Source organism: Andrographis paniculata, unplaced genomic scaffold (genome assembly GCF_009805555.1).
Source record: "Andrographis paniculata isolate CXL003 unplaced genomic scaffold, ASM980555v1 Contig52END, whole genome shotgun sequence".
In the NCBI taxonomy this organism is placed as follows: Eukaryota; Viridiplantae; Streptophyta; class Magnoliopsida; order Lamiales; family Acanthaceae; genus Andrographis; species Andrographis paniculata.
Window position 1 is genome coordinate 2,061,649 of NW_026137587.1, and position 72,089 is coordinate 2,133,737.

Consider the following 72,089-nt stretch of genomic DNA (forward strand, 5'->3'; position numbering starts at 1 on the left):
AATCCACATAAATTGTGGCATAAACTCTTCCAGGAATTATCATGAAAGTGTTTCCATTTTCTACTGGTCATCATTCTGGTATATTAGCGCTCAATCGCTATTTGAACATAAAACTCATCTAATCTTATATATATGTACATATATAAAACTAATCTAATCTTCTATGTAATAATCCTAAAGGGCAATTATGCTTAAAGCAACTATGAGCACAACCTTAGACTTATTTTTCTTGACCTACAACATTTCTTGTCATCAATTAATTAGTTTCGATGAATTTTGAATTTAAATTCTTATGAATAAATTCTTTCAATTAATTTAACGGGTTAATCGACAATAAATCCTACTCAAAACCACATCCAACAAAACTCATAAATGTATTACCCAGTTTCACTTTGAATGGTCGTGCACAAGGACTTGGCTCTATAATTAAGTCAGAAAAGCTTTAACTTCATCCTTCATGTGTCAACATGCCTCACTGGATCCATCACCACGACGTATTTCAATGGAGTATAATTTGCTTAGTAAGGATTATTCAATAAGAAATTAGAGCATGTCTTTGTGTTGTACAAATATTATAGAGACATTGTTATCTCTTTACTTGAAACTCTAAAAATAGTTTCCTTTTACAGTTGATGATAACATCTATTTCAATGATTTAAATTATTAGAAATATCATTCTTCGAACCCTACCTAACAAAATTTGTATTATCTCCAAAATCGCAAGAGCATTTAATCATTTTGTAATGCGTGGGGAACTAGTGGCGGAACCAAAACTCGAATAGAGGGGGGGCTCATTTTTTTTTTCAAAAATTCGATATACCAAAAAATCGGTATGTTATATGTATAGATTGAAACCATACACAAATTTTGATACAATATCGATATATATCATTGCATAACCAAATAATTTAAAATAATAATTCTGATATCAATATATTGAATTATTTGTATATACCGATATACCAAATACTAAAATACCGTTGTTACCGTACTAAAAAAAATCAATCTAATATTAGATTCTACCGAAATTTTTAATATACTAAAACTTTGATATTTTTATAATAAAAAAATAAATCAAAAAACTTTTAATACAAAAAAAAATTATATACAATAAAATCAAATAATATTTATATATAAATATTGTATATATAACATAAATATATAATGAGCCTCAATTTAAATTAGGCCCTGGGTGAGCGCCCCTCTCGCCCGGGCCCAGGGCCGGCACTGGTTGGAGCCCCTCTTTGTCCCAATATAGTTACACGCCTGTGGGGAACATAATGGGAATGGGAGTGAGGATATGATTAGCGAAGCATGTGCAAGTAGAAATGTTATTTCAATGCGTTGGGAAATGAGCGGGAATGTTATTTCAATGTGAACATAAATAACACATATGAGAGCACATTTGCATGCACACTAGAACAAAGAACTTCAGTTCCATTTTGGCCATAGAGACTTCCTCCATTGTTGCACTTTATTGTCACAAAATTATGTGATGCCTTTGAAAGGAGTAGAGATATGCCTATGCGTTATGATCTCATTCATGTCATTCTGCAGCTTCTAACTGCAGGTTCACATTCTAGCTCTGGTTTGTACAATTTTCAAGTCATGGATTCGGCTCAAGGACTGCTACTAATTTTCTAAAAGATATAAAGTAAACAAATCAGATATGGAATAATTAATGACAGCTAATATAAAAAATATATAAGGGGATAGTAGGAAGGTTCATTTAAGCGTTCAATATAGAGTTAATTAACGTATTGGGAGACGTTTATGTGTTTCGAAATGTAATTAAATTTTCTTCTATTTGTGGGATCCTATAAGGTAATGCAAAAATTCAGTAGAGTTAATATCAAGACTGCAATTATATCTGAAACTATTTGAAGTGACTGAAAATTAGATTTAGTCATTTGATCAAAGATACCGGGCACAAATAATGGTTATAATATGAGAGAATACATTAAATAATAGATGTTGATATCATGAGATTATAGAATTGTTGAAAACATGTGATTTCAGGATATATATATATATTTATATATATTATGTATAATTATGCTCATATACGAAGATTCGTAGCAATTTGACTTTTCCTTATATTTGAGAATGTCATCAAATGTTGTACATGAAGTCGTACTCAGAAGAAAATAAATAGTAACTAGTTGAGCAAGCTAGATCATATTACATCCCCGACATTTTTTATAACCCGTACTGAATGCAGATTTTCCTCAATGATTATATGATTATACAGAAGATTCTTAATGAGTCACATCGTTTCTCAAGAACATCTCAAATGTCATACATCAAATATGCATTGTGCTCTTATTAACTATATGTGCAGCATTTGAGGTAAAAAAAAAAAACAAAAAAAGGTCAAAAAATGGAATGATTTAGATTGAAGCCATAAGAGCGAAAGATATGGCTGAATTGAAATTGTTAGAAATAGACTTTGAGGGGGCCAATATCCTGGCTTTGAAGGCTCAAATTCTCTTTCAGGGCAGGATGGATTGTCTTAGTTCATTGATATCATCAATATACACTTTGCCAGCAGAAAAAATATAAATGAGGCTTCTGAGTGCTACATCATACGGTGGGTCCATCCATTGGCTGATATGATACAATAAAGAGACAGTACCAAAGAACGGCCCTCTCTTTGCATCCAGATAAGATAGAGGCAAATGGTGCATTTCAGACATTGTCCGAGGCATGCAGTTTACTCTCGGAAAAGAATAGCCGAAATGGATATGAATTTAGGATCAACGTACAACAGAAAAATGCACATTACACCATAGAATAAAATGGTTGAATTCAGCGCCGCCTCCATCACATGATTCACATCCACATATGAAAGGTTCGACCTGCCAAGACACAGCAACGAAAGCCATGGAGCATCACCCCTGCCATGGATGAGTTGTTTAGGTTTTTATACACAAACTTTTTTCATGTCATGATAACGAAGGTTATATATTGGTGGTGAACTTTGTATGATCTTTATTGTCAACACAAGTCTTCCAAACGTACTTTGTTCTTTGGCCCAGACCGTTTTAATCAATTTAAACTCTATTTAATCAATCGGATAGCCTACACCAGATTATCCGTACACAAGAATTTGTCTAGTATCGGTTCAACTCATTCATCTATTCAACTCCGGAGGTATTACACCCAAAATCTTTGATCTTGCCATTCTGAAAACATAATCCATTTCAATTATTGCATGTCAAATGACAACAAATAAAAATTGGATGGTAAAAACCATGGCTTGCACATAAGTGCTAAACAATCTATAGGCAACATTTAGGTCTTTTGACAAATATTTCACGTAAAAAGACAACAATTTCATACCAAAAAATGGTAAATCTGTCACAGGTGCATACATAGCACTTGCAATCAACCAATATTCGTAACATTTTTGCTTGGCTGAAAATAACAACATAGCAATTTGTTTTAAACTCTTCTCATGAAAAAAAAATACTAATAATAATTATAAACTCTGTCATCAAGGTCCCAAGAACTGTCCATGCCATTTACCAAGAACCCACAACTCCACACTTAACCTTCTCTAACTTTGCCGCTAGAGGCCAGTTATTAGTCTACTGCCAATATAATATGTACGCATCATTAATATTTGAAAACTTTGAAATCATGCCATCATGATAAACTATACAATTTAGACGATATCATATTGATATCATATAATGTTTCCAACATTCTAATATGCTATTTAATGTGTATTAAAATTTTGTCATTCACAAAACATACAAGATAACCATTTGTTAAGCCTCTCCATTCACATCCTAAAGGTTAGGATCCAATCCCCATTGGACACAATAGTGTTGAAATTTTTTTGGCTTAGATTAGATTTATTATTTTCAGAAAAAATACAAAACTTTGACTTAATTTCTGCACCTAATTTACCCTTCTTGATTTATGTACGTACAATTGACTAAATTACTATTATTACTAACTATGAGCGAGAGCTTATGCAATTATAATATACTAAATTACAATTTTCTAGATTATGAACACCAATTCATGATGCTAATTACATTTGAATAAATTATAATTCTCAGAAAATATGAAATATAATTCAAAGATTTGTGTTGAAACGTGACTTGGATTTAGCGGTCTACCCGACCCGAAACCAAAGCGAAAGGGCTGTTACAATTGGCAGGGTTCCTTTTGGGTTTATCCTAATTAATAACAAATAGGCTTAGGGTTTAGGGTGTTTTGGGGTGCTTATAAATAGACAGTTATGGTTCTTAGTCAGATGACATAATTGTAAATCTCTGAATCAGTATAATAAAATCTATCTTATTCTTGCCTGTAGACGTAGGTTGACACCGTCACCGAACCACGTAAAACCTCTGTGTTCTTTATTTGCTTTCGTTCTCGTTTTCTCATAACAAGTGGTATCAGAGCTATATCTCATTGATTGAAGATATCCTCGTATAAGTTTGATCTGGAGAAGTTTAATGGGTCGAATGACTTCACGCTTTGGAAGGTCAAGATGAGGTCACCTATGGTTCAACAAGGATGTGCGGCTGCGTTGGAGGGAGAAGACAAGTTTCCTAAAGACACGAAGGAGGAGGTAAATAAGGAGAATTTGGCAAGGGCTCATTCTGCGATTTTGCTGTCAGTTACTGATGAGGTGTTACGGGAGGTTGTAGATCAAACAACGGCTTTTGGGTTATGGAATAAACTGTATGAGAAGTACCAAAGCAACTCTCTCACAAACAGACTATATCAGAAGCAACGTCTTTACACCCTCTGGATGTCCGAAAGTACTCAGGTAAAGGATCATCTTGATACCTTTAACCGTATCATTCTTGATCTTCAAGGGGTTGAGGTTAAAGTAGATGATGAAGATCAAGCCCTAATTTTACTGTGTTCACTACCTGATTCATATGAGAATTTTGTAGATACTATGCTATATGGTATAACTACATTTTATGTTAATGACGTGAAAGATGCCTTTATGTCCAAAGAGATGAAAAGAAAGATTTCTCTGGAAGAGGGTTCTGGTTCAGGTCTGTTTGCAGGTAGGGGAAGACCACATGAGAGGGCGAACGGGAATGGGAGGTCGCGTTCAAGATCAAAATCCTCTAGTAAAGTTAAGTGTTATCTTTGCAAGGAGAAGGGGCACGTTAAAAGGGATTGTCCACAGAATAAGGGAAATACAAAGGTTGATTCTAGTAACAGTGGCAACAGTGCTGCTGTGGTACAAGACAGTTCTGATGATGGGGACTTTGGTGAAGTTCTGACAGCGTGTAGTGCTAGTACTGCTAATTCCTGGATTATGGATACTGGTGCTTCTCACCATATGACGTTCTCTCGTGATCTACTCACTTCTTTTAAGGAGTGGAATGGAACGGTGAAGTTAGGTGATGATGGGGCTCTAGCCATAAATGGGAGCGGGATAGTGCAGATAAAATTGCATGACGGTACTGTCAAGAAATTTGACTGTTGGTATGTTCCTGAACTCAGAAAGAATTTGATTTCTCTTAGAACCTTAGCCAATAATGGTTTAAAATATCATAGTGAAGATGAGTGGGTGAAAGTCCTGAAAGGTGCTCTGGTAATGATGAAGGGAAAACTGCAGCATGGAATTTATTTTCTACATGACAGTTCAGTGATGGGAACGGCGGCGGTATCCCAATCATTGGATGAACATGATGAGAGGACAAATTTGTGGCACCGTTGATTAGGTCACATGAGTGAGCTAGGGTTGTTTGTGTTGAGCAAACAGGATTTATTTGGTGGGGATGTGATAGGTAAAATTCAATTATGTGAGGCTTGTGTAAAAGGGAAGCAACGCAGGGTGAGGTTTAGTACCGGTCATCACACCTCGAAAGAAATTCTAGAGTATGTTCATTCAGATCTATGGGGTCCTTCTCCGGAGAAATTGCAAGGCGGGTGTTCTTACTTTGTCACTTTCATAGATGATTATTCGAGAAAAGTCTGGTTGTACTTTCTGAAGACATGATTATTCGAGAAAAGTCTGGTTGTACTTTCTGAAGACTAAAGATGAGGTGTTTGGGAAGTTCAGAGAGTGGAAGACCATGGTTGAAAAATGGACGGGTAAACAAGTCAAGACTCTAAAAACTGATAATGGGTTGGAGTTCTACAACGCTCCATTTGATGATTTCTGCAAGAAAGAAGGTATAGTGAGGTACTGCACTGTACGACTCACACCACAACAGAATGGAGTTGCAGAGCGAATGAACCAAACCCTTATGGAGCATGCTAGGTGTATGTGCATATTTGCTGGCTTATCTAAGCAATTCTGGGCTGAAGCACTAAACACTGCTAGCTATCTGGTTAATAGATCTTCATCAACTGCAATTGACTTAAAGACTCCTCAAGAGGTATGGTCCTGTAAACCCTCTAATTACTGTAATCTAAGAATATTTTGATGTCCTGCATACGCTCGTGTGAATGATGGTAAGTTGGAGCCGAGGGCGGTAAAATGCATATTTCTAGGGTATGCAACAACAGTAAAAGGCTATCGACTATGGTGTACATAAGGTAACAATCCTAGTAAATTTATTATTAGCAGAGATGTAACATTTGATGAATCTGCTATGCTTGATCAGAGTAGAGGTTGTGAAAGTATTGCAGGTACAAAAGATTGTGGTGCTAACCAGAGGGTGGAGTTTGAGACTCCTGACAGAGTTGTGTTAGAGGAAGAGCAGCAGGATAATACTATTGATCAATCCGATCAACCAGATCAGTCAAAACCTCAAGGGAAACCAGTTGAGGGGGAAGCTGATGACGCTGGTACTAGGGTTGAAGATTCCATAGCAACAAAAAAGGGAAAAAGAAATATTAAGAAACCAGCTAGGTTTGCAGGATGTGTCAATACATGTGACATGAATTCTGTGGCTTATGCACTAGCGGTTGGTGATGATCTTGGCTCTGATGAGCCAAAGACATATAAAGAAGTTGTGGCGAGTAAAGATGCAGAAACCTGGAGTATGGCAATGAATGAAGAGATGCAGTCTCTTGAAAACAACAAGACTTGGGATCTTGTTACACTACGAAAAGGGGTGAAGCCAGTGGGATACAAGTGGGTCTTTAAAAAAAAGGAGGGAATTCCCAGTGTTGAACCTGCTAGGTTCAAGGCGAGACTGGTGGCAAAAAGGTTTTCACAGAAGGAAGAAATCGACTGCCATGAAGTCTTTTCTCCTATGGTGAAACACAAAACTATTTGGGTTATTATGGCAATGGTGGGTGCTTTTGATCTGGAGCTTGAGCAGCTTGATGTAAAAATAGCATTCCTTCATGGTAATCTAGAAGAACAGATTTAAATGTCTCAACCGGAGGGGTTCTACAGTTCTAAATGAGACCAGGTATGCTTGTTAAAGAAATCTCTGTATGGCTTGAAGCAGTCTCCGAGGCAATAGTACAAGAGATTTGACTCATTATGGTGTCTAATGGTTATACTCGTAATCAGTTTGATAACAGTGTTTACTCGAAGAAAGCTTCTATTGATTCCTTTGTGTATCTGTTGTTGTATGTGGATGATATGTTAATTGCAGCTAAAAACATGGATGTAATTAATGACTTGAAGGCTCTACTAGAGGGTGAATTTGAGATGAAGGATTTGGGTGCGGCAAATAAAATACTTGGTATGGAGATCTGGCGTGATAGAGAAGCAAGATGGGTATGAGTTTCTCAAGAAAAGTATATTGAGAAAGTTTTGCAGGCATTCTCTGTTGATCAGTCAAAACCGGTAAGTACCCCTTTGGCGGCACACTTTAAAATTGATCGAAGCACTATACCGGCTACAGATGAAGAGATTAGTTACATTAAGACGGTTCCATATTCAAGTACAGTTGGAAGTCTTATGTATGTGATGGTATGTACGAGACCGGATCTCGCTTATGCGGTTAGTGTGGTGAGCAGGTTTATGGCTAATCCGGGTAAAGCTCACTGGGGAGCTGTAAAGTGAATCTTGCGATATTTGAAAGGAGCGTCTGATATTTATCTGGTATATGATGATAAAGGCCATGGTGATGGTCTTGTTGGCTATGCAGAGTCTGATTATGGGGGTGACTTGGTGAAACGAAGATCACTGACTTGTTTTATCTTCACTCTGTTTGATATGCAGTCAGTTGGAAGTTTACTTTACAACCTACGGTTGCACTGTCGACGACTGAGGCGGAATACATGTCAATGACTGAAGGTATTAAGAAGGGTATCTGGTTACATGGTCTGGTGCAGAGTTTGGGTCTGAAGGTGCAGAAACCGGTGTTATTCTGTGATAGTCAAAGTGCTTTGAGTTTGGCTAAAAATTCAATGTATCATGAGAGAACCAAACATATTGATGTAAGGTTGAATTTTATCCGTGATGTTCTGGAGGAAGATAAGTTTTCTATTCAGAAAATAGCTACAGAACACAATCCAGCTGATATGTTGACAAAGGCGCTACCGACGGAGAAGTTTGAGCACTGCTTGAACTTGGTGAATATTCGCAGGAGGTAAAGCCCTCTCGGGGCATCTGGCAGGAAGGAGACGACTGAGAGATACTGACGAACCTTTTGGCGGTTGGAGAAACTCCAAGTCAAAGTGGAGATTGTTGAAACGTGACTTAGATTTAACGGTCTACACGACCCGAAACCAAAGCGAAAGGGTTGTTGCAATTGGCAGGGTTCCTTTTGGTCTTATCCTAATTAATAACATATAGGCTTAGGGTTTAGGGTGTTTTAGGGTGCTTATAAATAGACAACTATGATTCTTAGTCGGATGACGTAATTGTAAATCTCTAAATCAGTATAATAAAATTTCTCTGATTCCTGCCCGTGGACGTAGGTTGACACACCGTCACCGAACCACGTAAAACCTCCTCGTTTTCTAATAACAATTTGTGTAATTATATTTGACTAAATCAGTTATGTCTGAAATTTCAAAATAACTATACGAAAAAAGAAACAAAAACTGTTAACTAATTACCAAATCATCCTTTTTTTTTTTTCTTTTTTTTTTAATGTAGATTGGGTTAATTTTACAATTTTTCAACAAACAAAACAAAAAGGAGCTCATCTTACATTATAAGTTATTTAATACGCAATTTGAAAATTATTTTTCAATCTTCTATAAAGAAGAATTATAGTATGCTGAGTGAGGAATAGTCGAATTTGAAATCGACATAATTAGCTTCTTAAATTGCTAAATAAAAAATCTAATTTACTTTCCAAATAAAAAATATACACTTAACGGGGTTCGAAGTAACCATAATGTATTCTTCAATCCCAGGGGTTTGAACTTCAGAGATAGTTCTCCAGTATGATTTGTAGCGTTGAAGATTTTACTTTGAAAGATTTATATTTTTTTTAGTTTGAGTGATTTCGTAAGAAAAAAGAATGACCTTTCAAAATAATTATTTTCTGAAAGAATTATTTGATTTGTATGTTTAGATACACTTCCTTGACAAAATTAAACTCATTACAAGTTGATGTTTTTACCAATAATCAAATTAATTGGATCAAATTCATAATTTTATTTGGCATATTGTTAGAGATAAAATCTTGATTATGGTTTAAGTAGTACCATTTATGGGAGATACAAAAGCACTGACAATTGAAATTAGTCAAAGAAATACAAGCAAATAATTAAATTATTTCATTCTAATTTAGGAGGTTGTGTAATCTTTGATTTTATAGATTTATTTACTTATATTTAATTTTATTTAATTTAGGACTTATAGTTGTCAATTCGATATTTTTCCATCTTACAACATTGATTTAATCTATAATTAATTGACATAAAGTTTCTACTATGTGAATGAATACATTTTAATTCCCAGTAGATTCAACTTGCAATGTGTACACTTGCAATAAATTATAATAAAAATATAAATATCAAGTTTTTGGCATTGTTATTTAGGTTCACTCGAGGAAATAAATCCATATTGAAGTCTGTTGCCTTCATGTTTGGTCACGTCTCACTCCAAATTTTCAATAATATTAAATAAATAAATCTTGTAAAGAAAAAAGATAAATTAATATATATATATATAAAACTAGTTGGTCCGGAACTTGAAAATTAGTGAATTTCATTTGGACTTGGTTGAGGTCCCAACTAAAAAGAAAAGTTAAGATTAGAACAAAAAGTGGGACAAAATTATTGGTGAAAACTGAAAACGCACAGATACGAAGAATAAAATTATCAGGCCAACTCTATCGGTGAGTTTAACTCACTTTAATCCATTTTACAGTTTTCCAATAAGAAAAAAGAAGGAAATTCGGATAAAAAAAATTATAAAAAAAGTAATTATAAAATTTATCAAAGAAACTCCTATATTTAATATATTATATATTTATACAATATGTCATCATCTCTTCAACAACTTTCAATTAAATACCTCAAAAATTTCACGAAATCCAACAAGAGAATAAATGAGATTAAAATTAACTATGAAATCACAGATAAATAAAGTATTGTACTTCCCAAACATGTATTGATTGAAAGTTTAAAATATTAGACCAATATCTTCATTGCACAACTACCACCAACTCCAACTCCTACAAATCTCGAAAATAATAATAATAATAATAATAATAATAATAATAATAATATATAAAAGAGAATTAAATCATTTAATTATATATATATTTCTAAAATAATAGTTAGAGTTAAACTCAAAACAACAAATAGGTGGAAGAGATTGATGGTCCAAGAACAAACTTTCTTTAAAAGTGTCCCGTCAAGAGTTCCGAAAACTTCAGAGACATTCCTTGAAGAATACTTGAACCAATTAGTGTGCTCAATGATTATATAATTATATAGTAGATTCTTAATTAGTGTCAAGAACATCTAAAATGTCATACATCAAATATGCAGTGATTATACACTTTAATTTATCAAGTCATTTCTTTTTTCTCAGATGTGTTCTTGTTAACTATGTGTGCAGTGTTTGAGGTGAAAAAACAAAAAGGTAAAAAATGAATGAAACAAGATTGAAGCCATAAGAGCGAAAGTGCTAAACAATCATTAGGCAACATTTAGGTCAAATGACAACAAATAAAACTAATTGGGTGGTAAAAACCATGGTTGGCACATCCGTGCTAAGCAACATTTAGGTCTTTCGACAAATACTTCACGAAAAAAGGCTGCAATTTCATACCAGAAAATGGTAAATCTGTCACAGGTGCATACATAGCACTCGCAACCAACCAATATTCATAACATTTTTGCTTAGTTAAAAATAACAACTCAGCTATTTGTTTTTAACTCTTTTCCTAAAAAAAAAAAATACTAATAATAACTATAAAACTCTGTCGTCAAGGTCCGAAGAGTTGTCCATGCCAATTGCGAAGAACCCACCACACTTAACCTTCTCCGACATTGCTGCTAGAGGCCAGTTGGAACTTTAATTAAGCTAATATTCCCATTCCCCAAAGTTTTGTATCCTTTTACTTATTCATTTCATGTCCTTACATAAATTCTAAATAGCTAGTTACAATGATTATTTATCGTGCAATATATATATATATATATATATGGCTTTGTAAATTTTGATGTGTCAACAATTATTTTTGCTAGGGAACCAAACTATGTCTATGCGAGGCACTTACATTCTACTGCGACGACTTATGAGATTCAGGACGAGTTCAACAAGTTTGATACAATCCAGTATGATGGGGTGTTCTTGCGTAATAAAAAATATTGAAGCTTAAAGTCACATTTACATTCCAATAAAAATTAATAATACTGCCTCGACGCTTCAGGTCACCTGTCACACATGGTTCGTCTAATGTTACTTTTCCGTCAGGCCTGGTTTGCAAAGTATTAGGTTCGGCTGGGGGTTTACCTAGTGCGCACTCTCGGGTAACAACTGCGGGTTCCCACGTCATCCAAAAAAAAATAATAATAAAACTGCAAGTTGGGGATCAATTTCTACCTTTACATATGGAAATTACTCAATTATTAGTGTGCTGCAAGTATGATATGTAGGCATCATTAATATTTGAGAACTTTGAAATCATGCAATCATGATAACCTATACAATTTAGAAAATATCATATTGTATATTATATGGTCTTTCCAACATTCTAATATGATATTCAATGTATATTAAAATTTTGTCATTCACACACCATACAAGTTAACCATTCGGCTGAGCCTCTTTATTCACATCCTAAAGGGTTTGGGTCCAATCCCCATTGAACACAATATAGTGAGGAAAATTTTTTTGGGTTAGATTAGATTTATTATTTTGAGAAAAAAAAATGAAACTTTGACTTGATTATTACACCTAATTTATCCTTCTTGATTTATGTAAGTACAACTGACTATATTACTATTATTACTAATTATGAGTCGAGAGCTTATGCAGTTATAATTTACTAAATTACATTCTAAATTATGAGCACCAATTCATGACTCTAATTACAATTGACTAAATTATAATTTTCAGAAAGTATGAAATTCACTTCAAAGATTTGTGCAATTATACTTGACAAAATCAACTATGTCTCAAATTTAAAAATAATTATGAAAAAAAACAAAAAAATTAATTAAATTACCAAATCATTTTTTTTTTTTTCTGTGTGTGTAGATTGGGTTAATTTAGCAGTTTTTTAGCAGAAAAGGGGCTCCTCTTATGTTATAAGTTTCGTTACTACAACAATTTCAAAAATATTTTTCAATCTTCTATAAAAGAAAGAATTATAGTATGCTGAAAGAGGAATAGACAAATTTGAAAAATGATGTAATTAGATTTTTAAATTGCTAAATAAAAAAAAAAAACACATTTACTTTCAAATTAGATTTTTATTTTTATTTTTCGTTTGTGTGATTTCTCAAGGGAAAAGAATGACCTTATAAAATAATTATTTTGTGAAAGAAATATTTGGTTTGTATGTATAGATACACTTCCTTAATACTCTTCCTTGACTAAATTAAACTTATTACAAGTTGATGTTTTTACCCATTTCTTAAATCTGATTAGTTCATCTATATTTCTATCTAATAGTCATGATAAAATTATGGTGTAGCTGAATTCAGCACCATACCATGATTGTAATGTAAATGATAAACATCATATGCATGACTACAACAAAATTAGATATTAATTTGTTCCTCGAACATACCTTAATTAAGTGCTACTGCCATCGTCTTTGAGGGGTAGTGCCATGAATTCATAGATTGAGTAATCTACTACACCCTCCTGAACCAGAACCTTTAAGCTATCATTTCCCAAGCTTTCTTGTTCCTCCCATAGTTTGTATGCCGAATCCATAACAGACTTGCAACACTCTTTCAGATGAATTGTATGCAACGTTGGTATATCTCCAATATTACAAGGAATTTCCTCCAATGAACTTAAGTTCTTAAGTTCAAGATACTCGAGTTTAGGGTAGTGGCTTTGATCAGCTCTCCATTGCACTAGATCACAATCCACTATGATCAATACTTTTAATCGAAGAAACTCCCCTTCCGTGGGATCCCATTCGGGCCCTTCTGTAGTATCCCACAACATAAGATTTTCAAGATTGGGTAATGATCCAATAGTAGACAGAGATTTCCATTGAAATCTACTGCACCTCCTCAGAATCAGCATTTTTAGTGAATTTGGAAATGCAATGTTTTGCAATTGCACAGCACCTTTGACATATAGTGATTCGAGTTTCTGCAATCCGACAAGATTACCAAGACAAGCATTCGACCCTTTCATAACCTCATTATACCTTATTCCTAATTCCCTCATGTTAGGGATACCACCAAGAATTGCATCTGTAAGCTCAAAATTCAAAACAGTAGTAAGGGTATGCAGGCTTTTCAGGACAAAGATATCCTTCTCTTCAACATGAGAAGTTGGAGGATTAGGAAACACCACACGTTTGGCTTCAATAACTCTAAGTTGCGGCATATCCCAGATTTCAGATGGTAAATATACGACACTTGAATCACTTAAGTGCCAAAATGACAACGTTTGAAGGTTCCATAGCCAATGTACATTTGGAGGAGACACAAATTTCGGAAGCCTATACACTTCAACATTCACACTGCGTAATTTAGTGTGTTGCAGAAATGAATACAGGACCATGACCATTCTTAGTCCCTTAATATGCGAATAAATCACAGCACAGACACCACAAAAAAGAAGATTCCCTTGAGAACCTGGAGGAAAAAGTGATGCAGGTATCGGAATATTTATGGTTTCTTTGCCTTTGACACAACTTCCACATAGAAAACACACACTTCCCCCCTTCACTACTACTTGTACTCTTGGAGAGCACATAAAATGCTCTTTGTAAGATTCTGTCAAGCATAGGTCTCGCAAAAGGTCGTGGATGCCACAACTTAGTATTCTCTCCCTCAAAAAATCCTTTTCACGAGCAATGATTAGATTTCTATCAACAAGATCTTCCAAGTACCCTTTGGCAACCTCTTCCAAGCTTTCTGTTTCTCTTGCTTTAATGAAACCTTCGTCAACCCACAATCTCACTAACTTGTAGACATTAATTTCAGCATCTTCACGGAAAACTCTCATATAGAGGAAGCATGGCTTAAGATACAAAGGCAAATTATTATAGCTCAAAAGTAATATCTTTGAACAATGCTCGCTCTCACTTGCATTACCAAATGAACTCACATTTGCCGCAATAGGCTCCCAAGACTCTTTCCTCATGTCGGAATTTGCAAGTAGTCCTCCAATAACAGTAATCTCCAAAGGAAGTCCTTTGCAACTTCTCACAATCTTCCTTCCAACTTGCTCCAATTCCGGAAATGGACAATCATCTTCTTGAAAAACGGTTTGACAAAATAAATTCCAACTACTATTATCGTCTAGAAATGTCATCACATAAGGTTCACGAGAGCACAAACAAGTAGCCACATTTGATAACCTCGTGGTCATCAAGATCCGACTTTTATTCCCATTATTTGGAAAAAACCTCCTTAAATCATCCCAAGCTCCTGTAGTCCACATGTCATCCATTACAATCAAATATCTTCTCCCAAATAACTTTTTATGTAATGCTTCTCCAGGCCCATCTAATTGTGCATTACTTTTTTCAACTTTGCCTTCATTGATAAGGCCATGAAGGATGTCGTCAACGCAATAGTCCTGAGATATTGAAAGCCAAAGGCGAACATCGAAGTGTTCAACCATACATTTATCATCAAACACTTTTTTAGCTAGAGTAGTCTTACCAATACCACCCATCCCCACAATAGGTAGTATTTTGAGATTGGCTTCATCTTTAGTCAGTGCATTCATTATCCTACCGACATGTTCATCTAATCCAACTAATTTATTCTTGACACGTGAAGAAGCTGGAGTTGAAGATACACCATCAACAACAGAAGATCTGGTTTGTTTACCGAGTTGGGCGTCCTCTACTACCTTTTCAACAATTGATAGTTCTCTCTCGATGTCTTTAATCTTCTGAGCCAACCTCTCTAGATCGTCGTGGAAAGCTTTGCTTCCCATGTCACTACTTTCTTCAGAAAATGGCACCTGAAGTTGACCTGTGACATATAAGTCGAAAACTTCTTCCAACTCAAAACCAGTTTCAGCTATTTGCCTCCACAAAACTTCTATCTTCTGGTCTTTTCTTCCATAGTGAACTTCAAGGAAATCCAACAAGAAGTTGACACCTTTCTGGATGGATTTAATCTGTTTTAGATCCACATGAAGGCGACTATGATTTGCACGGTAATGAACATTATCAAGTACATGAGTAAGAGAAACCAATGATGCATAAGCAGCAACAGCCATCTCTCAAATGGTCCGAAATATTCAGCTTTCAGGCAGCTGAAAACAATGAAATTCTAAGCTACTGCAGAAAGATTTTGGCAAAAACATTGAAGAAACAGTCGCTGGTTCACTTGCAATATGAAGAAATAAGAACAATATTCTTTTTTTTAATTCTATAAGCTTTGAGCTTAATATGTCCAAGGAATCTTTATTTACAAATAACAAAATGTTTGATTTGTTAGGTATAGTGTGAAAAGAAAGAAAGGCCAAATTCCAACCTGAATAATTTATTTTATTGTGTTATCATGCTGAGTCATTATTGTACCTTTAATTCTAACACTTTGATTGAATGCAAATAAAAAATTTCCTTCAATAACAAACACGAGTATAGAAAATTGCAAGTGGTTAGGTAGAGAACATTAAAGATTAATTCCACCAACTTTATGGCATTATTTTTATGGGATTAAGTAAGTGTTCATGTCATTTTAGATCAATTTGAAGTGTTTGTTTATACACCCTTCATCCGCCAATTTTATATTTTATACCCATTTCATTTGTACGTCAGACAATTTCATGTGCACTTTGTAATTTACATATGAAATGGATATAAAATTGGCAGATGATGAGAGTATAATATTTTGAACATATATAATGTGAGATGAATATATATATATATATTATTGTAAATTGTAGTTAAATTCTAAAACAACTAAAAGAATGACTAAACAAAGTGCCTAACAATTAATCTTAAATTTCAATATGTTAGAAGAAAATCTATAGGTTAGATATTTAAATATTGAAAAACATGCATATTTTTACTTTTTTATGAATCTTAATCACTATAGAAAAGAAAAATACAAAATTGTGTGGGATAATTCCCTTGCAAATAAGTCATTTGTGAGGGAATTTGTGACCGGTTTTGTATCCCTAGCAAGCGGTCACAAATATTTTTGTGAGAGAACTTGAACAATTCAGTTTTTACTAGAGAAATTAAGAAAAGAAAAAAATCCCTTGCAAAATTCATACTTTTTCTACTATTATTTCTCTCACGAAGAACTAGATAGGCCGGAGTGAATAGCCCAAACTCGGCCAAGAATGTCCACGAGATGAAGAACACTTTAATTTGGATAAGGCAATGATAACTAAAAATGTGCGTGTGTGTGTTTACACAAGTCACAGGGATATATTCGAAAATCAGCGAGTGGAAATTTATATAAAAGTGATCGGATATAGAAATTTTGTGGTCGTAGACCCTGAGTAGTTATCATAATTCCCTAGCACAAAATCCATTCCCAATTTTCAAATTTTTTTTCCCCCCAAATCCTAATTCAATTAATACCAAATTTTAAATTCCTAATTTAGTTTATACTAATGAAATTTCATTCTTCTTCGCCTTGATAGTCTGATAGAGGCCGCTGGGAGGATGTCTCTGCCTTCCTATCAAGTAGACAGGTTGAACTGGATCCGGAATATGTAAGTGAGCTACAAAATTTACGGATCCTCTGCCTTCCTAATCATCATTTATCGTGTGAACAAATGAGCAATCAGGCCATTGATCAACTTCCATAAGAATTTCAAAGCCTTTTATTGTGTTCTTGCACTCGTTTCACACATCTATGTCGAGTAGCATCATGGACATAGGATAAACATTGAGCAAATATAATAAACTGCTCCGGCTGCGTGCATTTCCATCACCGGATCAACCGCAGCTTCCCAAAGTCATGACTTGGGAAGTACCTAGCTATGATGCTTCCCAAAGTCATGGTTAAAAATAAATATTTTTATTAAAAAGCTAATTCATAGTATTTTTGAAAATTTAGTTATAAATTAAAAAATAAAAAATTAAATATAAAAAGAAAATGTAATAAATATAATGATATTAGTTAAAAATAATTGTTGAACATAGAGTAATAATTAAAAGTAGAGTTTGTCAAAAATTACTAAAGCAGTCAAAATGAGTTGAGTGTCTCAGGCTTGTCCCACCTCACTTTTAATCCCGTTAAAATATAAACCTAAACGAGTCAACCCACGACAGGTCATAGGTTGAGAATGGATTAGCCTGTGGGCCAAATAAATGTAATAATTAATATTATCCGTCTTAACTAATATATATTTACAATTTATGTCAGTTACATTCAAAGATATCTTATTTTTTATTATAATAAAAGTAATCACATATTAATACAAAAATATATTTTATTTTTACATAAATTATAAATATACAATTATGTATACAATTAAAATTTGTAAGTGAAGTAAAGGAGAAAGTATTTACACATGCTGACACTTAGCAACATGTATTAGGCCTACCCGATCTCTAAAATATGATTTCAGCACATGATGCAAACCCAACCAAATATTTATGAGATTAGTGAAGGTATATTCTAACATGCTAGTTATCATCGTAGATATATATATATATATATATATATAACAAAAAAATAAAAAAAACTCGAAAACAAACTTCATGCTAATTTTTCATTTCGAGTTCGAGTCGATAAGATTTCATAAAAAGCATGCTTCAACTTTTAAAATTCTCAGCTCAACGGGTTCGTATTTTTTTAGGCTCGCGGCTTCAATTTGATTTTGACAATCAGCCCATACAATATTTAGTGATAAAAAATTTGTAATACAATACAACAAAACACAATGATAATTTTTCCTATGACCATTAATGACGAAATTAGGACTGATTGCAATAATCAATCAGGATAATATGTTTGTTACGTGTGAATATTCAACCACTTGATATTTTAAATACATATACACACATATATAAAATTGTTGGATTGAAATTGTGTACCTAGCTAGATTTCTTTTCGCAATTACCTAATCAATAAATTATTTCAGTATTTTGTTGACACATTAAGCCAAAAGGTTGTTGTATTCAAACATGCTTTTCATATTTTTTTCTATCTAAAATTTCCAAAAGCAGCAATTGATCGACTTCTAATTCAGTTTGGGTGCTAATACTTTTCAAGGGTAGCTGCAAATCTTATTCTCTTCAGCAAAAGCAGAATATCTTTTTCCTCTTCTTTTTCATCTTCTCCTCCAAGTGACAATATATATATTATTTCTTCAGTTTGCCATATTGTTTGTCTTGCTCGATCTATAGTGAAGTTGTAGAGCATCAACACAGACAACAATTATAAGTTAATTGAACACTTCTCAAACAACAAACTCGACTGGTTTCAACTTCTCCAAGTGAGTTCTTTTGCTCTCTCTCTCTCTGTGTGCCGGAGTCCTCCTTCGTAGCAGTCTGTGCTCCCAACTCTCTCGATTATTGAGGTATTGCTATTTATTATTTCAAAAACAAATATTACTCACATTTTCTATTATTGATGGTTTTGATTTCTGTCCTCCACAAGTGAATGAGAACTGTTTTTCCGACCTTTCTTTTGGAAAAAAAAAAAAAAAAAAATACTACCTTCATCGGTCTCGAATGGTCTGTTCGGTTTGAGGAATTTGGAGGGGAAGGGAGGCGAGGGAATAAGAAAAATTACAATTACCTTTGGTTCAATTCTTTTTAAAGAGGAGGGGAAGGTAAGGGAAGGGAACGAATATAAAATGAAGTTACCTTTGTTTCCTTCAAAGTCGGAGGAATTTGGAGAAAAGGGAAAGATGTTCATGTTTTTATTTTATAAAATTACTATTATATCCTTAAAATTACATATTATTTTATTTGTATCTAATTGTACATAAATTATATTATACAGTATATTATAACTAATAGTTAGTTATAATATTTTTAAATTTTATAATATAATTAAATTATAAAACAAAATTTTATATAAATTAAATTAAATTAAATTAATTTTATATTTAATTAAACCCTTAAAAGTTAGGTTTTAATTAATAAAATAAATTCATATCTATTATATTTATTTAACATTATAAACGATATTTATCTTTGTAATTTATTCTAGATAAATAAAAATTTTATATTAGAATGATTATTTTAGTATTAAATGATTCAATTTTTTTATATATAATTTTATTTTTATTTATATTTTATTTAAATGATATAAGTATATATATATTTATTTTGAAAAAAAGCTACTTTAATTTTTTTTATCAAAATTGATATTTTATTAATAAATTAATAAAATTTTATTAAATACTTTTCTTTTTCTTTTTTATTCTTTCTTTCTTTTTTTTTTTTAATACAATACATGATAAAAAAGTGAAATTATTATATTTTCCCTACCCTCTCTTATTTAACCAAACACAAAAATATTATTTACCCTTACCTCCCTCTCTTCCTTTCCATATGAACCAAAAACACTATTACAATTTTAATATTTTCTCCACTCCCCTCTCTTCAAATAAAATATCTCCCCTCCCCTACCTTTATTTGAATCAAACAGAGTGTCAAGAGTCTCGTTTAAGGGAAAATGATACAAATTCTTCTATTACTGTTTTTATAATACTATTATAATGATATTTGTATAAAAAAATTATACAAATATAAAGATATTTTTAGTGTTAAATACAAAGTAAATGGGACCCTTAAAGTAAGATGGAGGGAGTATATAATAATAAAACATGTAAATTATGCAGGCTGTTTTTCAACATGCTGAAAAATAGCTTCACTCATGTCTATCGCGGAATGTGCGACGAAAGCTGGATTAAAAACACGATGCATGATAACGCATAATATGAGGTGTCAAAGATATAATTTTTTTTCACCAAAATCAATAACGGAACTATGAGAATTAATTTGTCCCACACATTTCCATAGTTTGTATGATGACTAACAGCTACTGAATAAAACTTCAAAATTAGTGAAATGCTTCGACTGGAGGTTTACCAGAGCGCACTCGAAGAATAGTGTCTGCAGGTTCCATGTCATAAAAAAAATAGTGAAATGTGAACACAAACAATTTGTTTACGGTGTTTTGTTTAAATGTGACCAAATCTAAGAGTCCCAATCCGTGCTAAAAATCGACTATCTCACACAAAGGTATATGTCTTTTTTTCTACTCATAACAATTAAGGTGGACACCTCATAGACAATTTGAACTGATACAAATACCCAATCCATGCTAGGTAGGCCATTATGATGTGAAATTAACATTTAATCCCCAAAATAAATGCACAATACATGGCCGAACTAGGGTATCCTGATCCATTCGACTTCTATGCTCAAGCCAAAGATTTTTCAAAATCTTAAACAGCTTGACTTGCTTGATTCATGCATTTAAATTATTCATTACACAATAGGAATATGAGCTTCGAAATTACAAAATTTCCCAAGAACAACGGTAGAGTCATGTTGGAAAATCAGTTAATTACTTGATCGTTGAAATTTACCGATTAATTAGTGGTTGAAAATGCAATAAGCTGATAGACCAAAGTAAATAGGATAAAAAAATATGCTCTTTGGACTTGGGGTTAGGTATAGTCATTGGACTATACGAGTGTTTAGGGGACAATAAATTAATTAGTTATTTATCTCACACTAAAAGTTGCAACACAAATAAGTTGTGTTTAAATAGAACTTTATAAGTAGGGCATAAAGTGTGACTAAGGCATGGCAAGCCAGTGAGTCACACGTGCATGTGCTGCCCGTCTGGACTGGACAAAAAAATCATGAAATGAACTTGAGTCAAATATTATTTTGTCAAGTAAAAAACGATAAATAATTTTAGCCCAAAAATATATGTGCATGCATACATTATGATTTGAAATTTAGAATTTGAATATTATATATATGACCGTAAGTAAATTCGGTATTTATGGCCAGACATTACTGATATTTATTTTTCGTCGGTTACCGGCTGTTTCGGCTCGGGCATTTATTGTCCCACATGGTGGAAGTGCCTATAAAAGGCTTTCACAATTCCATTCTTCAAACATACCAAAACACTAATCTCCCTCTCTTCTTTCCGGCGAGATTTCTGGAAAGTTTCCGGTAACTCTCTTTTGTATTCATGTCTCCCGACACAATTCTCTTTCCCTCATTTTAGTTCGTCGGAGCTCTGAAATATTAGAGTGCCACCTAATCTGAAAATGATGTGTCATTTTATCTTTGAAAATTTTAAGTCACGAACTGGAGGCACTGTCAGGGCGTATTTATTTTGCGAAAAGAAGTTTTTACCTCGACTCGAAATAATTATCGAATTTATTTTGATAAATTATTATAATTATCAAATTTTATTTTGTCAATAATTGCTTGATATACTCGCTATATAATAATTTTGTAACAATCGCATAACAAATATTTTGATATATTGTAAGAATATCTTCGCTAAATCAAGTTGCCAACATCATGGATGTTGCAGGCAATTCGAATGTAAGCTCGGCCGGCGTCGACCTTCCTGTTGTATCGACATATTCCGGTCAGACTAAACAAAGTATGATTTCGAGTATTCCGATTTATGGCATTATAATTTATGACATATTAATTTAAATGCTGTAAAAAGATTAATATATCTCATTTTACTAAATATTAAACAAGTAAACACTAAAATCAAATTAGAAGTTTGTGTGGAGGCAAAAATAGCTAAATTAGTGTTTCCTTCGGTCGAAAGAAACACGAAACCAATGGAATTAATATCTTACAATATTTTCTTTGGGAAATTGTCTCAAACATCCTTTTGGAAATTGCCATAGACTCCATATTTTATTCTTGTGAAGGCTCACGATTTCTTTATCCAAGTTCTTTATTACATTCCAAGGAATTTGGGGAAAAAAAAATTGTATTGTATTTTGTTAGTGATTTTAGTGTAACTGGATTTATTCGAGACCAATGGCTACTGGGATTACGTGAAATTTAGGATGGGACGCATGGAGTGGGCGCTCGGAGAACCAAATTTTTTTGACATAATTTTGACTAGTGATGTATATCTAATTCCGGGAATGATATATGCAACTTTAGTCATGGGCATGAATAACTCTGTCATGCACCAATCTCGAATGTTAGTAATTAAGTTCAATGGAAAAAATATAATAGTTAATTTAGTCATGGTCTTGACTAAGTGGTATGTGCTATTATGAAAAATTTCTAGAATTTTAAATTCGAAATTATGTTTAGTTATGTTTAGTAATTTAGTCATGTGTCTAATAATATTTAAGATTATGAATTCAAACATATGTTTGAATTGAATCAACATATTAGTTCATTTTGAATTCAATCCCTTCATTTTGCAATTGAAAATTTAAATTGTTATATGTTTAATTTAAATAAAAATTTACTTGTGGTCTATAAATAGATATTGTTGGTCTCATTTTCGGAATGAGAAAAACATACAAATATTTTTATCCCTGCATAAATTATTGCCTCCATACACATCTATTACGAATGTTTATGTTATCACAATATTTTCTATCAAAATTCAAGATTGGACTTTGTATTATTCCAATATGTATTTTGTGTAACCCTTGGTAGGAATTGAGTCAAAATATCATATTAAAAAAGTTACCTTATCACGATAGAAAATTATATCCAGTCATTTTATTTCTAACACCAATTCCATCCCCAACAATTGAATATGATATTTTCAAGATGAACATGCCGTGAAACTCTCAATGACATAACGACCAAGTTTACCAAGCTTACAAAGTTCGATGTCATGGATTATTGTCGTTGGAAGAAGAAGATGTAGTTCTTTCTCACCACTTTCAAGGTCATTTTTGTCGTGCACACTCCATGCCCGATGAAACATAAGATGAAACATTGAAGAAAGCCCGTCACATGAGTAAATGTAATAATTATAACTAACTTTGTTATGATTACATTTTTAATGAAGTGTCAGATCAACATTTTGACACTTATAGCAACATGGATTCAACCAAAAAGCTTTGGGAAGAACTCAAATATAAATACATGGTTGAAGACGCATCGAAGAAGAAAATTTTGGTCAAAAACTTTAACAACTACAAAATGGTAGATTTGAGGCCTGTAATGGAACAATACAATGAGCTCTATCATATCTTTGGTCAGTTCATGTAGCACAACTTGAAAATGAATGAATCCATGGATATTTCATATATCATCAACAAGTTTCTGCGTGCATGGAAAGAATTTAAGCAAACACTTAAACACAATAAGAAGGAGTTGACACTTGTACAACTTTTTAGGCATCTATGCATAGAAGAATCTCTAAGAGCGCAGGAAAATAGTAAAGGCAATTATATTGCCGGAACTTCAAACATGGTTGAGAATTGAAAGAAGGACAAATCCTCAAAAGAAAGCAGTGGTCAGAAACACAAATTCAATTATTCTAACAAATGCTTTAATAAGAAAGCCAAAAATGGCTTGTTAGATTTGTGGTAAATTTAGGCACCTTAAATGCAATTTTCGTGTTAGAAAAGGAAGTTGTTATGCTAGCCTTAGCAAAGGAGAAAAAGAATCAAATGATCCTTCCCAAAACCAAGGGTTGGATTTAGTGAATGTTTGCAACAATTCGGGTAAGCATGTTGTATCACTTATTTCTAAAGCATTTTATATGAAAGATGATGTGTTTGCTTGGTGGATATAATCCGGCGCCACATCACATGTATGTAAAAATCATTTTTGGTTCAAAGATTATCATCACATGAACAATAGCTCGGTGTTGTACATGGGGGACAATCACGATGCTTCAATTCTTCGACATGAGAAATTGACATTGGAATTTAGTTCTAGGAAATATATTAGTTTGTGTAAAGCTTTCTATGTACCTAAATTACGTAAAATTTAGTGACGGGTCCTATATTAAATAAGTCTGCTAATAAACAAGTATTTGAGTCAGACAAGTACGTGTTGTCAAAACACAGTGTGTTCGTAGGATTTGGTTGTTGCAACCATGGAATGTTTATGTTGAATTTGTTTCTAATATTTCTTGCATAGTTTCCAAATCAAAGGGCAATTCATTCTTGTGGCATGCTAGACACATGAAAAATACTAGATATGTCTAAGGTGGATTTAATTTCTGAGATTGATGTTACAAAAAACAAGTGTTAAATTGTGCGTTAACAAAATCACAAAGAAACAACTTAAAGAGATCACTCGAGAATCTAAAATTCTTGAATTGATCCATAGTGATCTCTATAATTTTCTTTCAACACTGTCATTGGGAAATAAAAATTATGTTATGACCTACACAAATGATGCAACAAGGTATTTCTACGTGTATTTTTTCCATGCAAAGCATGAAGCTTTGGAAAAATTCAAGGTTTGTAAAACTGAAGTTGAACTAAAACTTGGTGCATCAATTAACACGTTGTTTACGGATTGAGGAAGGGATTATTTTGATTCCCTAATTTTCCAAACTGTTGGGATAATATGTGAAACTGCAGCTCCTTATACACCACAACAAAAGGTGTAGCCAAAAGGGAAAATACGGCGTTGAAAATGAAGGTAAATTCTATTATGTTATTTTCCGGTTTGAGTGAAGGATTTTGGGAAAAACTATGCTAACGGTTTGCTTTATATTAAATAGTGACCAAAAAAATGTAACAAAGTTACTCCCTATGAGCTTTGGTACAAGAAGCGGCCCAACTTAACAAATGAATCACACTATGCGATCTTCGATGAAGAACGTTTCACATTGTTGCCCAAACCTTTGTCTAGTGTCAAACCCACCAGGTATGATGACCACGAGAATGATAAGCATTTATCTTTGGATGTGACCGTATATGAAAATGGGGATGAAAATCAGTATGTTTATGAAATTAATCAGCGGGTTGAACTTCGAAAAAGTAAAAGGGCTAGAAAACCAAAGTCCTTAGGTCCCGACTTCCATCTTTATTTATTTTTAGGATCGGGAGATAAGATTGGATCTCCATATTAATATTGTTATATTTTAGGGGATAATCCAAGAACGTATAAAAAGGCCATGAGATCTCGGGATGCTTTCTTTCGGAAGGAAGCTATTAATGACGAGATTAACTCTATTTTAGAAAACAACACTTAGGTGTTGTCTGATATACCGCTAGGATGTAAGCCTTTGGGTTGCAAATGGAGTTTGAAAAGGAAAATAAAATATTATAGGAACATTGATAAATTTAAGGTTTGATTGGTCAACCAAAGGTTTAGACAAAAAGAAGGTATTCATGACTGCGGTATGTATACACCGGTTGTACGTATCACTACTATAAGATTGTTGGTTGGTTTGGCTGTAATTTACAATGTTTTTATCCATCAAATGAATGTTGATATAGTTTTCCTAAATGACTATTTTGGGGAGGAAGTGTACATGAAGCAACTAGAAGGTTTTATTGGATCAGGAAACAAACACAAGGCGTGTAAGCCTATTAAGACATTACATGTCTTGAAACAAGCTCCCAAACAATGGCATCAAATGTTTGATCAAGTTGTATTATCAAATAGTTTTGTTTTAAACCAATCGAACAAGTGTGTATATATAATAGGCTTGACAATAGTGGAAAAAGAGTTATCATTTGCTCATATGTTGATGGCACGTTGATCTTCGGGACAGATCAAAGAAAAGTAGATGAAACAAAAAGATTTCTCATATCTAAGTTCTCTACGTAGGACTTAGGAGTTGCCGACATGATTCTTGAAATTAAGTTTATTCAAGAACACAATGGAATTACAATTACACAATCGCATTACATTGAGAGCATTCTAAAAAAATTCAATTGTGAAATTTTACTCCAGTTGGCACACTTTGGGATCCTAGTGTGAAGTTTAATCCTATCACCGGGAAATCCGTCTCCCAACTTGAATATTGGAGGTCCATAGGTAGCTTCATGTATGCTATGACAAGTATAAAGATGGATATTGCAAATGTCGTGGGGAGATAAAGGCGATTTACTAGGTATCCAAGTATACATTAGTGGAAAACACTTAAAATAGTATTCACGAGCTTGAAGTTGACTATAAATTATGGCTTATCGTATATTGTTTTTTAAGGCAAATAATATAAAATAAAAAGAGAATAATAAAATATATGGGGATAATCAAAAAATATTCACTCAAAAAATATATATATATGTCAATTTACTTGCACATCATATATATATATAAACAATTCAAACTACTACCATAAATATATTAATTACCCTCATTAACTTCTAATTCAAATAATTCACAAATGACAATTAACTCACAAATTCAAATTCAAATTATTCATTAATAATATTTAATTAACCAATTCAATTATCATTTAATTAAAATTCAATTTAATTTTCCATCAAATGCCTCCCGTAAATTGAATTTGCTCTTAACTCCCAAAGCAGCAACATTTCTTAAGAAAGTGGGTCCACCAAGCGGTTTTGTGAAGATATCAGCCAACTGCTTTTCACTTGGGCAATATGTAATGTCAATGTCACCTTCATTAACAAGATCCCTTAAGAAGTGAAAGCGAAGACGGAGATGTGTTGATCTTCCATGAAAGACCGGATCTTTGGAAACAGAGATAGTCGATTTATTGTCACAGAACAATGTCGTAAGAGCATGCTCCTTGAAGCTCAAACTCTCAAGGATTCCTCTAAGCCACACAATTTGACTCCCAGCCAAAGATGCCGCTATGTACTCTGATTCGGTGGTGGAAAGTACCACAATTGGTTGTTTTTTCGAACTCCATGAAACAACTCCACCTCCAAGATTAAACACATAGCCAGATGTACTTCGAGAATCATCACAGCTTCCTTCCAAGTCACTATCCGTATAGCCAACAAGTTTGATGGGAACGTTAGCTTCATAATATATGCCATAATCCAATGTCCCTTTCACGTACCTTAAAATTCTTTTGGCAGCCTCCCAAGGATTCGAGAATGGCTTCTCCATGAATCTGCTAACCAAGCTCACAGCGAACATGATGTCAGGCTGAGTGGCTGTAAGGTACATCAAGTTTCCGATTAGGCTGCGAAACATTGTTGTGTCAACCATCTTTTCTTCTCCATTTTTGCTCAACTTCAAACCTGTTACGCAAGGGGTTGTTACTGGATTGGCATGTTCCATATTGAATTTTCTTAGAACCTCAACTGCATATTTTTCTTGAGAAATGAAAATTCCAGATTTTGATTGTTCAACCTTGATCCCAAGAAAATGATGCAATTCTCCCAAATGACTCATCTCAAATTCCTTCATTATAGCCGCTTTAAAATTCTCAAGCGTCTTCAAATCATTTCCAGTGAAGATAAGATCGTCAACATAAAGGCTCACAATCATAACACCGCCATTGTAATATTTTTGACATAGACAGTATGCTCGAGTGGGCATCTCTCAAAGCCAAACTTCAAGAAAAATTCATTAATGCTTCTGTACCATGCTCGAGGCGACTGCTTCAACCCATAAAGAGTTTTTATGAGTTTATAAACTTTGTGTTCCTCGCCTTTTCAAACAAATCCAGAAGGTTGCTCCAAGTAAATTTCTTCTTGAATAAATCCATTCAAGAATGCGGATTTCACATCCATTTGGAATAATTTCCAACCATTTTGAGCTGCAAGTGAAAGAATCAATCGAATCGTATCAAGCCTAGAAATGGGAGCAAATACCTCATTAAAGTCTTCTCCTTCTTTTTGCTTGTAGCCCTTCGCAACCAATCTTGCTTTATATTTGTTGACTGATCCATCAAGATTTGTTTTTGTCTTGAACACCCATTTTACACCAATTGGAGATTTATGTGGAGGCAAATTTGTAAGCTCCCAAGTGTCATTCTTCTCGATGGAATTAATCTCCTCTTTCATGGCTTGCACCCATTTCTTCTCCTTGGCTGCTTCTTCATACGAGATTGGATCTACCCCTGCAAAGAAAGTAAAGTACACTTGGTTTGGCCCATCAATCGCTTCAGTTTCATCGTAAAGTTCTCACATTGGCAGGTTCTTAATTTTGAAGATGTTGATACTCTGCAGCAAAACATTGGTGAAGAAGAACCCGCTGAAAATTCTGCAGCTCCAACGGCGAGAAGGACAAGGTTTGAAGGCAAATAATATAAAATAAAAGGAGAATAATAAAATATATGGGGATAATCAAGAAATATTCACTCAAAAAAATATATATATCAATTTACTTACACATCATATATATATATATAAACAATTCAAACTACTACCATAAATATATTAATTACCCTCATAACTTCTAATTCAAATAATTCACAAATGACAATTAATTCACAAATTCAAAATTCAAAATTCAAATTCAAATTATTCATTAATAATATTTAATTAACCAATTCAATTATCATTTAATTAAAATTTAATTTAATTTTCCATCAGTTTTCCCTTTAGTTTTGGAAGGGTACTCGAACACAAGTTGGATAAGTCATGTAGAAGATCATTCTTTCACCACTAGATGGACATTTTTGCTTGGGGCTGCCATTTGTTGGGCTTTCAAGAAGCAGAAGTGCATCACAAGTTTGATGATTGAATCTGAATTTGTAGCTTCATAACTTGATATATGAGATTCTATTATAGCCAAAACCGGTACCATCCATTTCTATTTGTTGTGATAGTGCTTCAACGATGTCTAAAGCTTATAGTGAAGTCTTAATGAGAAGTGTCGACACATAGGTATAAGACATAACTTGATTCGTGAGCTAATCATAAATGGGGTGATATCGGTTGAGTTTATTCGGTCGTAACATAATTTAGCAGATTGTTTGATGAAAGGGTTGACAAGAGACTTCGTGCACAAGTCGTCGATTGGTATGGGATTAAAGTTCATCTAAATTTTGCTAGTGTGAGACACCTAATTCTCTTCTAGCACAATGTTAGAAGCTAAATTAAATATGGAATGCTCATACCAGGGAGACTGGAATGCAATTTATTCAAACATCATGGGTATGCTTTCAAACCTGCTAGAACCGAAGGTTGAGATCATATCTCATAATAACCCCTTTCACTACAAGAAAAAATCATTTTTGTAACAGAACTTTTTTGTCTCTAAATCTACTTTTTCCGTTACTAATGACATTAGAGACGGAATTAGGAACGGAATTACGTTAGCTACGTGAACTTTAGGGACGGAATTCCGTTACAAATATATTATTTTTTTGTAGTGTTTGAAAAATTACTTATATAGGAGCAAGACTAAAGGAACTATTTCTACAAGCAGGAAGTTTTGCCACTTCAAGAAACTTAGGACTTGCTTTTGATGTGCTCGTGAATGGATATAGACACATGGCTTGTAAAGTGTCAAGTTAGAACCAAGAGAATTGTATGTTCATGTGTACACGACCTACATATATTCAAATGAGTTGAAAGGTTCAATCTTAAGGACACCTTGATTCTCGAATATTTGTAAAGTGTAACATACTAATGCGAAAATTGAATCTTGAAGATATTTTTCGTTTATTCATGGATTTATTGTCTATGGTTGAGATTTCTTTTATAAATAAATTGGAGATTATACTAAAGTCTAGGATGTTTCCATAGATAGTACAAGAAAAATAAGCAAAGTAATAATCATAAGGAAGATTTCATGGATTTGGAGGATCGTGAACAAAATATCCATGTGGGATTGAGGTTTTTGATAAGTAGAAGCCTGCATAGCAAGCTATTTGGGTTCCCAGGGATAGATTGGTATCGAGAATACGTATTACCAAAAATAAAAGAATATTAAAACAAAAACAACAGAAATTATTATTATTATTATTATTATTATTATTATTATTATTATTATTGTAAAATTATTCTATTTGAAATTTGAAAACATTATCCTTTATGATAAACTACAAACATTGAATGAGATTCTCCACTTTTACTTAAGTTTTTAGTGTTGACAGATTTTATGGAGTCTAAAACTGACTTGAAACTAATAATTGAAATGAGCCATAAATCTATATGGAACTAATCGTTCACAACTAAGATTTTTAAGCCACTTGAATTTGTTTGTATGATTTGTATCTTAATATTACTGATCTATAGAGTATTCAACATTACGTTGAAATTTGCATAGTAACTGCATATTTTTTGTCTTCGTATTTCAGATTTTAGAGCATTTGAGAGATGGCTGTAGCTGCCTATGCATCCTTGGTTTCTCTTACTCATGTCCTTGACAATGTTCATTACCGTGCTCAATGTCGTCGCCTTCATGTGGACATAAAACAGATTGAATCTCTTCTAGAAGATGTCAGTTTATTGTTGGAATTCATTGAAGTTCACTCTGAAAGAAGAGTCCCGAAGATAGAAGATCTGTGGAAACAAATATCCAATGCTTGTTATAAAGCAGAAATATTTTTTGATTTACATGTAGTGAATCAATTTCTTGTAGGATCTGAAGGACAAGATAATGATATGGGCTTCATAGCTTTCCAAAAAGATTTAGACAAAATGATCCAAAAGATTAGCTACATCAAGAGAGAGTTTTCAACGGTAGAAAATGCAGTGGAGGAGGTCAATGTGATAAGAAGGAAAACAACGATAAGTTCAATGTTCCAAGAACGAAAACAATCTAGAGCATTAGTTCCTACAAGAGGTTCTTCAGCCGCTAGTTCTTTCAGTGTCAAGAATATCATTGTGGGACTTGATGAAGATGTTCTGAAGATTAAGGGCGAGCTAGCTAGAGATGCGGCCAATCTCCAAATCATCCCCATCGTTGGAATGGGGGGTATTGGCAAGACTACTCTAGCTAAAAAAGTTTTTGAGGATAAATATACTGCTGAAACATTTGATGTGCGCATTTGGATTACAATATCTCAGGACTATAGCATTGGTGATATCCTTCAAGGTCTTATAAATGATGGGAAAGTTGAAAGAAGTGGTGGAAAATTAGATGGACCTGGCGAAGCATTGTACAAAATGTTATTTGCTAGAAGATACTTGATTGTAATGGATGATGTGTGGACTCAGAAAGCTTGGAATGATTTGAACAAATTCTTCCCAGATAATGGAAATGGAAGTCGGATTATAATTACCACTCGACTGAAACAAGTAGCTGGTTCTTTAGCCTCTCACGACCCTTATGTGATGACATTTTTAGATGAGAAGTCAAGTTGGAAAATATTTTGTCAAATTGCATTTGGAGAAGAAGACTGTCCGTATCGGAAATTGGAGCAATTTGGAAGAGAGATCGTAAAAAGTTGTAGAGGACTTCCTTTGGCAATTACTGTTCTAGCGGGGCTGCTTGCAAATTCTGGGATGAAGAAAGAAAATTGGAAACTAGTTGCTAAAAATGTAACTTCTTTTGGAAATTCAGGATATGATGAACATTGCTTGAAGGTACTGTCTTTAAGTTATACAAATTTGCCGATGCACCTTAAGCCATGTTTCCTCTTTTTGGGGTCTTATCCTGAAGATAGTATGATTGAGGTCAGTGTACTAATGCAAAAATGGATTGCTAATGGATTTCTAAGATCAGTGAACCATAAAAGTCTTGAGGAAACAGCCATGGAATTCATGAAAGATCTCCTTGCCAGGAATCTAATTTTTCTCCATGATCGGACAGATCCTCGTGAAATAGAAACGTGTGGTATACATGATCTGTTACGAGATCTATGTCTAAAGGAGATGGACAAGGAACATTTTAATAGAATACCAAAGGAGCAAGAATCAAAAATCATGGGACTAGTAACTCGGTGCTTTCTTTGTTGTAATGCCGCCACTGATGATAATCCGGTATCTGCCCCGAAATATGTTCTTGTATCCCCATCACCATCATCAAAAGATTCAAAACCAGTTTCTAGACGCATTTGCGGTCCTTGTGAAAGGATGTATCCACATGCTACAAGGGCGAGGATGGTGGGGGTGATGAGTAGTACACCTGGTCTATTATTCATGCATCCTACTCATGTTCGGTATGTTTCGCTGTTCAGTTATTTCCGGGTGGAATCTGTATTGCCATGTCTGCAGCTATTGTGGAATCTTCAGATTTTAAAGATAGAAACATTCATCTTTGGGGTGCCTAGACCAATAGTTTTTCCGAATGAAATTTGGGAAATGCCGCAACTTAGGCATATTGAAGTTAGCGGTCAGTGTAGAGCTATTTTTCCTGAAGCTGTAGTAGCTCCTGTTGATGGGAAATGTGTTGTTGTTCTCAAAGAATTTCAGACCCTTTCTGGAGTAATGAATTTCAAGTGCACAAATGATGTCTTGGACAGAATTCCAAATCTAAGGAAGTTGGAAATTTCATATGATCAAGAGTATGAAGGAAGCATGAGAGCATCGAATTATTTTCTTTCTAATCTTACCCAACTTCAAAAACTTCAGTCACTGGAAATATATAACCCACCAGAGAATAATATTACATTTCCAAGTTCTCTTAAAGAGTTGCGTTTGGAGAAAATGTAGGATTCCTTGGAGCAGTATGTCGACCATTGGCTCGCTGCCCAATCTTGAGAAACTTCGTTTGTTTAATGCTACTGAAGGGTCTGAATGGAAGCCTAATGAAGGGGAATTTCGTCAATTAAAAGAACTCGATATTTCATGTGCTTATCTAGTACAATGGGAAGCTGATTATATCCATTACCCTCTCCTCGAGTATCTTCGACTTTCTCATTCAGCTTTATTGGAAGAAATCCCTTTAGGCATTGGAGATATTCCAACATTATGTAGGATTAAATTGATTGGCTGCAACAGATCTGTTATTGATTCAGCAGCTCAAATATGGATGGAACAAGAGAGCATGGGAAATGAGACACTTGAGATTTTAGTCTTTAACAATACAAGTCTTCTCTATGCGGAAGAATGGATCTCAGTGAGTGATTTCATAACAAAAGACAGGGAAGAAGATGGCTCTGAAGATGATTTATAGGTATTTCAGAAGAACCAAACCCTAATTCTTTTCTCAAACTCTAATACTTGTGCTCATTAGTTTTCTTGCTTCAACTTGCTAGATTTCTCAGAGGTTTTGGTAAAGCATACAGTAAGCACATTTGCTTTATTAAAATGTTCATAATATCTTATGTTTCGTTTATGCACAAAATCCTCTTATATTAATTTTAAATATGAATAGAATACACATTATGTTTAAAAATGGCGAGTAAGAATCACAGGCATAGCTCTTTTTACTTTTGGATAGAAAGATTGTTATATTCAAATTTCATGGTAAAACATATATGTTTCGTTTATTTCTAATAAAACACAAGGGTGTAGTATGTATATACTATACCTTTATTTTCTAATATATTTATATATTTACAAATTTGACTTGTGTCAAATTTACAGGTTGAAGCATGAAGGCCAAATAAAAATGTGTGGTTTGGTAAGTTGCTATAAATTGTTGAAAAAGGACTGGTTGCGAAGCATAAAGATGATATTTTTTAGTGTTGATAATGTTCTCTTCTATTATCAGTTCTTTTTATTTTTATTTTTTTGTCGACTATGTATGATATTGGATATTATTCTGGACGTAGAATTGTTAGAGAATGATCCTAAGATTGATGTTTGAAGAAATTTATGTTTAATTCCTGCTATTTGCTTGGAAATATTCTTCTAGCATTTGACAATAACATGCATATAAAATTAAATGTCAAATTCCTAAACTAATTATTCTATTGAATTAGACAATCAATATTCATTTCTCTCAAGCAAAACCCTATGTGTAAGAAGCTAAGACCTGAGGCGGAGTTTAAACTCATGACTTGACTGAACCAAAGCCAAATTATTTGAAATACTTGAAATATGGATTAGTTGTTCTTCTCAAGTTTGCTTTTGTTATTTATTTATTTATTTTTCTATTTCATTTTGCTTGCCTTATGCTTAATTAATTATTTAGTTCATCATTTTTCTTGCCTACCTTGTTCAGCATGTGGCCATAGATTACAATTGTCAAGTACAGAAGATTCAAAATGAAACGTTTCGTTTGAAGTTGTTCATTCACTACAAGAAAATATCATTTTTGTAACGAGATTTTTTCGTCTTTAAATTCACTTTTCCGTTACTAATGATATTAGAGACGGAATTAATGATGGAATTACGTTAGCTACGTGATCTTTAGTAACAGAATTCCGTTATAAATATACTATTTTTTTTTTGTAGTGCTTCAGCATCATTAAAATGCTTTTGTTGCAGATAAGGTGATGTCTCCCACACCTTAAAGGAACATTTTGTCGCCCTTGACACCGAAGATATTTCAATCTTTGCTTCTGAAAATGTTTTAATTTCCATCGGCTGGTTAGAAGAAAATCCATTCGACAAAGAAATAAGGAAGAATATCATGAAAGAGTGATAAAAATGCAATTGAGAACCCTATTGAATATCTTGTTGACATCATAGAAGCAGTGGAGGAACAAGAGGTTGATGCTAATAGGTAGTAAAATATGAAATTTTATCAAATAAAAAATGTAAAATTGTTCATAACTCCAATGTGGTTTCGAAATTTACTTTAAAATATCTTTGTACTTTAAAAATTGTATGACACCTGCTATATTTCAAAAAACGTTGCATAAAATCCCACCACCATGAAATTTCCCTTGTATAATGCAATTTTTTAAAGTGACACAGTGAGATTTCATACAATATTTTTTAAAATAGAAGGGACATCATGCAATTTTTAAGGCAAAGAGAAATTTACGTTGAATTTCGAAACTACAAAGAAGTTATTGACAATTTTGCCAATAAAGAAAACAACAAACAAGGAATATCTTCTGATCCAATTAAAAGGTTGACACCTAAAATCCCATATGAACCCTAAAAACTTCTAATTCAACATATTTAATGAGTCCTCATCAGACTCTAGTGGCCTGATAATAAGATAATCGTATTATTACACCTAATAATTGTTGATGTATTTTTTCAACAAATAAAAAGTAAAATTCAAAATATGGAAAATATCTTTAAACTTGATTAATTAGTGCTGAGATTATGAATCTCTAAACAACTGTACGGTACATATGATAATTAACTGGAAAATAAAATGCTGGAAATTTAAAGTGGTGATCCCCGAATTTGACTTTGCTTTGTTGAAGTTGATTGAAGATAATCTGCTAGTTGCTGACCCAAATCCTTAAATATTCCTCAGAAGAAACGTTTCAGAACCGTCGCCAGCAACCGCCGTCAACCGCCCAAAAGAAACGTTTTGAAACGTCGCCTGGTCAATTACAGCAACCGTCTCGCCAACCGCATAACCCAACCGACTAATCCAGCGCCTAACTGGTCGCTAGACCAAAAGACTCCTTGGCCGCCCCCACCAAGCGACCAAACTACTGTTCACTTAAATGGGCAGCCGACTTTACTTGGTCCGACCACGTACTAACCGACTTGCTTATCCGACCTGCTGACCAACCGACTTGCAGACTTTCTGACCTATGGACTATCCGACCCGCTAACCAACCGACCTGACTATCTGACCGCAGACCTTCCGACATGCAGACTTTTCGACCTATGGACCATCCGACCCGCTAACCAACCGACCTGACTATCCGACCGCAGACCTTCTGACCTGCCGATCCGACCGAGGACCAACCGACCTAACCAACCCGACTGCGGACCAACTGACCTGACCAACCGACCAAGGACCAACCGACCTGACCAACCGACCTGACCAACCGACCTGGGCGCAAATTTCTCTTCTTTTTCACCTGACTTCATGTCTAACTTCCTTTAGGATCCTGCTATCCTTATTTTTATTATTATTATTTATTTTTTTGTACGTAACAATAAGCCTCCTCCTCAAGACTCCTAAGCATCACTTCCAGTGATGTTTTAGGAGTTTGCAGGCCGTTATCCGAGGCCACATCAGCCTCAGATCCGACCTCCTTCTCTCGAGGCTACGTTGGTTCCGACCTCCATTCATCGTAGACTGACGGTGGCCTGCACGTTGGTCGACCTTGCACTACCATGTCTTCAACACTTCTTCTCTGACAGAAGCCGTGATTATGTTCTTTAAAAAGGGATTCTAATCTCCCTACCTTGGACGCTAAACTGACCAAATCGTGAATGTCATGAGCCGTCAAAGCCTTCCGTAATGGTGCATGCATATTCCTGACCACCAAATTGGTCATTTCTTTTTTCATTATTTATAGTAGGACAACGTCTTTGCATCAATCGCACCCTTTTGATAAACTGTGAAGCTGACTGTTCTGGATATTGTTTTAATTCCAACAAATCAGTAAGAGAAACAATCGGCAAAGGAGTGAAGAATCTAGCATGAAAAGCCATCTCCAAACCCTCCCACATTTGTATTTGCCCAGGTGGCAAATTTACAAACCATGAAAATGTTGTCCTGGTGAGAGACATTCCAAACAGTTGTAATTTGTAGAAAGGATTGTTACCGATTTCCACTAACTGTGCTGTGAACCGACCAACATGCTCTATGGTGGAGGATCCGTCTTCTCCTGAGATAACATGAAAGTCTGGCGATCGATAACTCCTCGAGAGAGGATAATCGTTGATGATTCTTTCCGGAAATGGCCTCTGATACACCGGTCGGTTTATCGTTTGCGGATTCATTCCGAAATGTACCCGCAAGACTTGAGCGATGTCCTCCGGATCTACTCTGGGTGGAACAGGGTCGAATACAGGAATGGAATTATGAGCCTGTTCCCCCAACCTCTCTTTTCTGGGGACGTTTGGCTCGACTGGGATGGGATTATGAGTTTGTCCCCCCAATCTCTCTTCCATCACGATATGCGGCTGCGGATTATCGCCTATCGGTCCCAAAGGAACATTATCTGGGAAAGTTAAAGGAGTCTTCCCCATATCTGTTCGGTTGAAAGTTGTGACGCTTGGAAATGTATTGTCAACGTACGTTGGCCCTGCAAGCGTTGATCCTGGAAAAGTCGCCTGAAAACGAGCATGTGACACGGCTTGAGGCATGTTTGGATACAGGGTGAATCTGGAGAATACGTGATCCAACATGTTCTGCATTATATTTTGTTATTCACGCAACATGTTCTGCATAAACACAGTTTGCTGATTGTTCATTTGCTGAACATAAGACAACCAATCGGTAGGTGGTTGGGGAATCTCCCCTGGATTTTGCATGACTAGTGGTGAAACATTTTCTCCCACCGGTGCTGATGATGATTGAGGTTGTGTGCCTGTCATATTGATTTTTCTGATGATTCGGCCGGACCTCAGTCGTATGAAACTCTCTGTTGATGTAGGATCAGCAATCTTGCCTTTCTCCCACTGTGGTCGCCAATTTGTTGATGTATTTTTTCAACAAACAAAAAATAAAATTCAAAGATATGAAAAATATCTTTAAACTTGATTAATTAGTGCTTCAGATTAGGAATCTCTAAACAACTGTACGGTACAAATGATAATTAACTGGAAAATAAAATGCTGGAAATTTAAAGTGGTGATCCCCGAATCTAACATTGCTTTGTTGAAGTTGATTGAAGATAATCTGCCAGTTGCTGACCCAAAACCTTAAATATTCCTCAGAAGAAACATTTCAGAACCGTCGCCAGCAACCGCCGTCAACCGCCCAAAAGAAACGTTTTGAAACATCGCCTGGTCAGTTACAGCAACCGTCTCGCCAACCACATAACCCAACTGACTAATCCAGCGCCTAGCTGGTCGCTAGACCAAAAAACTCCTTGGCCGCCTCCACCAAGCGACCAAACTACTGTTCACTTAAATAGGCAGCCGACTTTACTTGGTCCGACCACGTACTAACCAACTTGCTTATCCGACCTGCTGACCAACCGACCTGCAGACTTCCCGACCTATAGACCATCCGACCGGCTAACCAACCGACCTGACTATCCGACCGTAGACCTTCCGACCTGCAGACTTTTCGACCTATGGACCATCCGACCCGCTAACCAACCGACCTGACTATCCGACCTGCAGACTTTTCGACCTATGGACCATCCGACCCGCTAACCAACCGACCTGACTATCCAACCGTAGACCTTCCGACCTGCCGATCCGACCGAGGACCAACCAACCTGACCAACTGACCTGACCAACCGACCTGGGCGCAAATTTCTCTTCTTTTTCACCTGACTTCATGTCTCACTTCCTTTAGGATCCTGCTATCTTTATTTTTATTATTATTATTTATTTATTGTACGTAACAATAATATAATGAAATATGAAACTCAAAACAGAAATAACTATAGTGCTACTATCAACTCAAAGTGAATTGTTTCCCTCCAAACCAGACGCGAGTAAGCCACTAGCAATTGATCCTCCTAACATTGTCATGATTCGTTGATATCAAATGCTGCCGAGGATATCGAAGGATCTGCTGATGATCCATCGGTTATCCAAACAACCGATGAAGATGACAACGATGTACCATTGTCCTTGTTCCTTAGGAAATGAGGTTAAAGAACTCGAGGTTTTTCTAGGCTCCGGAAATATCTGATGAATTTAATCTCAATTTCAATTTTAAGAGAAAACAAGTTTCAGCTCAGGGAGCTAATTGCTGAGACATTTGCATTTGATCAGTTTAGTAGGTGAAAACATTTGAGCAGCTGGGCATGGCGTGCTCTTTCATTTTGGTTTTTTTCCAAATTTTGGTCAAAGAGCTATTTGCAAACCTATATGCTGATGTGAATATGATAGATTAGAAATTGAAATGGTTGCACAGGATATACATTTCAGATTATCAATTGATTCCTCAAACTCAAACTACCTGCAAATGAGCGTAATATTAAATAGGATCTTGGTCAAGTTTATTGTGTGCAGCCTGGATTACCATTGACTGCTACTCAAATCCTTTGCCTTTGATGTCTCCATTGATGACACATAGAAACGTTTCCACGGAAGTTAGCGATGGAATAGATTGCCGTCGCTAACTGCATTGAGACGAAGCACTTAAGACTCGCGACCAACAACAGTCTGTGATGGTAATCCGTCGCAGAATCCAATTAAAAAAAGCCCTACCCAGCGCCTTTCAATTTCGTACTTCACACGCACATCCCACGCCCAATGGCAATGGTAAGTCAATTTATTTTTTGGAATTTTTTTTTTTTTTTTTCATTTTTACTGCGACCGACCGCTATGGCAGTCGTCCGCGCGCCAGACCCCCGCGCCGCCCGGGAGGCAACCAGCTGCCGTTCTGCCGTTGCAACAGCTTGGAGAACATGTTTGTTGGGAGGGCCCTCAAAATAAATTTTTTATTTTTTATTTTTAAATTTTTTGGAAATTTATGAATAAAATAAAATAGTACTATGATTTTATAAAGTTATTTTATTGTTTTAGTTTGCTAACAAAATACAAATTTCATAATATTATTGTGTTGTTTTAGTTTACTAATAAATTGTACTTTAATTGTAAGTGTACAAAAAAAAAATGTAATAATTTAAGAATTATAAATTATATCAGTAAACACCAGGTTAAAGCTAGTTTAGTTTTGATATATAAACACTTTATTTTATAATATAGATTTTAATACATTATCTATTTTTTTTTAATACTATTTTCGTCCGACTCTAATGATCATATTTATTTTTTGTTCTAAAGGTTATATTTATTTTTTTTGTATTTTGATATTTGAATATTAATTATTATATCAAAATATAATACAAATCAAGAGAAAATGATAAAAAAATACTTATATTAGTGTTTTATAATACAAATATAATGATATTTGTAAAAAAAAAATTATACAAATATAAAAATATTTTAAATTTTCGTCAAATTTATTCTTTTTTTATTTATTCATCAAATTTATTTACGTTCTTCCTTTCCGTCCGCTGGTTAAATTTACTTAATTACTATGTTTGAAAAAAAAATCTTTAATTATTACTTTTAAAATATACGTGTATTCAATTCATACTTTAAAGGTCTGTATTCAATCCAAACTTTTAAAAGTCTATAAGTATTCAATACATACATTTAACAATCCACAAACTTTGAAAGTTTATAAATTTTAATGGAAAATTGTAAAAATTTGGTATAGTATAAAATTATTATTGTTGTTGTTGTTGTTGTTGTTTATGCAGCTGCTATTGTTATTGTTGTTGTTGTTGTTGCTGCTGCTGTTGTTGTTGTGTAAGTGATAAATAATGTGATAATATTTATTAATATTCTTATCAATTTTTTAAAAATAATAAATATATTTTACTTTCGTCTTTTCTTTTCAATTATCGAATATAATATATTGTTATTCCGGTGTCATTCTCATTATTCAATTATCGAATACACTATATTGTCATTCCGGTAAAGTGAAATGGATATTTAAATATATATATTTTGTTGAACCGTTAATTTATATTTATTTACTTTTTAATTTTAATATTTTTTTTCAAAAATCATAAATTTTTTTTCTTATTATTTTTATATACATATTTAATTTTTATGTAAAAAAAGTATATAAATAATAATAATAATAATAACTAATAAAGAAATATAAAACTAATTTGATATATGAATGGTAATATAATACTAAATTATAAAATTAAAAATATTAATATATAATATAGTAGTATTACATATGTTACAATGCATCTACATTATTAATAATATAATTAATATTAAATTTTATTTTATAAAATTATAATAATATATAATAACTTTAATTATAAATATATTATATGTATAAAACTTGTGTTTTAATAATATATAAGTAACTTTAATTATAATATATTATATTTATAAAATTTGTGTTTGATAGAAATTTATATAATTATATATATCTATAAAAAATTATTTTATAATCCTTCGAAATCAATATAAATCTATAATGAATTATATCAAATCTATAAAAATCCATATCAATTACTAAAATTCATCAGACTAGCGTAGATTTTGTGGATTTTTTAAATCCACGTAAATCTAGACTTTTTAAAATCCAAAATAATTCGTTGAAATCTCAATTGAACAAACCTCCCTAAATGTCGGATCCAAATAAGCTAAATATGATGAACGAAAGAAGTACTATATATTGTGACTAAATTTGATTTAAAATATTAAATTAAAAATATTGATATATAAAAAATACTCCATGCCTCACATTTAAATTGACATATTTGATTAAAGATACAATTTTTAAAATAATAATATTTAATTAGTTAATAATAGTACCTTTGGTTCGAAGGGTTTTATTTACTTTTTGTATGTTGATATTTGAATGTTAATTATTATATCAAAATTTAGTACAAATTAAAAAAAAAATTGCAAAATTACTTTCATTAGTGTCTTATAATAGCAATAGAATGACCTTTGTAAAAAAAAAAATATACAAATATAAGAATATGTATAATATTAAGTTGAAACTCTTAGAGGCGAACGGAGGTAGTAGTAAATTACACTACAAAAAAAATAATATATTTGTAACTGAATTTCGTTTCTAAAGTTCACGTAGCCAACATAATTTCATCTCTAATTCCGTCTCTAATATCATTAGTAACAGAAAAAGTGAATTTAGAAACGAAAAAATCTCGTTACAAAATTGATAATTTCTTGTAGTGTTATGATATTATTTTGTTATTTTTTATGTAAGAGTTATTGTTAGTAATTTTAAAATAAAAAATAATACTATACATAATTAAAATAAATTTAGAATATATATTAAATATTTTAAAATTATATCTAAATAAAATATATGCAATATGAATATTATTTTACAGATAATAAAATTTTATATAATATAAATAAAAAATTATATTTATATATTTATGATTAACAGAAACTAATTTTATAAAAAAAAATAAAACGAGAAATTTTAAATGTAGATAATAAATATTTGTTTATTAAATAGATAAATAGAAATAAAGGAGTTTTGAATAATTCTTACATGATATATGATGTTATAAGTTAATTTATATTTGTTAAGCATATATTAAATTACTAAAATTTACAACATCTAGAAAGATATTCTTTGTTAAGGAATAGATAAAGAAAACTTGTACCATTTGTTATAAGACGGATGGAGCATTATCTATGCATATACTTCGATATTTATTTAAAAATAAACGACTTATTGTTGAATCAAACATTTGTGAATACTGTCTTTGGTAGTGTGGGGGAAGTCGTGATTATAAGGTCATAAATAAAATTTGTTTATATGTTCATTAAAACAAAATTTAACTTCGAAGAGCCCTAGCCAATGTTTTGGTAGTCTTCATTTCAGCCAAGTTCGTTTTCCTTTTCCGTAATGTCTATTTCATCTCCCTCTCATCAATATTTGATGTCGTTCTTGTCTTTGTATTCCTTCACCATTTGCTTTTATATCCTTTGTCTTCTTCACCCAGGCGAGTCATAGAAGATTGTAGGAATTCTCGTTTTGAAAATTTAAGAAATCAAATAATGATTAAATATTTAGTCTTTTCTCAAAATTGAATTACTGTAAGTGAGAAATAAATTAGATAATATGATTATCCATTACACATAATTATGTGTCAAACTGAGTTACAGATTTGGATCGGGCGCCGGACCGAGTCGGTGGGCTCACGGGTTGGATAGAGAAATCGGAAAATCTCTATCCATATCAAACGGATAAGTCATATCTTAAAAACTGATTTCTATACAAATTTGAAATCGTATCTTATGAGATTTGACTCTTAATATCATATCGTAATATATATGTTTCTAGATATGGGTGATACACCATATCTAGAGAGAATCACTTAAAAGTTTTTATGTGGAGAGTAAAAAAAGCATGGCATAACCCTAAGTCAAGTACACAAATAAGCCGATACACTCTCATCCTTAGATATTCCCTTCTCCTTCCTCTACAACTATCCTACTGTCTCCTTGTTCACTAGACATTTTGTTTGCGGTGCTTCTTCAAGAGGATATAAGTTGTTTTACCTTTGGGAGTGATACGGGTACATCAGAGCACTACCGGATGTATTTTGCTTTGTGGGAAGAGGTCGACCTTGACTTGGCTTCCTTCTCTCTACCTCATTATCACCCTATATTTTCCAACATTCGCACAGCAAAATATTGGCGATAATGAACCCTACTTATTAATGGATAGCCTTTTCGCCGTTAAGACCTCTGAAGTTATCACGGCTGCCATCGCCAGAGGTTTCTCCGCCACCACTGCCGATGCCGGAGCCGTCGGTGCCACCGCCACCACCTGCGCTACCTTCACATAAAACAAAGGAAAAAGAGAATTTCCGTCAAAGCCTGTGCAGCCTCGTAAAAATGATGATCCCCACTTTGTTAACCGTTGGATTAAATTGAAATTTGTAGGGAATGTCCGTGACTCATTATCTTTTCAATACAATGGTGGGATTTTTTTTATCAAACTTTTGTACCTCTACCAGAAAATTACAGAACTCGGTTGTGGGTTTTTGCGCATAGTCGTCAGCAGACTTGGTCTAGAGATTGGATGAACAACCAAATTTATCTCTATCGCGTGAAAACAAACGTGAACAAAAAAGTTATCTTGTGTCTTACCTTATTTTAAGATCGATTTTTTGCTTTCTTAATTTTAGTCTTTAGCCTTTAGATTATATATTTCAGTTTCGATTTGATTCCACTAATTTGGGTTTTTCGTTTTCACTTATTAACTCATATAAACTTTGTATTTATGAGATATTGTTCGAAAAACCCGATTCTAGAATAGAAGCACTACAATGTTGTCAAAACCTGGGACGTTAATTAGTTGCAAAACTGAAAGAAATTTTATCGTTCGAGTTTGTCGTATGAAATTTTGGTAGCTATAGTCAATCTCAGGTGCATAATGACCAATGGAAGTTGTATGTTTTTGTTGTCGATTTTTGAATCGCTGGAAAGATGCACAAGGAATGGTTCTCTAGAGAAGTCGTTCTCTGTTGTGGCATCCTTTCCAGACAAGCTGGATGTGATCGATGGAGACAAGGAAAATTTATATTTTTATTTGTTTTATTTTGTGAATGGTCTCTATGATTCCTTGTACTTTGTATATCGATATGTAAAGAGTAACTAAGAGAGAAAGAATAAAATTGGGGATGTGGATACCAAGAGGTATGCCATATCGAGAAACATGTCGTACCATATGGTGGACAGATGCTTGGTTGTAGAGAAAGTACAAGAGTTTCAACTCTTGGTACATGATGTCCAAACCGAGGGGAAGTTGTTCCTGATGCCTTTAATTTGGAAGTAGTTATTGAAAAATTGCATTCTTTTAAAGAACTTTAAGAACTACCTCAAAGATTAAGCGAAAGGCAATTTTATTTGAGGACCTAGTTTTCAAACTCCACATTGAAGATGACAACCAAAAAAAGAGTTCAAAATCGAAGACCTTTGATAAAAGGCCAGCTTAGCAGAGTGAGACAACCTCTCAAAGAAGAGAAACGAGCCTTACTAAGCCTCATAAGGACAAAAGGAAAAAACCCATTAAGGTTGCCAAAACAAAAAACAAGGTCCTCAAACTTATAAGCATAAAAGAATTGACGCTGAAAGATATGATGATTATTTTACTGATGAGTTCTGGATTATCTCTAAACATGTGAGGGGAAGCCTATTGACGGCAAGTCATTCCCAAAAAAATAAGGATGTGTATCCTTATTTGTTGTAGAAAAACCTTGAGCCTTCTACCTAATGTCTCAGGACATGCGGGGGGAAGTTTTATTGAAAGTAAAGTTATAATTTCCCAAAGAAATGTAAGAATGTAATTCCTTAAAATTTGTGAAAAGACTGCAAATTTTCCAACAAATACCTTAGGGCATGCGATGAGGAGCCGTATCGAGGCGAGCTAAATTGTTAATTCCCCTAAAAGAAAATGATATTAATCCTTTCTATTTTTGAAAAGGTTATGACATTTCTTAAAAATACCCAAAGTGTGGGGGGGTGTTTAGCTATGGTGAAAGTACATCTGCCAGAGAAAGTCACCATCGATCCAAAGATGGTTGATTGTATATTCATAGGCTATGCCCTTAACAGTAGTGTGTACCATTTTCTCATTCACAAGTCAGCAATCTCTTACATTAGTGAATGGACAACGATGGAATCAAGGAATGCAATTTTTTAATATGTATTCCATTATAAAAATAAGGACGACATTCCTGAATGTTTTCGAAAGATAACAAGATAGATGCCTACCAGATTGAATTTTTCGGAAGAAGAACCGAGACATAGTCAGAGGATAAAAATATCCAAGGACTCTAGTCCAGATTACACCCTATATATGTTGGATGATGAGAGAATGACAATGAAATAAACATCTGGGCCAAATGATGAATTCTAGCTAGAAGCGATAAATGACCAAATTAATTCGATCATTCAAAATTACACTTGGATCTTGACCAATCTCTTAAAGGATTGCAAACCCCTAAGAAGCTAGTGGGTCCTAAAAAGAAAATATAAAGATAATAGATCGGTCAAAAAGTTTAAAACCGACTGATTGTTAAGGGGTTTAATCAAAATGAGATAGATAAGTTATTTAACACATATTCTTGCGTGTCTAGGATCACCTTAATTACGGTGCTTCTCATGATTTTTGTCCTATACAATCTAGAGATTCATCAGATGGATGTCAAGACAACATTCTTGAATGTTGACTTAGAGGAAGAAATCTATATGAAAATTTGTAGTACCTAAGTAAGAGTGTAAGGTATGCAAATTGATCAAGTCTCTATATGGACTTAAGCAAGCGCTGAAGTAATGGAACTTCAAATTTAACAATACTATATTGTCGAATGGATTGAGATACAATGAGTGTGATAAATGTGTTTATTAAAAAGGGGATTCCAATAGTTTTGTGTTGGTCTGCCTCTACATAAATGATATGTTGATCATGGAAAATGATCAAAGACTCATTGTTTGGAAAAAAAAAATATTGAAAGGAAATTTCGACACAAAAGATCTTGGGTTGACCGATGTGATCCTTGGGATCTAAGTAGTCAGACACTCAAAGAATTCGTCTTGACACAATCTCATTATATGTCATAAATATTGACTAAGTTCGGCATCAATGATGAGCCAATAACGAAAACCCCATTTGACCCAAACTTGAGTTAACAAAAAAACAGGGTGTTCCTGTAAATTAAGAGAAATACGCAAGGATAATTGGGAGTCTTATGTTCCTGACGAACTATACTCGCTTTGATCTTGCGTACTCAGTAAGCAAATTGAGTAGATACACTAGCAATCCAAGTAGGGATCATTGGACAACTATTGTAAGGGTTTTAAATTATCTAAAACATACTCGAAACTATGGGTTTTGTTATTCGAAATATCGTCCAGTGCTTGAAGGATACTCAAAATGACTCATTTTCGACGAGTGGATATCTGTTCACAATCGGGGGAGGTGTTGTGTCGTGGAAATCGACTAAGTAGACATGTATTACCTAATCCGTACCGTGCGAGGAGGTTTTGCGGCTATTGGAATGGCACATAATGTAATGTACAACGGTAAGTCCCGAAACATACGTCGTCGACACAATACCGTGCAAGAATTGATCTCACAAGGGATAATCTCATTAGATTACGTGAAGTCTAATGATAACCTAGTGATTCCGCTAACTAAAGGGTTAAACCGAAATCTTCTCCCTCTGCTAATTATCCTACTCCTACCATATTCGTTAGGCCTCTAGCTTACGGTGCTGTTTCGAGATGATATAAGTTATTTTACTTTTGGGAGTGATATGGGTACACCGGAGCACTATAGGCCGTATTTCGCTCTGCGAGAAGCGGTCTTCCTCGACTTAGCTTTCCTTTTACTACCTTATATCACCTCATATTTTTCAACAAAGTCATTATTCATTAAACAACACTTAAATTAACAAAATCACTCTTCAATGCGTTTTCCAAAACTTCTTATATATATTCCCACTGTAAACTTCCTTGTCCGAATCATTAGACATAAAAATATATCCCGTCTTATATATATCAGCTTCAAATTCGGCGTCAGATTGTGTGAGCTTTATTAATTTGGAGGCTATGCTCACAATCGGCGCTGAAAAGGATTGCATTGGAATGGTTTTGTTTCGATTTGGGGATTGTTATATATATATATATATATATAACAACGATCAAGTTTGGTGATGATTTAGGATTTCAGATTATATTTTGATCTGAAATTGATTCGAGTTTCAGCTAGATTTTGCCGCTTTTAATGGCGGTGGAGATTGAGGTGACGGTGATGGTGGTGGATGGGCTGCGTGTCATCTAAAGGTGTGTTTGTTTGGGTGATTGGATTTAGAATACACTATTCATCTCATTTTTTTCTCTCAAAAACATCAAATCAAACACCTATTTTTTATTTTTTATATTATACAAAAAATTAATTTTACATTCAAAATATCAAATCAACACCTATTTATATCACATCATACAACTATTCAAATTCAAAATTTTTACTATTCAAATCCTAACTCAAAATCCAAACCCCAAACAAACACACCCTAAGAAGATGGTGTCCGTGACACCAACGGCGCTATATAATTCTAGCGCTCCGAATAGCGGATTGGCGAGGAGTATGGTTGGGATCTTTCGGAAAGGCTACACCAATGGGTTGGTGGCGGAGCTGGAGCTTTGAGTAGGGGCTGCACCAAATATGTAAATATATGCAGATTTTGTGTATGATATATGGTGATCAAAGATACTCATAAGTAGATATTTGATTTACTATTTTTTATAAAAAAATATAATAAATAGTAAAATTTTTAAAAATTAAAATAATAAAATAATGCAATATAAATGAATGTTGATATTATATTTTTTATTTAAATGAATTTATAATATAGGGACAATTATTTTTATATTTGTATTCCGTCCTCATCCAATAGTGGAGTCTGCACTCCCTCCTTTTAAAAACTTTTTACCATTAACTCCCCACCCATTTCTTATTTCCAGTTTTACCCTCATTTCACCCAAAAAATTCATTTTATCAATTTCAATTTTCTCTCTATTTGTTAGGTTTTTTTTTTTCGCGTGAGAGAAAGAGATTGTATCCAGCCTTTGGTTTCATTCGCGCGAAGGGAAAAATTTTCTACATCGTTCGGTTTCGTTCACGGAGAGAAGTCTACGATCGATGGTGAATCTGTGATGGGTTCCGAATCCAAATTCCAAAATTTAGGTCTATTTCGCGCAGGGAGAAACGGGTAAGGTCGATGTTCGATTCCTCATTTTGGGATGTTCTTTTGGTGTGATAATTTTGTTGGTTGATTGCGAATTGCGATAGTGCTGTTAGGATTTAAGATCGGTTTCGGTAAGTATTTCACTATTGCTTCGGCGATTATTGTCTTGTTTGCGATTATGATTGCAGTAGTAGGAGGGTATGTAATGAAAAAAATCTTTGTAGGAGCTGTTGCAATTTTCTGCTAGTATGCGTGGGTATTTTCACGGATATATATTACAGTGTAATATACCTATATTTATTAATCTTATACATATGTTTTTTTTTTTATATCATATGATGCATTTATCTCAAAGTACCTTGGTTTTGTTGGTAGACATTACGATTACTCATTATGAACCTTGGTGTTTATTTTATGTGCTTGTATTAGATAATGTTAATATCTTGTAGCTATGCAGCGGTGTCTGCCGAAAATTATTGAAAATGATTTTGCTGAAGGTTAAGGTTTGTTATTCACATTGATGGTCGATAATTGGAAGGAATACATATTTTTTTGGATAGACACTCGGAACTTTTAAAGTTCATTCCTTCCGTATTTTTCGGAGCCCACCACGCATATTGTCTTTGACATCTAATGGGCAACTTTCGCACTTAGTTATGTATAAAATATATGTTTATTTATTATGATATGTACAACAAGGTAATTACATTTCATATAGGTAGTGCGGAGATATCCGATGCACAACAAGAAATGATGGACGTCCATTTTCAACAAAGCTGATTATGCCCCTCTGTAGAAGGATTTTGAGCGGTATATAACTTATGTTGTGGAGGCCATGTCACGTACCCGAAATTACAGTGCTAGTATCGGACGAATTATCTACTCTAAGAGACTCGTTGAAGGATAATAAATAACAATATAGCTGAGTCATTGAATAGTTGGGTGCGCTCAGCAAGGTCATTACATTTTGTTGGGATGTTTGATTTTCTGGAAATATGCGATGTCTATGATTAATCCATTAACCCGGTGCCGACCCATGATATGGATGTGGTGTAACAACTTGCAGACAAAGATAATTTATCACATATCATTTTTCCAACCAGACTTGCCAAAGCAAAATGCTATTTGAATCACATAAGGTGAAACAGATTAAAAAATATGATCATTTTGGTAGTCATGACACAACCAAATAAATTGCAAGGAAATTTTATCGTAGGTATTTCTTGTGTGTTTCTTATGGTTTGAATTTTCTTTTGTTTATGAAAGATTGTACATTGAACGTAATTTATATATGAGACCACTATTGAATGATTTTAAAAATCGATGATATTCTCGTACATTTCATTGGACGTACACAACCATTTTTCTGGGATACATATTAGTCCAAAATAATTCTTCCAAAGTATAAAATAAGGGTACATGAATTCATAACGAAAGTACGTTACATGTTACTGTAATTATATTAAATATGATCAGGAATAATAGTTATTAACAACGACAATATATTACACGGGAATTTGCTTATTAAATTCTACATAATATTTTAGGTCTTTTATGTCCCATAAGTACTCGTTATGATATAACATGGCCCATAGTGTACCCCTATTATTTATCTGAAATTATATTAATATATATTAAATTTATTTATTGAGGTATTTAATACTGTTGAAGTAGTTGTTCCAATGAAAATACGACTATATTGTGACGTTTAGGGAGTATATTCATTAATATTAGGTGTATACATATCTGAATAAGAGGGTGCATCTTTGTGTATGGAAGTATTTATAAATGTGTGCAAGTATTATTAATATGAACACGGGTATTCAAGTAATATGGGCAAAATTTGTCAATGATTTTTGTTGGATCAAACAACTACGAGTTGATACCATTATACCCACTTTCTAGACAACGAGTTTTCAACAGGGGATACTCCCGATATGACATATGAAAGAACCTATCAACACATTCAAGGGTGGATGAGAACGTCAAGATATAAAATAACATATATTGAGGTAACCAAAAGTAATAGATATATTAAAGTCTGTGCATAACTGATAACCTAACATGTTGTTTGTATTGTGATTGTTTGTCCAAAAATTTCTGAAAGTTAATATAACATTCAACAATAGTAAATGGGGTAGAAGTAGGGCTGGCAAACGGATCAAGTCAGGTCGGGTTCAGGTTCGGGTCAGTTTAAACGAGTTACAAAACCTTTGACCTGAACCTGACCCATTTAATTTAATTAAATGGGTTGATATTTGCAACCTTAACCTGACTTTTTATTAATTAGGTCAACCTGAATATGACTCATATAACCCGTTTAAATCTAAAATTTTTAAATTTTAATTTTAAATTACAATTTATACTAACAAAAATTTTTAATGCATAACATATATACATATTAAAGAAAAAAATTATTTATTTATATCATAAAACCGATATTCAAGAATTGAATTAACAAACACTACATAATAGTACATAACACAATCCTTTATTTTTTATTGTTTATTTTTATAAAACTGGCCATAAATATTGAATTGTATTGATAAAATTTAAAAGAATATATCTAAATTTAAAATAATATTAATTAAACAGGTTAGACGGGTTATTTTCAGGTTGAAAATATAGACCTTAACCTGACCCATTTAATTAAATGGGTTAAACGGGTTTGACCCAATTATTAATTGGGTCGAAAATCTCAATCCAAACCCATCTATTTCAGGTCAGGTTCGGGTCGGGTTATCAGGTCGGGTTAATTTTTGCCAGCCCTAGGTAGAAGGGATATCAAGTATTAGTCGTGTGACATATTGAACTTTCCCACTATGTAGGAAACATATTAGTCATTGATGCATATATGTTATCGGTCCGCTGGTGCTTTCAGAATAATTTAGTGAGTACGCATCTTCTCAATATACATCGATTACGTTTAAAGTTACTTAGATATCATATTCCTTATACAAATGGATTTAATTAGTTAAGAGGTATATAAATTAGTGAAATAAAAGTACAAATATCATCATTGAGGGTATGTGGTCTCGACCTAAGGGTTTGTCGATACCCAATTATGGAATATTGTGAACCAAAGTATATTATTTACTTCTATGGGTACTTGTTCTCTTCTAGTACATCTATGCACGTGACATGAGTGTTTAAATTACATATAAAGGTATATAAATTAATGAAATATAAGTATAAATATTATCATTGAGAGTATATGGTCTCGGCCTAGGGCTTGTTGACATTCAATCATGATATCTTACCAACCTATCATATATACAAACATATATATGACCAAAATGTAATTATATATAGACAACCTCTTAAAATATCATATGTTAGTTTAAAATAGTCGGTGATCAGTAAAGTCTACGTAAAAATATAACATAAACGGATAAGTAACCCTATTTGGCTAAAAATCTTAGTTATTCATCAATCCAATTGTAACAAAATACACCTCAATCATTCAAATTGAACTAGACACACCCTCTTAAGCGCCCTGCTAAATTTCATGTAGCAATTTTTGCCCAATAAGTCTTGACATCATCGAATTCGGTTACCCAGTCACCTAGTCGGTAACAGTCTATATCTTCTAAAGTGTAGCTCTCAGCGTATATGCATACAAGCCTGCTACGAAGCCATCTAAAGCAACGGGGTACTGTAGGTAGTCCTCTTACTTTGTCAAGTGCCGAAGTACGCTCGTTAATCCAAGCATGCAATGAAGAAAACCAATTATTTCAATAAGTATAGACTATCTTAATTTTTTTTCACCTAAATACATAAATTAAATGTGTACTAAAAAACCCATGGTGTATCCAATCAAGTAAATCTTCCCAGATTTCAAGTCTCGCATAAATTTCAGTAGGTACCGATGGCATGTAGTTTCCCAAGCGTAGTTTATGGTTGTAAACAAAATGTTGACAAAAAACATATATATATAGTTTGAAAAATTCATCAATGGCTATAACGTCGTTTCAGACTATCAAAGTAAAATTATCCGTCATCGAGGCTTGTACAAATCCAACCGAGGTACAAATAAAATTGATCCAAGTACAATGTGAACTCAAACAATTGATTCTACCATAAACTTTAACTTACTTTTTCGAACTCCGCTTTGGAAATGGGGTCATTTTCGACATCTCGACTGGGATCTGATCTCTCGGCGGTGAAGGAAGACTTTTGATGGCGGCGGAGGTTTCTGTAGGAAGGCTCCCCGGCAAGTAGTTCGCTAGGGAACTTTGACGGTGAGGGCAATGCGGGAAGGGAAGAGTTTGGAAGAATAACTCATCCACAAAGTCTGATGGTGAGTTTTATTAGGGTTTTATTTTATTTTTAGGTTTAAATTACTGTAACTCATTCTAGTACATAAATAAAAATTCGAAGCACATTACTCGAATATTTTCTTTGTACAACGAGATAATTTTGAAGTACGTAATTAGATAATATAGATTTATATAAAAATAATGAGAATACATACAATATTCGTTATATTATACGGTGATTAAAGAATAAAATAAATATTAGGGAGTCAAGTGTAAAGTAAAATGAAAAATAAAGAGTGAAGTGCTTTTCAAAATGAAGAATGATTGAATTTAGACATTTTTTAGCTGACACATATTTAAATAAAATGTCCTTATAATATAATATAAAAATAAAAATAAATAATTGATTTATTATTTGAGAAATTTCAAATTTGGCACACGAAGCACTCTACCTGACATAGCATCTCCTAATCCCCACCGTCCATTCATATCCGCTTCACTACTTTTTTTTTTTTTCTAAAATCCACTTGGGAATATGCGTTTGCGATTCTACTATTCCCTGACTAATTGGATTTGGCAAGATTATGCCTTTTTTACTTCCGACAATGCTGATCATGCGCTCTCAAATCACGGCCACAATCGATCACAGGGGGCTCTATGGACTTACACCACCGTTCTGAAGCGTGAACAACGAAGAAGAAGAATCGGATCTCAACAACTATGAATTCGCCTTGTGAGAACATATATGCTCTATTTTAGTTCATTCTTGTGTGGGTGTGCGCGCGCGCGCGCGAGCATTTGTTTATTGATTGTGCCGTGCATTTCGTGTGGATTGGGCTGAATGATGGTTTTATCTGAAGTATATATCATCTCGCCGATTTCAGAGTTGTTGAGATTTCTTGTATTTGCAAGTATTTTTGTAAGTTCCCTAAAATCATATATGCTGAGCTTCTGAATGATTCGGATATCGTATGAAGAGTTTGGGTGATTTCGATTCTGTTGCTGTGTTTGTTTTTCAATTTTAAGTATTCCTCACATCATTCATTTTCGGCCATTTGTGTATTTTAAGAACCTTGTTGCCCTGTTTGAACTTAGTAAATGAATGTATGTTTAGTTGTGTTAGGGGCTTCAAGTTTATGATCAATAAGAATTTTGATTTGAACTTATTGAGTGTTATGGTTTAAACTGTTTATCTCTAAAAACAAGGTTTAAATTTCAAAATCAGGTATGGGGTTCTTGTTAAACCTGATTGTCCTGCCAAAAACATCTCATATTCATCTAACTTTAGTAATTGGTTACGTTTACCTGTTTTTGAAACAAAAAAGACCAAGAATACTGCAGCGTTTGTAGTTTGTACTCAAGGGAATTACCACTAAACTTTTGTGTAATCAACTCTAACCTTATATAAGTTTTGAATTCATAATCTTTGATAGGAAACTTGTGGTTATTAAATTCGTTGTGGGATTCCATTATTAAGTAGTTTCGATATGGAATAACAGAAGTTATGGTCGGCTCTATCCCTTCAGGTCTCATTTATTTTGTGTTTCTGCTGCTTCTTATTGGGGGTTCTTCAAGACCACTCTATCCGCTACCAAGTAGAAGAAATGATAGAAATAGACGACCTCTCCAAACCTTTCGGCCATTTAACATTGCACATCGTGGTTCGAATGGAGAAATTCCTGAAGAAACTGCTGCAGCATATATGGTATTCTTCTTCTCCAGTCTATTCACAAAAACTGGCCTCTTGTTGTTAGTTGCTTTTTTGTCCTTTCGAAGTTTATTCTTTGTTTTAGAACATTCCAATTGCACCAAAAACCTTTTTAATTAATTTTCTCTATGCAGCATCCTAGGTTCCCTGGCTATAGTATTAGGTGTTTAATCTGTTTATACTTTATAAGCATTTTGATGTTTTGCATTCCTGTTACAAATAGCACTAGTGTGTTGCATAGAGTGTGAAACTATCAATAGCTTCAATATCGGATAGATTTGAATATTCCTAGCATATTGATGAGTAAATGTTGTATGTGAAGTGAAATGGTCTAGAATTGCTTGCAGTTGGATGAATTTCTTGCTATTCACGTTCAAAAATATGAAAAGAGAGATGGACTTGGAGTTTGAGATGAGCAGCAAAAACTCCGATGACATTGTTGTGTACCACTTTTGTAACTGATTATATAAAAATCTAACTAATTTGCAGAGAGCCATTGAAGAAGGCGCTGATTTCATAGAGTCGGACATTTTGGCCTCAAAAGATGGTGCTCTCATATGCTTCCATGATGTATACCTTGATGATACTACCGATATAACCAAGTACAAGGAATTCTCTGGAAGAAAACGGACCTACGAGGTTCAAGGGCAAAATATTACGGGTCATTTTGTAGGTATGCTACAAAACTGTATCTGCTTATCTATAGTCTTTGTTACCTTGCGCACATTTATGTTTTTCTTATTAGATACTCATTTTAAGAGCTAAAAGGTTTTGAAATGCTCCCATAATATCCAAAGATTGTTCTTCCTAGTGTCTGAGCTTTTTTCGTTTTTGTCATGGATAGTAGTGTCAACAATAAATACTGCTTTTTGCAACTTAGAAGATTGTTTTGTTCCTCCTATAAATTGTTCTAAAATAAATTCGTTGATATTGCCCTGTACAATGTGTAGTTGATTTCACACTAAAAGAGTTGAAGTCCCTCCGAGTGAATCAAAGATTTTCTTTCCGAGATCAACAGTACAATGGTTAGTCCTCGTATTTTAGTGGTCTTGTATGCTAGTTTCAACGTCATATTTATCCCTCTATTTCATCGTCTAGCTGATATATGTACGTAAGGCCTCAATTTTCTTCGGCTTCTGCTCAATCGACCTTTTAAATTGCAGGGAAGTTTGGTATTATCACATTCGAGGAGTTCATTTCAATTGCTCTGGATGCACATAGAATTGTCGGGATTTACCCTGAGATAAAAAACCCAGTATTCATCAATCAGCACGTGAGTTTTTCTTCACGGTGGAAATACCCACAACATATGGCATTGCAAAGGGATTTCACATCGACGTGCCCTTTGTGACAGGTGAAATGGGCGGACGGTAAGAAATTTGAGGACAAATTCGTCGAGACACTTGAGAAGTATGGATACAAAGGCTCATACTTGTCCAAGCAATGGCTAAAACAGCCCGTCTTTATTCAGTCGTTTGCGCCAACATCTCTTCTATATATATCAAAACTCACTGAGTTACCCAAGATCTTTCTGATTGATGATACGTCAACGCCAACTCAAGATACGAACCAGGTTTGTACCTTTCATTTACTCCATATACAAAATTCACATTATTACCATTTCTTTGCATTAATTAAGGGTGTATTTGCTACAGAGAAATGATACCGGAGAAATGAAATTGGTCTCATTTCTCTTGTTTGTTTGAGTTAAAAAATGGAACTTGAAAAATAACTCATTTCCATTTATTTGTTTTCATATCTGATGTTGCATTATATTTTCTAAAATTTTTTTATCTTTTTTGTACTATTTAATTTTTTATATTTTTCTTAAAATTATATTATTTTAATTTTACAAAATCAAATTTAATTTATTGTTAAAGTATATAATTTTTACAATTTTTTAAGAAATTGTACTAAAATATAATCTTAAAAAACATTTTATATAATTTATAATTTTTTTAAAAAAAAGGTTACCAAAAATATTTTTCACGTTCCACTCCTTTCATTTATACTCCATTTTCATTCGTTAAAACTCTTTTTTTTTTATCCGATTAATCATTTATTCTTATTTGATCAATTCATATATCTGCATTTTTTACATTTCTCAACTGATATTCTCTGTTTTATCAACCAAGAGAATTAATTCTCGTTCTCTACTCAATTTTATTCTCTATACCAAACATCACCTAATAGTTTCCTGCATCAGTCCTATTCGGAGATCACTTCAGATAAATATTTCGACTATATCAAGGACTTTGTTGTGGGAATCGGGCCGTGGAAGGACACCATAGTTACTGTGTCGAACAATTATCTACAAACGACCACAGATCTTGTAGCGCGAGCACATGCCCGTAACCTTCAGGTATACTCCATTTTTGTGCACGTTGCACAATATCGATATCTTGTTCGCATGCCATCAATTCTGTCGCATTTCTTGTAAACTCCCGTGTGCAATATCTCTTGTTATTGTCCAGGTACACCCCTACACTTTCCGGAATGAGAACAAGTACTTGCATTTCAACTTCAGCGAAGATCCTTACAACGAATTCGATTATTGGATAAACAAGATTGGGGTGGATGGGCTGTTCACAGACTTCACGGGAAGCTTTCACCAGTATCAGGAATGGACGTCGCCACCTGAGGTGAATTTCCATAAACTTGTTGATAATATTGTTGCCATGATCGCTGGGTTTAGGGGTTCCTAGGTTTTCATTCTTTCTTTGCATTTTAATGGAGGTTGCAGAAAATTTGTGCGTACTCATCATTGTCACGTCTCTGCTGCGAATATGCGATTACATACTGTGAATGGAATATGATTTTCAATATTTTTATTTATCTTTTCTTCAGAAATCAAAATTTTAAATTAGTTTATAATAAAAAAAATAACTCTTTAACCCATAGAACCAAATCAAATATTTTTATTTTTATAATAATATATATCTTTGTTATTTATAATATGACATCAAATAATTATGGATGACAATGAGTAAAATATGAATATGATAACACTGGACTTGAGATCCTACTCAAATGTATATTACTCGATGCAAGACCTTACCGGGATCCGAATGTACCCGAACCTAAATGTACTTGGATTTTATCCATGATGTACCTTCACATCCATCTGACCTTCAGATTCAAAATAGTTCAACACCAAACCTAAATGTACTTGGATTTTATCCATGATGTACCTTCACACCCATCTGACCTTCAGATTCAAAATAGTTCAACACCAAACCTAAATGTACTTGGATTTTATCCATGATGTACCTTCACACCCATCTGGCCTTCAAATTCAAAATAGTTCAACACCAAATCTAAATGTACTTGGATTTTATCCATGATGTACCTTCACACCCATTTGACCTTCAGATTCAAAATAGTTCAACACAACCTAAAAATAAAATAAAAAAATTATACAACAAATATATATCTTCAATCACATTGTAAATATGAATAATTGGAATGGCACTGTAAATATGAATAATTGGAATGGGTAAAACAAGATTTTATGCTACTGTAGATTAGAATTGTGAGCGCTGCGAATTTTGGCCATTGGAAGTCTTATATAACAAATCCTTAATAAATTTAATCAGATGGCCCATTTTTTAGTTTGGCTGACCAAACTCAACCCAATCTATTTAACCAAATTCCCAAACTTGACCCAATTAGTGTGTGAGTTTGTTGGGTTAGTTAGGTTAGTTTTGGGGATAGTTTTAGAGATATAGATAGCTAGGAAGTTTGGGGCTTTTGAGACGGTTAATTCCTGAGTGAGAAATAACCGAAGAGAAAAGAGAGGGGAGACGGAGAGATCGAGTGGAGATAGAACAAATCAGCGCAGCGACCCCCTCGGAACAACTACATTGAACACCGTGCTATGGCAACGGACATAATGTCCCGACTCCGAACAGATCCAACCTACACTATAAGAAATTATCAATTTTGTAACGAGATTTTTTTCGTTCCTAAATTCACTTTTTCTGTTACTAATGATATTAGAAACGGAATTAGAGATGAAATTACGTTAGCTACGTGAATTAGGAACATAAATCCGTTACAAATATACTATTTTTTTTTAGTGTTGTTCCGATCCTTGTCATCTTTCGAACTCCGATTCACACCGATTTTGTTCAAAACAACTTCGAGCAGTCCCGATTCTTCTTCGATCTTTCACCGGTGTTAGGAACGTTGATTTTCTACTCACCCCATGGTGTGAAATGACCTGAGGTAACTATGACGTACAATTTGTTGGGAATTTGAGTAATTTGGATAAAGAGAGAATATAAAGTAATACGATTGAATGATATATCTGGTATTTGCTATATATAGGCATAAAACTTCTACTAACCTATCCAAACGTTGTCTATGAAATAACTACTCTTAACTTACATATTAAAATATTCAAATAAATAAACTGCATAACTAATAATTTAATCATAAAAAATTGAATCACTTTTCAACCCTTCCCCTTGATTCAAATATGCATACTCCCAGCAATGATCTAAAATAAATACGTTTCTTTATTGGAAGCGCCTTCGTTAATATGTCAGCCACTTGCTCCTTAGTGCTGCAATATTTTAATGCAATCTCTTCCTTGGCTACGAGTTCATGAATAAAATGGAAACGTATGTCGATATGCTTGGTCCTTCCATGGAATGCAGGATTTCTTGTTAACGCAATAGTAGCTTTATTATCACAAAAAAATTTTGCCGCTCCACATTGCTTCTACTGAAAGTCTGCAAGCAACCTCCTTAACCAAACACATTGCCAAGCTGAAAACGTTGCCGCCATATACTTAGCTTTAGTGGTTGATAATGCAACGGTGGACTGTCTTTTAGAACACCAAGTAATAGCTCCCAATCCAAGGCTGAAGACGTTTCCAAATGTGCTGCGTCTCTCTTCTACTGAGCCTGCCCAATCACTGTCGGAAAACCCAGTTAACGTAGAATCCAAAACCTTAGTATACCAAATTCCAAAGGATAAGGTTCCAGTAATATAACGCAGGATCCTCTTTGCAACTCCAAAATGTTGTTTGAAGGATCGCTCATAAATCTTGAAACCACGCCAACAACAAATGAAATATCGGGTCTTGTATGAGTTAAATATATCAAGCCTCCTACAATACTTTAGAACCTTCTTCCATCAGTCTTTTTTGTACCATCGTCAACTTGCAACCTTTCATTCACATCCATAAGCATAGAGGCTGCCTTGTAATTTAGCATGTTAGACCCTCTTAAAAGGTCTGTGGCATATTTTCTTTGGGAAATAAATATTCCATCTTCCCTTTGACATACTTCAATACCAAGAAAGTAATGCAACATGCCCAAATCTGTCATCTCGAATTTATTCATCATACTTGATTTGAAGTAAGCCACAATGGATGAAGTTGAGCCCATATATATGATATCATCAACATATACGCAAACAAAAAGCAAGTCATTGTTACCTACCTTTTTGACATATAGTGTAGGCTTGTTTTGACTTCTCACAAATCCATTCGTCAAGAAATATGCATCAATCTTCCCATACCATGCTTGCGGGGCCTGTTTCAACCCATAAAGTGCCTTTTTGAGTTTATATACTTTATTTTCTTCCCTTTGTACCACAAAGCCTTGGGGCTGGACAATGTACACTTCCTATTTCGGTTCCCCATTTAGGAATGCTGATTTTACATCAAATTGATATATTGGCCATTGTAGTTGCGCTGCTATGCTTAAGAAAGTTATGACAGTTTCAAATCTTGCAACCGGGGAGAATGTTTCATCATAGTCGACCCCTTCTTGTTGAGAGTATCCCTTTGCAACTAGACGAGCTTTGTGCTTTTGAATTGTACCATCTGCATGATATTTTATTTTGAAAATCCATTTTAAGCCCACTGCATTTTTTCCATGTGGTAAGCTTGTTAACTCCCATGTTTCATTTTTGTTAATCGCCATAAGTTCCTCTTGCATTGCTTTATGGCATTCCTCATTTTTGAGTTGCATCTTCGTAACGCATAGGATTTGAAGCAATAACTGCAAATAAACAAGATTCATATATTTCACTTATAGATTTCAGTTTCCTTGGAGGTGACTTATCATCCGAGGTATCGCCAAATTCAAATGGCATATCTGAGTTACGCTCTATAGGTGCTAGTGGATTGGAATTTGCAGAAGTATAATGTAAATCTGGAGAAGTTGGTGAATATGTACCAGATTATAAATCCACCAAATCATTTAATCTTGCTGCTGCACGATCTTCTCCCTTACCATTGCTCAAATCCCAAATTTCATCTTCTTTGAATACTATATTTCTACTCACAACCACTTTACCGGTAACAGGGATATACAATTTGTAAGCTTTTGATTCATTAGAATACCCAATAAATATACCCTTAACTGATTTATCATCAACTTCCATCGATCTTTGGAATCATTCAATGCATAAGCAGCACATCCAAAAATCCTTAAATGGCTTACTGAAGGTTTCCTGCCTCGCTAAGCTTCATAAGGTGTTCGATTCATCACTGTCTTAGTCGGAGAGATGTTTAGAAGGTAGACATAAGTCACTACAGCTTCTGCCCTAAAGCAATTTGGGAGTTGTTTCTTCTTCAATAAGCTCCTAGCCATGTCAACCACCGTACAATTCTTTCACTCCGTCACGCCATTTTGCTCTGGCGTATATGGTACTGTCAGTTGCCTGTGAATTCCATGTTCTTCATAGAAATTATTGAACTCGTTAGACAGAAACTTACCACGTCTATCCGTACGAAGAACCTTGATGTGAAACTCTTTTTGTTTTTCTACGAGTGCCTTGAATTTTTTGAAATAATCAAAGGCTTCTGATTTGAGCTTCAGAAAGAAGACCTCGCTCATTCGACTAAAATCATCCATGAATAACATAAAGTATCGGCTTCCTCCAAGTGACGTAGTATTCATCGGACCACATAAATCTGCATGTATCAACTCAAGAAAGCAATTTGCTCTATGAGACTTTCCAACGGGAAATGATTTCCTGGTTTGTTTGCCATATATGCATCCTTCACATATATCAAAATCTATAATTTTTGGTAAACCATGCACCATGTTCTTCTCTCCCAATAATTTGAGTCCATTGAAGTTAAGATGCCCATACCTCAAATGCATAATTTGGAATCACATTTTGTACGGACTAGCAATGCGTTACTTTCCACTTTTTAGATTTTCGGCGGAAACATATTATTCTTGGTCATAGGAACTTTTGCTATTAGAAAGTCTGAATTAGCTTTTCTAATAGTGTAAACGCCATCATCATATAATACCAAATATCCACTTGACATCAATTGTCCAACACTGAGCAAATTATGGGCTAAATGTAGAACAAATTGAACATCATTGAGTAATTTTATTTTACCATGGATTGTCTTGATTTCCACGACACCTTTGCCTTCGACTTGCATCTCATTGTCATCACCCAATTTCACTTTCATTTTCTTTGATTCATTAAGATCTTTGAATATTTCCTTCATTCCTGACATATGGTTAGAGCAGCCACTGTCGAGAATCCAAACTTCATTGACAAATCATATTGCGCATCATGTGCCACAAATAATTTGCTTACTTCCTTTTCTTCTACTTGCTCCATAAAATTGACTTCTTTTATCTTTATGCCAATAATTTGCTTTCACATGCCCATACTTCTTGCGGTGATGACATTGAATTTTATTTTTGTTGGGGTGTTGTTCTATAGAAAAATTTTGAGATTCAAAAACTCTGCCTTTTCCTCTGCTTTGATTTCTTCCACGGGCTGCACTTCTTCCATGATTCCTAGATGAATTTCTGGAATATTCCCTAAAACCAAATGACTCCCCTTGCATTTGAAATACCTTTTCTTCACATTTTTTCAAATGCCGATTAATCCTCACCTCATGGGCTTGCAATGAACCCATCAGTTCATCCAGCGATAAATTTGTCAAGTCCTTAGACTCCTCAATCGCAGTCACAACATGATCAAACTTCTGAGGTAAACTTCGTAGTACTTTCTCAACAACAGTTTGATCCTTTATATCTTCTCCATATAATCTCATTTGATTAACGATCGTCACAACCCTTGACAAAAATTTTTGCACAGATTCATTTCCTTTCATGTGCAGAGTTTCAAACTCCTACCGAAGAGTTTGAAGTTTCACAACTTTCACTTTTGACGATCCTTGAAACTCGGTTTCTAAAATCTTCCATGCCTTTATGGAAGTATCCGCTGCTGCAATTCTTGAGAAAATCGTCTAATATACAGCTTGTTGAATGAAAAAACAATGCCTTCGAATCTTTTTTCTGATTTTCTTTCAAATCCGCTTCGTCTGGATTGATATTTCTATTCTCTACTATATCCTATAGATCTTGAGATTTAAATAGAGTCTTCATTTTTATGCTCCAATACTCAAAATTATCTCCATAAAAAATAGGAATTGCAGGTTGGCTTACACTTAAAGAATTCCCATTTGAAACAATCTTGAATTCTCTTAACTTGGCTCTGATACCAAATATGTTGGGAATTTGAGTAATTTTGATAAATAGAGAATATAAAGTAATGCAAACGTTGTCTACCCCTAACTATTTACATAACACTGGTATTTTCCATATATAGGCATACAACTTCTACTAACCTATCCAAACGTTGTCTACCCCTAACTTATATATTCAAATATTCAAATAAATAAACTGCATAATTAATAATTTAATCCTAACAAATTGAATCAGTTTTCAACAGTCACTTCACTCTAAACCTCGATACTTACTGAAATCGGCACAAGAAAAAGGGACATCGAAATCCTTACCGGTATGACTCACAAAGAACACTCACTCACCGGAAATTTCTCACTCGCCGGAATTGCTCTATCGTGCCCTCTCTATCTCTCCCTCTCCCCTCTCTTCAGTTATTTCTCACTCAAAAACTAACCCTCTCAGAAGCCCCAAACTCCCCATCTAACTCTATTTCTAAAACTACCCCATAAACTAATCTAACAAACCTAACAAACTCACTGGGTTTGAAGAGTTTTGTTTAAGGTTTTAGGAATTAGGTTAAGGGGATTTGGCCGAGTATGGTGTTGGGTTAAGGAGTGGACCAACTCATTATATTTATTGGAGAACTCGTTAGATTAGGTCTCGAACGGCCAAAATTCTCAACATACTTCATCTATTTTGGTTGTGATTTAATCAAATTCCAAATACATATTTACAAAGATATAAACTTAGTTTCACCAATGGGTCATTGTCTTTTGTCTCTCGCTACATCCACGAACAAACGTTATACAGACTAAACATATCACGCGTAGAACACACAAATCCTAACATGCACTTAGATTGATCACACAACAACTTACCACATAGTGCACACAACTCTTAGAAATAATTAAGTTTAGACAAAATGATTTAAAGATGAAATTTATATCACAAGTAATCATGCTTAAATAAAATAAACTAGCGGAAGCAAATACGATAATAAAACAAACCTCCAGCCATTGCTAAAATTAAATGTGTTTCATATCTTCTTCTTCTAGAAACCAATAGGTTGGAACCCTAGGAAGACGTTGGCAAAGTGTTGCCAGACCCTTGCTCTCAAGTAGTGATGTTGTATTCTAATTTATGAGAGTAGATCTAGTAACCCGTACGTGAGAGCATTTATAGTTAAAAAAAACCGTCCATCACAATTTTCTGCCACTTCTCATGTATATTATCAATGTGATGGACTTAATGGGAGAAAGAGTGGGCCACAATATAGAGTTAGTTTAATTATATAAGATAATATGAAAATAATAAAATTGATATATATTTATATTAAATATCAAAATTAAATTTTATTAATTTATTTATTAATTAAACTAATATTCTCCCACTTGGCCACTCAAACCATCACAAACATAACGAGAAACTTTACATACGAATCATGACGGTGGGTCTTCTATAAACGAATGTTACTTTCCATGTATCGCGATATGTAAAGCATCTCAAACTAAATAATAACTCAATAAATAAATCCTATATTTATTCCGGGTTAAACTTAACCGAGTTTTCTCAATAATAATCAAATATGTGCACAATAACTCGAGAAAACACTAAACTGAATAAGAGTCTCATTTAACAATGTGCGCAAATAAATTACATTGTGGAATCAAGTCTCATACTTGCTACGTGATCCCTGAAATTCTTTAGTGGCATGTATTTAGTCAAGGGATCGGCAACCATCAACTCTGTACTAACGTGTTCAATGATCACTTTATTTTCCTTGGCATATTCTGTTAAAGCTAAATACTTGATGTCAATGTGCTTACTTCGACTCCCACTCTTATTGTTTTTAGCCATAAACACCGTAGCAGAGATGTCATAGTACAACTTGATCGGTCTACAAATAGGTCCGGATATGGAACTCTTCAACCATACACCATGCGAGCTAGCCTCGAAACATGAAACAAACTCAGCATCCATAGTAGAAGTAGCAGTGATAAACTGCTTCGCACTTCTCCAAGAGATAGCTCCACCAGCCAACATGAACACATAAACTAATGTGGATTTTCGAGTGTCAATGCAGCAGCGTAGTCCGAATCGAAGTAGCCAATCACTTCCAAGACATCAGTTTATCTATACATGAGTATGAAATCCTTAGTAGCTTGAAGGTACCTCATTACTTTCTTTGCAAATTTCCAGTGATCAACACTTGGATTACTCTAATATCTCCCTAATATTCCAATAACATATGCTATGTCAGCCCTGGTGCAAACCTAAGCATACATAAGACTTCCGACTGTTGAAGTATAAAGGATATTTCTCATGTGTTCGCTTTCAAAGTCATTTTTCGGACATTGACTCAAATTGAGTCTGTCACCATTCAAAATAAGAGCTATACTTGGTGAACAATCTTTCATATTAAATCTTCCTACAACTTTCTTGATATAGGCTTCTTGAGACAAACCCAAAATGCCTCAATTTCTATCTCTATGGATCTTAATCCCAATGAAATAAGATGTCTCTCCCATATCTTTCATATCAAAGTTCTTTGAAAGAAATTGTTTCACCTCATATAACATCTCTATGGATCTTAATCCCAATGAAATAAGATGTCTCTCCCATATCTTTCATATCAAAGTTCTTTGAAAGAAATTGTTTCACCTCATATAACATTCATTTATTATTAGTCGCAAGCAAAATATCATCCGCGTACAACATAAGGAAGCAAATAAAGCTCCCACTAACATTTTGGTATATACAGTGATCCATAACGTTTTCTTCAAAGACGAATGAAGAGATAACATCATGAAATTTCAAATACCATTGGCGGGAAGCTTGCATACTCCATATATGAATTTATTAAGCTTACAGACTAAATTTTCTCCACCACTAGAGTTAAATCCTTCAGGTTGTTTCATATAAATCTTTTCCTCCAGATCACCATTTAGGAAGCCCGTTTTCATGTCCATTTGATGTAACTCAAAATCAAATTGAGCTACTATTGCCATGATCACACAGAGGGAATCTTTCTTAGATATCATAGAAAATGTCTCGATATAATCGATTTCTTTCCTTTGAGTGAATCATTTGGCAACAAGTCTTACTTTATGTCTTTCGATGTTGCCATTATAGTCTCTTTTGAATTTTGAAGACCAATCTGCATTCGATGACTTTTACACCATCAGACAACTCGACAAGATCCCAGACTTTGTTTGATGCAATAGAGTCCATCTCGTCTTTCATAGCATCGTGCCACAAATTGGACTCTTCAGAACTCATGGCTTGTGAAAACGTTTCAGGATCATTTGCGGCTTCTGCATTGTAGTCTGATTCTTGAATATACACCATAAAGTCACTAGAAATTGTTGGTTTTCTAACTCTTGTAGATCTTCTCAATGTTATTTCATCATTATCATGAAGAACTTGCTGACCAACTGATTCATCATCAGATTGCTCAACATTTTCTTGATGTTCTTCATTAACAACTCGATCTACATGATCATTTTCAGTAACTTGTGGAACTTTATTAGTTAATCGTCTAACACTCGTTGGAACTTGAAGAGTGTGGAAGACAATCAATATATGACTCGATTCATTAGGTTGAGATCTATAGTGATCTATTTCAGAATCAGTATCTTGGAAATGATCACTCCAACTAATCGAGTCATTCTCGAGAAATTTAGCATTTCTCGATTCCACGATTCTAGTGCTATGAGATGGACAATAGAATCTATATCCGTTGGAATTTTCGGCATATCCAATGAAATACCCACTAATAGTCATCGGATCTAGCTTCTTTTCTTGTGGATTATAAATTCTCACCTCAAACGGGCATCCCCAAACACGTATATGTCGCAAACTCGGTTTCCAACCCTTGAATAATTCAAAAGGTGTCTTTGAGACAGCCTTGGTTGGCACTCGGTTCAATATATACACAACCGTCTTTAGTGCTTCAGTCCAAAAAAATCAAGGAAGTTTCACATTACTCCTCATACTTCTTACCATGTCCATTAATGTTCGGTTTATTCTTTCTGAAACACCATTCTGGTCCAGAGAACCAGACACAGTGTATTGGGCAATAATCCCATTTTCTTGAAGAAACTTCGCAAATGGACCGGCAGCTTGTCCACTTTCTGTGTATCTGCCGTAGTACTCACCTCTATCAGATCTGACGATTTTAATTTTCTTTCCACATTGTTTCTCTACTTCGGCTTTGAAAACTTTATAGGCTTCTAAAGCTTCATCCTTAGAATGAAGCAAGTAGAGATACATGTACCGTGAATAATCATCAATAAAGGTCATGAAATATCTCGGACCACTTGTATCCATGTCTGAACAACAAATGTCTATATGCATAATTCTCAAAAGATTCGAACTCCTTTGTGCACCCTTTATGTACTTGTTAGTTTTCTTACCCTTAATGCAATTCACACAAGTCTCGAAATCAGTGAAATCCAGGGTACTAAGTATCCTTTCATTCACTAATCTCTTAATTATTTCAATTGAGATGTGTTACAATAGAACATGCCACAACATATATGAGTTCTCATTCATAACACATTGCTTTAAACCAGCCGTGACATGCCGTGAATAAAATATAGTGTCGTTTTGCAATTTGATTGAATGAAGACCATTATTTATTTCACCACAACCAATAGTTCTAGATTCAAAATCCAAAACAAAATTAGAATCAATGAAGTAAAACGAAAAACCTAAACATGATAGTCTTGATACAAAAATTAAATTTTTTTGAAAAACTAGGAACATAAAAAGTCTTTTCCAATGTCAAAACAAAATTACTACTAAGCACTAAACTGCATGTCCCAATGGCTTCCACAGATGAATGCATCCGACTACCGGAATAGATGAATTGTTCACTTCTCATTGGTTTCCTTAGGCTTTCCATACCATGCAAGGTATTAGAAACATGGATTGTAGAACCAGATCAATCCACCATATGTCATAATTAATATTAACCATATTAGACTCATAACAGGTAAATGCAAAAGAGATACCTTTCTTTTCGAGCCAGGTTTTGAACTTAATGTAGTATTTCTTCATGTGTCCTTTCTTTTTAAAGAAAAAACACATATACTGCTTCTTTATAACCCGCTCGGCTAGCACAGGTCTCTTCCCATTTGCAACATGCTTTTTCTTTTTGTCATGAATCGTTAGGTTCACTTTCTCATCTTCCTCCCTCAACAGTCTCTCCTCATCTTGGACACACATAGTCATTAATTCATTGATAAACCATTTATCTTTATGTGTGTTGTAGGATATCTTGAATGGACTGTATTGATGAGGTAAAATGCACAAAATATAATGGAAAAGAAAGGACTCATGTTAGTTTCTCATTATGTGCTCGCGCATACCTCTCACACCCGTGAATCTAATGGTGGAAAACTGAATAATCAGCGTGCTGGCAAGAGCCTTATCAGACTTGATGAATTGTTCGCCAATAGCCTTTAAAAGCTCTCTGATATTATTATGTTGATCGACAGACGCACGGATACCAACATATATTTTGGTCTTTATTAGTATCATAGAAAGACGGTTAGATCTATCCCATCCCTCATAAAGATTCACGTCACGTGGCTTGTTGGTTTCACTAATACCTGACGGTTCATCTTTTCGAATAGCATAATCAATGTCCATCCAGCCTAAATGCAGGAGAATTCTCTCATTCCAGAAATTGTAATTGTCACCAGTTAATTCGGGAATATCACACTTAATATAAGAGAAATTCATAGGATTAAATGCTGCAAAATTAAATATACATGCTCATCAATAAACAAGACAAATAAATTACATATTCTACCCGTGTAAGTATGTTAGGACATGAATTTAAAGACATAAGACTTGCCTGTTAGCTAAGGTTTTACGCAAGTAGATTCAAACAAAAACTTAATAATAAAACTATCAAATTGTGTTCTTTTTCTTAACTCATGTGGGTAGATTAAGAAATACAACATATTTTAACATAATTAATAATATAAATATAACAAGACTCATGTGGTAGATCTCATTACATTGTAAATGATAATTACAATCGATGTGTATTAATATGATTCAAATAAATCCACAAATAAATTTTAATTAATCGGGGATGTTGTGGCTATTCCCTAATCAATTAAAATTTAAAAAATAAACACAAAATATCTTAAATATTAATTAACATTTCATCACACATATCAGTCGCAATGGCAAATCGCATAAATATTTTTATGGCAAAAGGAATACATGCAGCATAAGAAAATTAAATTGGCCATAATAAATAATTTAATAATCTCCTCGCCAGAATGATATAAATAAAAATACTGTATTTATTAGTTCATTTATTTTTTTTTTCATGAAAACACAAAGAAAAATAATAAATAAATTAAAAGTGAACTGCAGCCATGAATTTGAATCAACATGATTTGATTATAAATGACTACTTAGTACCTTTTACAGTTATTAAAATATTCAAAACAAACCATCAATGTTTTCAGGATATGACTACTAGTGCTATAGTCTGACACTTAATTAAAGATACGCGTACATGTCATATACATATAAATATGCTTAATTACGCTACCAAAAAAATGGCTATTTGTAGCGGCTTTAAAACCGCTACAAATAGCCATTTTTCATTATAAAAAGTTATTTGTAACGATTTTGTACCGGATTTTGACCGGTGCATATACTCGAGTTACAAGAAGTCTATGTACCGATATTTTCCATAACAAAAAGTGGACAGTCAACGCGCGTGAGAAATCTTTTTGTAATGATTTTTGTAACGCTAACAATATTTTTTGATTTATTTGTAGCGGATGTTTCTCATAATAAAAGAGTTGTTACAATAAATGTTCATGCATTTGTAATGGCTTTTGTTACGGTATAATTTTTGTTACAATAAACTGATTGTCAGAAAAATTTTATAAACGACATTCATAATTTTTTGTACCGGTATTTGTAACGAACACAATTTTGCAACAAAAAGAGTATCCTTATTTTTTTAGTAATAACAAAAAAAATAGTATCGGAACCGAAAAACATAACTAGTTCGCAATACAACCATTAGTAGCGCCAAGTACGCACTGTTTAGGAACATAACTAGTTCGCAATACAGCCAACATATACAATCCAAAGGCACAGCAACAAACACACAAAAGGAAGCAACATATGCAAGTTCAACCTACGTAAAGGACTTAGTCAGTATCAATCCACAAATAAAAGTTATCATCATAGAATTACATGCAACGTTGCATCGCCCCATGCAGCGTCAAAGTGAACATACACGACAGTTATGCATGATGAACAAGCTGCCAATATAGTGAAAAATTATATAAGAATTTACATGCGAGTTGGTTAAGTTATAATCTAATAGAAAGTAATAAAAATTGTTACGTATATCCTTGAATGTCCAGTCGATTGGCTCGACGTGGACAAACTCACAGAGTGTTTTGCACTTCAGATATCGTTCATGAATTAGCGCAGCCTCTGGAACGGTAGCAGCCGTGAAAAAAAAAACCTTTACTATATTAATGGTATAACCTATATACATATAAAGAAAACATGTGCATATCATCGAAAACAAAATGCAACTCAAAAAATTTTGTTATCTTAAAGCGGATGATCTATACTGCAACATTAATAAATATACAAAACAATCATGAGCTAAGAGATAGTCACATGTGGCTTCAAATGCATACCCAGAAAGTATATAAAACTATATATTATCCAGAAAAAATGCTTGCAAGTTTCTAGATTTCCTGCATGAATCGAAAACATAACCTATACTTATTTTTTTACAAAATTGATGGAATGAATAAGAGAAGAGGTAAGGACAATAGAAAAAAATGCAGCAAAATTATTCTCACTTAGAAGTTATGACCTCTCTTTATTATCAAACCCAAAAGTGTTAACATAAAACAGTTAACCAAAGGTAGCATCCTACCGAACTGGAGCCCTTGACTATAATGCATATAGGAGAAACTACTCAGACACATTCATTAGCTGAATAATCCAACTATAAAACAAAATTGCAATACTGAATAATAGACAAGGACATTATAATTCTACCTTCTTTCAGCATATTATAGATGGACACAATATCACCACTAGCTGCAAATTCCTTGTCTCTCTACCTTTCAAAATTTTTCTACCATATGTTAGGCGAAAACAAGAAAATAAAATAAAAGTGACTTGGGAGGTAAAAAGACAATCTTCAAAACTACAAACCCAACATCCGGGTCATCTTCCCAACTTCTGTACAATGTCTGAAGCTTGTCTACCTGTGATGCACATAGATTTAAATATCATGTACATATGAGAGCGAAGTATTGAATTGATTATTAAGTAGTATTTCAGTATTCAAAATATCTCAAACTTTATCGTAAGCAAATAAATTATATTTTCTGATAATTAAAAGAAATTAATTTATAGATATAGTCAAGCCAAGGTTTTAGCTTAAAAAATACGGAACCATTTGTGTTGATTTCTAAGTCTTCTGTTCCTATATTATAATGAAAAAGAATTTCGACAAAAACTAAGCTCCTGCAAATATGAAAGAAAAAGAATATTCAACAGATGAAAATATACTGGAAAAATAGTAACAAATAGGAGACCGGTTGTGCAAGGATAAGATTCATACAAACAGGTGCATAACCCATGACATGCTTGTTTATGGTGGTATAGATCTATTATATCTAATGATCAAAACAAATTTTTACCAAGAACTATCACTTTATGATTAACCAATGTCCAATCCAATTCAAAATCATAATTATAACAACAACACAAACTTAAGTTCATGTAGCGAAAGAATTGGGAAGAACAAAGGGTCAACCAAATTTAAAATGTAGATATGACAAAAATATAATAACCACTATTTTTCACAAAAGGCAGTTCCTATTCATCGTGCAACTGTAGAAGCTAGTAACTTTGATAAAAATAAGTCTCCACAATAATAACACTTAAATATGCTCCCTCCACAACATTCAATTTTGAATTAGGAGAAAACAATAATTTATCTATTTACAGATGAAAATAAATAAAGAGTTGAAGAAAACACATAAATATATCTTCATAAAAATAAGAAAGTTTTCTTGATTAGATTAGTAAATATATTAAGATCTCAAACAAAAACTCTAATGTAACAATCGCAGACCGTTCTCTACAAGAGACTGCATTCACTTCAACGATGATAAACACATGTAATATGATTAATTGGAG

General features: G+C 33.8%; 4 protein-coding genes and 1 pseudogene across 6 annotated transcripts; 2 read left to right on the forward strand and 3 right to left on the reverse strand.

Annotated features, from left to right (window-relative positions):
* Positions 1-12,827: 12,827 nt before the first annotated feature.
* LOC127254781 (putative late blight resistance protein homolog R1A-10) lies at positions 12,828-15,893 on the reverse strand. The gene has a single exon (XM_051280057.1). It carries the CDS (start codon positions 15,725-15,727, stop codon positions 13,100-13,102), a length of 2,628 nt encoding a protein of 875 aa, XP_051136014.1. The 5' UTR covers positions 15,728-15,893; the 3' UTR covers positions 12,828-13,099.
* Positions 15,894-18,669: 2,776 nt separating this feature from the next.
* On the forward strand, positions 18,670-33,745 carry LOC127254719 (putative late blight resistance protein homolog R1C-3; annotated as a pseudogene).
* Positions 26,832-27,827, reverse strand: LOC127254377 (uncharacterized mitochondrial protein AtMg00810-like). Its single transcript, XM_051279469.1, has one exon. The coding sequence runs from the start codon at positions 27,825-27,827 to the stop codon at positions 26,832-26,834; it is 996 nt and encodes a 331-aa protein (XP_051135426.1).
* A 1,520-nt stretch (positions 33,746-35,265) lies between the features above and the next one.
* LOC127254378 (uncharacterized) lies at positions 35,266-37,396 on the reverse strand. Its single transcript, XM_051279470.1, has 2 exons — positions 36,590-37,396; positions 35,266-35,280 (listed from the first exon to the last, which is right to left on the reverse strand). Exons 1-2 carry the CDS (start codon positions 37,394-37,396, stop codon positions 35,266-35,268), a joined length of 822 nt encoding a protein of 273 aa, XP_051135427.1.
* Positions 37,397-53,279: 15,883 nt separating this feature from the next.
* Positions 53,280-57,247, forward strand: LOC127254016 (glycerophosphodiester phosphodiesterase GDPD6-like). Of its 3 annotated transcripts, none has more exons than XM_051278867.1 (8): positions 53,280-53,439; positions 54,233-54,411; positions 54,904-55,087; positions 55,365-55,439; positions 55,578-55,687; positions 55,769-55,987; positions 56,621-56,776; positions 56,889-57,247. In XM_051278867.1, exons 1-8 carry the CDS (start codon positions 53,427-53,429, stop codon positions 57,117-57,119), a joined length of 1,167 nt encoding a protein of 388 aa, XP_051134824.1. In that variant the 5' UTR covers positions 53,280-53,426; the 3' UTR covers positions 57,120-57,247. The 3 variants fall into 3 exon arrangements, with proteins under 3 accessions (XP_051134824.1, XP_051134825.1, XP_051134826.1); XM_051278869.1 differs by having other exon boundaries at positions 53,313-53,439; positions 54,282-54,411; XM_051278868.1 differs by lacking the exon at positions 55,365-55,439.
* The last annotated feature ends 14,842 nt before the right edge of the window (positions 57,248-72,089 follow it).

What these genes read in the sequence shown, in the direction of transcription:
- LOC127254781 (XM_051280057.1), bottom strand. Translation starts at nt 15,727, where the DNA reads ATGGCTGTTGCTGCTTATGCATCATTGGTTTCTCTTACTCATGTACTT.
- LOC127254377 (XM_051279469.1), bottom strand. Translation starts at nt 27,827, where the DNA reads ATGATTGTGAGCCTTTATGTTGACGATCTTATCTTCACTGGAAATGAT.
- LOC127254378 (XM_051279470.1), bottom strand. Translation starts at nt 37,396, where the DNA reads ATGTTGGATCACGTATTCTCCAGATTCACCCTGTATCCAAACATGCCT.
- LOC127254016 (XM_051278867.1), top strand. An exon ending in CAGTATTCATCAATCAGCAC is followed by an intron (nt 55,688 to 55,768) that starts GTGAGTTTTTCT and finishes CCTTTGTGACAG; the next exon opens with GTGAAATGGGCGGACGGTAA. An exon ending in CAACTCAAGATACGAACCAG is followed by an intron (nt 55,988 to 56,620) that starts GTTTGTACCTTT and finishes TTCCTGCATCAG; the next exon opens with TCCTATTCGGAGATCACTTC.